The following is a 72,089-nucleotide window of genomic DNA, read 5'->3' on the forward strand; positions in this document are numbered from 1 at the left end:
ATATATTATTTGTATTTTTTGTTTCTAATTTATAGTGTTAAAACACAAGCAAAATAGAAGTTTTACAGATGTGCTTTACAGTAGAAAGGTTTTTATAGGTATTCACTGTATGTATAATAAGCTTTCACTGAGCACGGGAGAAGTGCATACCTTATATAAAAAATAATGTCAGGACTGTCAGAAACTTGAAAAAGTAAACAACATAAAAAGTTGTCAACCACTGATTTTAATGTTATAACATTATTATATGTATGTTAATTTTTATAGGTTTTCTTACTGGTGGCACATACTCAAACATACAGCTATGATAATCTTTCTCTCCAGCAGGTCAGTCCTTCACTCCATCTTTTCTTTTAAATATGAGGTAAGTATTTGTGCCTTATTAACAGAGACACTGACTTATATCAAGAGCTCTGTTTGAAAGATAGTTTTCTGAAAAGTGCTGAAAAATATTATGCAATATTTGAATATATTCTAAAATGCTTGATTTCCTAGCATATCCTGCACAGTTCTGTGTAGAGGTCTAGGGACACAGTTCAAGAAAACACTAACTATTCATTTAAGTCAATCCCTAATCAAGGAAAGATTTAATGTTAAATACCTACTTAAATGTTACACAGAATGTTTCTTTCCAGTATTCTGGATGACTAATTGAATACTCATTGTAGGTGGCTGTGATGGAACTTAGTAGGTTATGGCTCAGATACCTATGGTTTTTTATGATGCTTCACAAAATTACTCTTTGTTTAACTGCTTCTTTTATGATGTCCCCTCATTAGCCCAAGACTGACAAACAGTTGCCCGCTTCTGAATGATTTCTAGCTTTAGGAAGCACAGTAATTTATGAGGGGTATCATTGCTTTTACCCATCACAGTAATAGATGAAAACACCAGGAGCTCAACAAATCCTGTACAATAGCTACTTGAGTGATGATAACAGTATTAGTATTATCTTAAGCTTCTTTAAAGAGAGTGTGAATCTCAAAAAAAGTAACAGAAAAGAAGGATGTGTGAACAGTTGTTTAGATAGAAGTTTTGATAGATCCAGAGAATGCTGTCACGATCTTTGGAAAATAACAGTTTGTTCATCTTACCATAGAGATAAGCAGTAACCTTGAACAGAACTCTGTCCTTCTCCCACAAAATTAATAATTATTGTTTTCTGACTTTCCCATGACTGATAAGGATATCCATAGGTAGTTCTTCTCTATGTTAGTTCCTTTGAAGATAGGTAAGCCTGCTCTCCAGATAAACAAGTATTTCATATAGGCCAACTGCTCTATAGTTGTGATTAAACTCTCCAATGTTATTTAACCAATTTCCTTTTATACCAGATAAACTATATTTTGGCCATATAGGTCTTCATTGCACTTTTGGCCAGACCTGTTCAGCCTTACATTCCTATAAGTCCTTCCTTCTGCTCTTTCTTCTCTGCACAGTTCTATCTCCTCATTCTCTTCAGCATCTCCAACATTTATTTTATCTGCCACAACTCCATTTTGCAAAAAGACTGAAACCATATAGCCACTCTCTTAGGTTCTATCAACCCTCACAAGACAGGGAAACAGACAGATGCAGAAAGACTGTGTGGCACAGCTAAGGCACAACCTGCTTTCTCTTAGGTTGTCAGTCTAAAGCTGTGGTGCCTGATATTGGAGGAGACAAGGCACTCATTACAGTTTAGTACAGGACAACAGGGCAATTATCTCAAATTAATACAAAGTAATGGACTTTGACTCTCTCACTGACATTAGCCAGACACATCTAGAGCAGTAGGATAAATTCCCTGGCAAGTGATAGGGAGAGGGTTAAGACAGGAAAGAAAATGTAAGAGCAATAATCTGGATCTTGAGGACAAAATGCATACATAATTCTTATCACTCTCAGGAATTCACTTTTTGCAGAATCAAATCAGCAAAAGGAATCCTGCCAGGAATGGATAAATGAATCTATCAGCTGGGTTGCCTGCATATATATATATATATATATAAAAATTATATGTTGACTTTTTCTCTGTCATTGAAGTATGCATATTTTCAAGGATGCTTCTACTGCTGAACTTGGTTTTGTTTCTGTTGACGTTTTTCTGCCTTCATTTATATTATGAAGCCATTAGAAGGCTTGCACTGAGGCTCCTTTTTCCTAGATGAAAATGAAGAAGTGTGACAACAGTAATAATTTAGTTTCATCTTTCAACTACTGTTGTCAGGTGAGTTCTTTCTTTAGAAATTTTCAACCAAACTGTAATCTGAAAATAATTTGAAGGAAATACCTTGCGTTTATTTTACTGTAATTGGTTGAGTTTATTTTAGTATTAATTAAGGTCTCAGTTTGTTAATGATTTATATGTAAAATTGTATGTTCTTTTGTCTCATTGAGAAAAAGAAAACAGCTCACATTTGTCATATGGCTTAAAAGTGTTGTATTGATTTTCTTTTGTCTATTTTAAGTATCTTAAATGGAACAGATTATTTTTTTCCCTGTATGGGGAAAAACTTTGTGCTTCTTGCTCAACTACAGCCTCATGGATTCACAGGTAGAATATGTGGGTTTTTAAACATGCAAATAACCAACTGCCTAAAAACAAGTATCTGCCTTTTCCCAGGTTTTAATCACTGCAGAAATACTGTCCAGTGGTCATTATTTTTGAAGGATGAGAACTTTGGACTAGGAAATTTCTACAAACTCACACAAAATAAGAATTTTTTTGGGCCTAAACTCAAATATTTCAGACAAAGAAAGTCAAAAGTATTATATTTACTATTTCTGTATTGGTTTTGCTGATGCTAATTGTCATTAAGTTAACACCAGTAACAACAGGACATGAATGTTGATGGCACTTCATTAGAATGGCAGTTCTTTTTAGTGGCTTCTATTTAATTTACTTTCCATTGTGTTCAACATTTACCAAATGTTTCTTAGAATAATAATAATAGTTGTGAGGTGATGTTAGCATTGCAATTAATCTTAATTGAACTATTGCCTAGGAAGTCCAGTTATGGATGAAGACTCCATTATTTTGCATATAAAACTGACATGGGGAAAGAGTGATCTCTGCTATAAAAGTATAGAAGAAAGTAAACAAGAGAAAAAAGACACAATAATGAATACTGATGCAAATATGCTATATGTTTGTTTCCAGTTGTGTTGTTGATTTTATAATTCTAGAAATAATATTTTTAAAATATAATCCAATATTTTTAATATAATCCAATATTTCTCATAAGTATTTAACATGAAATAAAGAAGAAATTATAAGAAAACTACATCCTATAGGATCATTCGGTATTTATTCTTGTACGATAAACATATTTCAAATCCAGTCCTGAGAGAAAATCATGCTGTAATGTTAAAGAAGTGAGGACTTAATAAAAAAAATCAAATTATTTATTCTGCAAGGTAACTGATGTTTTTTATTTCAAAAGTTATATTTAAAAAATGTGTTTTACCGTTGAAGTTAGTGTTCTCTATTGGCAAATTCAAAAGCTATTTCTACATAATATTGCTAAAAATTTGCAAGAATTTCCAGTTTTTGGTATGGATAATATTTCATTCACTAAGAATCAGTCAGTTAATACTAAAGTTCTTAAACAGTCTAGGAGAAGAAACAGTATCACATGATTTGGAAAATCAATCTGATGCTCTATATAATGAATACAAATCAAACTGGATAGTTTAAAAACATCCTTTAAGTTGAAATACAAGTGACAAATATATTCAAAGGCATTTTGTATGGTTTATTACTGGATCAGAAATAATAAAATGCAAAACAAATCATTGTGGCAACTCTACTTCTTTCCCATAAGCTGTTGTCTATGTCCAGACTGTTGTCAAAATAATAAAAGACATTTTTGTTTGCAGGATGAGAAATGAGTTTGAAGTCCTACGGTGACAGATTTTCTGGTAAAATATATTAGATTATATTCAGTACATAAAATACTTTGCTTTGTTCATCTGAAAGACATCAAAGATCCCTGAAAATTTTACATCTGAGAAATACAAGTTACCACCTGCACAATTTTTTTTCTGTTTTCTTTAGCAAAGTGTTAAGAAAAATACACTTTTCTTGTGCTGGGAAGAATAAAAATTACTAGGAAGATGTATCAAATACTGTAAAACTAATATATTCAGGGTACTAATACATGTTAATGGTTATAACTGTTTTGGTAATTTTAATAATCTATATGTACTTTCATCATCTGCATGCTTATTAATATTCTTACAAGAAACACATGGTAGTTAAGACAAACTTTTGCATAAAATGCTTAGCTAAATTTTCTGGTCCTTTAACTTTTTAACATCTTCTCTGAACTCCTAGTTTCATATCTTTCTAATGTAGATGTTAATTCTGAGAGAATTTTGCAATCATTATCACCTCACACAATTTTCAGTACTATGGTACCATGATAAATGAGTTCTCTCCATAATAGTATATTTTTGAGGTAATATATTTGAGACCAAGAATGAGTAGAAAAATGAAGGACATATATTAAATGACTCCTTTTCTTTTCAATGAATGAAGCAAAATATAAAACTGAAAGTGGATCTCAGCTATTGATGTGTAGCACAGTTATTCATTCCAGAATTGTGTGTGTACTGTTTCCTTATCTTCAACCCATTTATTCCTTTACATAATTTTTTTCCAGTCTTTCCTCCTTTTATTGTTTCCACACAACCTTGAATTATTTTTATCTAGCCAGTTCTCTTCCTTTCAAACATCAAATAGTTTATCTTTCCTCACATATTCATGTTAATTAAGTTTCTTCTCATAACAAGCTTCTACAAAATTAATTTCATTACATTTTCTGTCCATGGAATCTTCAATACACTGTAAAAAGCAAAGTTCTGTGTAGTTTACTGCTTTCTTGCACTTTAATATTTAGAGCTGTTTGAAAGCTATTGGCTATAGGTGTCTGACGTATACATTTATTCATTGTGTAATTATGGGTCAGTTATGTTATCCTGAGCTAATAAGTTTCCTCGGTAAATTGCTAGGCTTTAATATATAGTCTGAAGTAATTACAAAAGGGTGTATCGACCAGGTAATATTAAACATTCAAACACAATAAACCCAGTAGAAATAGTAATAGAAAAGTAAGCTTATCAAGGCTATTATAACATTATCTTCTCACAACTGTTCTTCACAGAATAATTAAAGGCAAAAAGGGACCTCTGGATGTCTTCTAGGAGTAACTTCAAAGGAAAATCATATCACAGAGGGCTTGTCCAGTTGAGTTGGAAAATCTCCAGATAGTAAGATAACACTATCAGGGTAAACAGATACAGAAACTGCTATGTTCTAAACTAGCTGCAGGTTTTTTTAGGTTTGCATTTCCATATTTCGCTTTGAAGAACATCAGTAATCCAGCCTCTAGGTCATGATTGCATTTTAACATGGTTAAATCTGAATTGCACAAGAGGAAGCACTGTCATCAGCAGTTGGTTGAAAAGATCTGTAATGTTTTAGGCTATTATTGACTTTTTTTCTTTCTCTAATATTAAAAAAGCTAGAGAATAATGTGATTTGGATTTTGAAAGGTAAAGCTTCATAAGATTCCTTAAATTGAAATACAAACAATATTTTAAATATAGTACTTAGATTGTGTGAAATGCACAAGTTCCATTGAAGACAGTGATTTATATCAGGAAGCTATATATAGTGGCTGTAGAGATTATATAATATAAATGTTGTTTAAAAATACAATTTATAAATAAAATAACAAATATGATAGCTTATTTTTTCAATAAAACAAAGACTACAAAGAGGGTTGTTTTATTCAATTACTATTTTTTAAGGGTTTTAGAGAGTTAAAGATTAATATGACACAATACGGTTTAATTGGAGAGACTTTTAGTAGAAACAGCCATATTTGATGTTTATTCAGGTATTCTCACCCTATATTTACTTGATTTCAATATCTTTTTAGAACAATATAACTAGCTTGTTAACAGGCAAGGTGCCATTTTAACAGATGGTGGAGAGTGTAGAAACCAAAAGACCATGAATGAACACCATATGTGTTTGCTGAGAACATGAATCCCAGCTGGAAACACACAAACATCTGCCTGTCCTAAGGTTATCAACCTATGGTTGAGAGGATGTGCCATCACTAATCTATTTTTTCAGCAGAGATATTTGTATGAAAACTCATCAGTCAATCACTAAAAAAGTCAAAGAATATTCTGTTAGAGAGAATATTCTATTAGAGAAAATATTCTATTCTATTAAAATATTCTATATTACAGAAAATAAATTACAAATTAAATTTTTGTCTTATAAAATTTCTCTAACTAGATAAACAGAATGGAGCCAATGGCTCTAGCTTTTTGCAGATTAGTGACTTAGAGTTTTCACAGTAGCTTATAGGGGTTTTGCTACAAAAAACTGTAAGCTCAAGATATTGCTGTATTCTTCCTCCAAGGAGTTCTGACCAACTAATTTTCTGTCCATTTAAAAATGCTTTCAGCTATAATAAATAAGAAGCTTTTCTCAGTGGTCAAAAGGCACAGCATATGGGAATGATGAGAGATTCTTGCTGGAGGAAAGTTATTATCTTTAAGACTAAGAATATTTGTAATGCACTACAATAATTATTTCTAATAATTTTTGTCTAACAAAACAGTCTCTAATGCCATTGAGTCCACCACGATTTTTTTCTATTTACATTAGTATAATTAAATAATAACAGAGGATAAGTATTTTCCTAATTAATATACATAATTATCCCCATACTAAGTGTTTTTTTAATTAGAAAATTAATTTCAGCAGAACATAAATATTATTTTAATATTTTATTGATTCATATATTTCTCAGCTTAGATTTTTGATTTCTTATCTGGTAATTAAGTCATTGTATTTTTAAGAAATAAAAACATCTGCAAGTATTTTATTTAATGATATTTGTATAGTTATCTGCTTATTTTGTATTATGTTCAATATAGAAAACATATTATTCCATTGGGATTATGACTTTTGATACACTCCTATGAATTCTGAACAGATAATGTATTTAAGGATGATGATAATAATAGGTTAAAAATGCAGTAATGGTAAATGAAATTATTAGTCACTTGACAGGGCCAAACAAAAAGCTACTCAAACCAGATTTAACCTTTGTTGAAGCTACATATTATAACATAGCATTTATTGAGCAAGTAATTATGAGGAAATTGTCTAAGGTATACTCATATTACTTTACAGTACAAGCTAAGAGTAGGCTTTCTGACTATTTGACATCCTGGCTTTTGCTTATCTTCAGTCCATAATATTGCTTATTGAGAATATATCAGGTTTAAAAGCAGGCTGCAAAAGGACTATGAGTAATAAGCTAAAAAGTGTTGGATAATTATATGAAATCCATTAACATTGTATACACAACAATTTGTTACATTATACCTGTTTTAAAAAGTGTTTGTTTCAAACATATTTTCAAAGCTGGCAAAGTCTAAATGCAGCATTTTCAACATATGTAAAAACATTATGTTTGTTAAAATGCAGTCTAAAAAGCTTTTGATTATACCTGTTATTTTATAGTCTTAGAGAATAAATATTTAGGGAGAGGATCTTAGTAGAACTGAAGGAGATGATAGATGTTTTTTTAAATAAGCAAGACCTAAAAGCAAATGGGGTTTTACAGAGCCAAAGGCTGTATTTTGAATTGCATCTTCAAATGAACAAGAACACAGGTGTAGCAGCTTTAATGCAAATGGGAAGGATTCCAGTGTAATCAGCATTCCACTTTTAGCCCAATTACAGATGTTCAACACAACAAGAAGAGGTAGGGAACTTTGCTTATTTGTAAACACACATACAGTGTGTAGTATATGTAGTTTATATAGTATATAAAATTTATTTAAATAATTTTAAGCACTTGCCTGAAATAAGTAATTATTTTCCATGTCATTAAATTTGCTTATTTTTTTAATTTTGCTTGTAGATTTCATAGACAAAGTGTTACATGTAATCATGGAAATAATGCCTTTATGAGTTTGGTTTGGAAGCATTTGTTGTCTATTTTGAAGTTTATGTGGTTTTTTACTTTCCTGTTTATGGGCAAAGAAATTGCATTTTACAAGACAGGTAAAAAATATAACAGAATAGTTAATTACTAAAAGAAACAATAATGAATAATAAATAGCCCAAAATGTGTTTGCAAAAATGTGTAATAATAATAATGAATATTGTATGTTATAATAATTATGAAAAGAAACAAAAATACATTTTAATTTGAACATCTGATGTAAACTGAAATCATGGTGGATTTTGAAAAAACAAAGCTTGCTGTGCCTGTTTTTATCATTCATAAGACAAAGCTTTCTCACTTATTTATAGTAACAATTTATTTTACAATTAATAGACATTTTCTTCTTCATTTTCTTCATTTTCTTTCTTAAAATCACCTAATTTAAGAAGATGATAAAATATATACTTAACTTTAAAGGGATGCATCTCTTGATTTCAACCAAAGTAATAATTGGTATGAAGATAGTTGTGAATGTAAATAATTTGTTGAATCCTTGTTATGAGCAAGTGATATTCATGTAAATATTCATCAGAGAATACAAAATTCTTAATCCTAAACACAGTATTACCCAGTTAACAGAGCTTACTTATGACTGGCAGGATTGGATTGGAAAACATCAGAAATATAATCCAGTTTTTATTGGTAAAATTGTTACATATTTTGTTATAATTTGTAATAAGAAGTTGAAGAAAAAAAAATCCAAAGGAAATAAATAAATAAATAATTGATAACTTGAAATACATTATAAAGCTGTATTTCAAAACTATATTTGCTAACTTTCTTTTGTCTCAATGGTCAATGTCAGTATCAAAGATGGAATGTTGTTTTTTGCAGTTCGTTTTAATAACAAATGAATGGATCACTAATAGTTTTGAGAAATTGAGTTTTATAAATCCAATTAAACAAAACAATTCTCTGGAATGATGACATGTTTTTGAGAGATTGGTCTTCAGTTGTATTGGATCAATGTCTCTTCTGCATTTATTCTAAAAATATATACTTTCTATTTCTGTAGTAAATGGAATTCTTTATCTTTAGTTGTTCATGAGTAGTTGCTGCAGGTGAACAGATTTATAGAGAACTGCAATACATGTAGTTTGCTTCTCTGTAGGGGACCCAGTTGATTCTCACTTAGCTCTGAAAGAGCATGCAAAAAACAAAAAGGCAAAGCAGATTGAAGCGCAGTTTCCCATGTAAGTGTCTACTAAATAATAATCCTAGATATACTTACATGTACAGAAGATGATCCTTTCTGCCAAATTACCTTATTCTGTTTAGATAATTATAGGTGATTACTCCACAAACAACAACATGATTAAAACCTGGCAGCTGTATCAGGAATATCGCAATCTTTAATTCACACAGTCCTGACAGGACACGGGTATAACCAGCAGTAGCCCAGCCTTTGGGCTCCACTGCAATCAGTTACAGAGAGGCCAACAGAAAAAAAAATCTTATTCTTTCTCTGTTCCAGTGGTTTTTACTAGTTTGAGATGTGAGTAACTCCAGATGACAGAAACCTGATCTTTTTCTCACGGTCTTTCTCAAGATCTGTATAGCAAATGGATCTAAATGTGATTAATACCATGATTAACTCTATACACTCATTCCTGAGATTTGTGTCCAGCAATAAATAGATAATATGTCTGCAAACTTAGCTTCATTCATTTCATGCTTAAAATGAATTTCTATTCCATGAAACAGTCAGTTATTGCCAAAATGTTTTTGTTTTCATCAGAACAAATACTTGAGCTGTTAATATTTTCTGCAAAATGAAATTCCAAAGGCTTTATATGAGCGAAACCAAAACACAAATTTCCTGAAGTTAGAAAGAATGTCAGATTGTCCCCTTGTTCCTGACTTTATGGATGCTGTACCTTGGTTCCAGTCAGGCAGAATTCGAAAATAACACAGGAAGATCCATGAAGATAAAATTATTTCTTATCCAACCGATAACCTAAAGACTTGCAAGGCTGTGCATCTCTAAGCAGAAGGATCCATTTTAAGCTGCAATTCTTCACTTGTCAGTCTTCCTGCTACATACACAAAAAACTTTAGACAAAAGACAGAATGCTGAAAGAATTCTCTTTCTTCTGTAACAACTGACTCTAAAGCTTTTACCATTGGCTGAGGGCAGGAAGTCATGTTTATTGAACAAAAAAGTCCAGGAAGTGCTTACAGTGATATTTGGAACTAGCAGGTACCAGTATCTCACAAGATTTTAGATTTTTTTTTTTTTTTTTCCAGAAAAAAACCACTCAAGCAGTTGATCTCTTGAACAACAGGAGAGGAAGGAATTGATTTTTCAATCACGTCCATTTAGTAGGGTCTACAACTTAAGTACCTTACTGATGTACAGGAATTTTTATATAGGCATAAATGTCTATTTTTATGTGTACAGTGAACATCAGCAGTTTTGGGGAAATGTAGAAAATACACTTCACAGAAGAGAAAACTGTTGAGAAATTTGTTTCACCTTGTCCTGCAGAAATGTGTTTGTCCTCTCAGCTCACCACCTCAGCTCATCTCTCAGCTCACTGCAAAATGTAAGTCTTTTACATAAATGTTAAAATCTTGAGCCTTGATCAGTCATTTTTAGCCGGTAAGATACATTTCTTATCTATAAATTAATACCAGCTAATAAGATATCCCAAATGACAACATGGCAGGTATGCATATTTCATTCCAAACACCAGACCAGCTCCAGGTATGCAAATGAATGTAATACACAGTCAAGGATTCTTATAGCTTGGTCAAGCTTTCCTTAAAATTAGAGAAAAAGACTGTAACAGGCAAAAATGTCAGTTGGCAAATATTTCTGTAAGATTCAGGAGATCTTGGGCTCATGAGGACTGTGAAATGAGGATAATGGAGGATTTTGGATTCATAAGGACTATGTTGCTTTGAAATGAGGGTAATGGATACACTAGCTATCTTCATAAACACAAGCCATCTTATTCTTTTGGTCTCCATCTTGGTAACTTGATAATGCAATATTTTGATTTGCAAATGTAATTAGGGAAATACTTGAGACATACTTGTGTCAAGAATATCCTTCCTGTCCTCATTTTGTCAGGGATGTTCTCTAGGAAGGATGTGCTTGGTATAGATTTTAGGTCTGGGATACGCTAAATTTCAAAGTTATGGATATGTTAGCAAAAAGCTTATTTATATATTTGTCACCAAAACATTTTTATATATTTTCTCTGTTTCTATCTCAGCCTGCATTCATTAGTAGTCTAACATTTTATTCACTATGGATTAAATTAATTGTCAATAGATGATTCAGTGCTTTGAGGGGGGAAGGAAGGCAGAACCCTAAGTACTCTTGTTTAATTCTAAGTCAAATTTTTAAATTCTTAAAAAGATCATAGAATCACAGAATTACTAAGGTTGGAAAAGACCTGTAAGATCATCAAGTCCAACCATCCCTGACAAGGTTCTTTATGGTGTGTTGTTTCTCTAGCTATGTGAGAGATTTTATTAAGTTCCATGAGGTAAGAGAGGTCCTCTGTTGCTAGTATGACACTGTAAGATTATCGTTTCATGTACATTGTGTTTTATCATTTAAATGCAATTAAAGGAAGGAGTCCACCATTCTGTACCTGGTTTGGTTTTGTTTGTTTGTTTGTTTGTTTGTTTTCTGCATTCCCCCCCCAAATGTTCTTGATATCCTTAAACAAAGAGGGTATCCAGTGGGGATATGCAGGAGCCCCTGAAATAGAAATAATGATTTAATAAACAACAGCAAATTCTGTGGCTTTAGCAACATAGTAATTCTCCCTCTCTGTAGGTATGTCCCTCAGTATTTGTCAGGTTCTGAGAATTCTGGTTTCTAAACAAGAAGTAATATTAAGAACCTTGTTTAAATACTAATTTGCTCCTTATCCCCTCATATTTCAGAAATTTCCTTAATGACAGCCATTACACAAATTCTTACAGAGGAAATGAGTACAATTGTTCCTATTAGCAAATCTTGTGACTGTGTCAATGAGGAAAGAAAAAAACACTAGTGGAATAATTACAAGGGAAAGGAAGACATTTTCCCTGTTGATTACAGAGAAAAATAAGCATATAAAAGCTCTTTAAAATAGTCAAGAGTAAATTAAAAAATTCCTAAGTTACATGCTTTGCTTTCTCAGCAAGCATGGTATGACAAGTCCATTATTCTGAATAGCATTCATATGATTGATATTTGATCTAAAGCATGTAATCAAAACAGGACAGAACTTTGCATTTTTTCAAAACCTGCATAAATGTTGAGAAATCCTTTCATGGAATATTTTACATTTAAATTCCTCTGGGGAGAGTCACATTTTCTTTTCTGAATACAGAAGTGGTTGAATTAGCTTCAAAATGTATGAATGCATTAGTGAATTAAGTGACCAGGTTGGTTTTATGATGGTAAAAATCATACAGGAAAATTTAGCACTCTTTCAAAAGGTATCAGAGCAAGATAGAAAAGTCATTAATATTCAGTTATGAAAAAACCCCACTTTTTTTTTCTTCTTTCTATTTCCTTGGTGCGTGCAATATAAATGTTCTTTGATACGGGTCATAGGATCATTTCAGAATTTGCAAGCATTGTAATTTATATGGACAATAATTATATACATATTTGCTTATATTTTAAAATAGCAAAAAGGTATTTCTTTAAAAAATAAACCTTGTAATTGCATTGGAATGCAGTTATGGGATGCACAACTGAAAAAATATTTTAAGTTAAATTTCACAAAAATATTTCATGTTTTCTTCTACCATATTTACATTTTGACATTAATTTTTTTACCCCAAGTATAACTTCTTTTTAATTCTGGAACAGTGGATCCTTTTTTCCTATTCTAACCACAAAAATATCATTAGCCAGATACACAAAATCTGCAGTTCTTAATTTAAAATTTTTGTTTGTATTTAATTCTTCATCTATTCTGTTATGAAAGACAGATATGTTTTTATCATTATGAGATATATCTTTTTTAATAAGTGACACATTTTTTCCCACTGGAAAACTGATTTAATTTCTTAAAACTGATGATTCCAATGTCTTTCTTTTTTACCTATGCAGAGGTAGTGCAGAATGTACTTCCTACGCATGTTCCTTTTATTTGGAGTTTTGTCTATTGTAGTGTCTCAGAAAGGCACTATTAACAGTTCCTAAAAAATAAAACTTTGTCTTCAAACATTTGCTAAAGTATAAAATGAGTTTTCCTATATAATAATTCAGTCAAGGACAATTAATAAATAGATTCAAAGAAAACTTACAATGTGCAGTCCATGTTAGCAGTGAACATATTGCTGTTTATTGTAATATAATTCTTTATTAACTTTACCTAAATTTAGCTACATACAAGTTACTCGTGTAAGTCAAGTATACATTTGTCTTCAGTAATGTTCTATAATTCTCTGTGGTCAGCGAAGAGGTAGAATTGTGCTAAAAGAAACTAATTTGTCATAAATCTTTCCCATCTGAGTCTTACACCTAGACTAGCATATCATGAGTTACTCTTGGAGACACCACTGACTACGAAGATAGCCTGGCTTAGTAAGCTTAGACTAGACATCTAACTTCTGTACAGCACAAGTTAAGGCTTACACCTTAACCATGTAATTATATTAAAGTACTGATAAAGATTGCTTCCTATTACATCACGTGATGTTGTAAAATCACAGAAATTTTAAATAATTAAGCAGATGCAGTAAAATAATGTAGACTACAATCTCGTTTTATTGTTGGAATAGAACACACTTTTCATTCCCTTCGGTTATGATTTTTTGGAACTTGTGAGAGTGTTGTAAATTATTAAAAATAAAAGACAAATAATAATATAGTCTTAGAAACTGAATACGGATTAATTCATGAAAAAAGCAGTAACATTTTCAGGTTTGCTTCACTGATATTTGCATTTTTGCAACTACTCCCTAAACGTTCTCTAGCTCTTACTTATTTCCTATGCAAAGTTACTATTATGGAAATTGCTTACAGTTCTTACTAAATTAATGATTCTCTGGACAATGAAATAACCAGGATCCCACTAGATTAGATGTTCAAAACTATGTAGGTATTTGTTACAAAAAACTTCCACCTTGAACTACTTGCAACAGTTTAATTGCAATATAACAGAAGAGCCAACTCTTACTATGAATAAAAATACAGGCTATGTATTGACTGTTAGTGTCAAGGTGTTGGCAGCTGGCAGGAGCTACAGTGGTGGCCTCTGTGAGAAGAGGCCAGGGGCTGCCCTGCACTGGGCACAGCCTGTTCCGGCCATCTCTGCAATGGACCCACTGCAGGACACAGCTGAGCCCATCAGTCAAGTGTGTGGTGCCTCTGGGAAAACGTGTTTAACAAAGGGAGGCCAAAATACTGCACAGGCAGTGAAGAGTGAGGGAAAAAGTATGAGAAACAATCCAGCAGACACCAAGGTCAGAGAAGAAGGAGGAAGAGGTGCTTCAGGTGCTGGAGCAGAGATTCCTCTGCAGACTGTGGAGAGGATCATGGTGAAGCAAATATCCACACTGCAGCCCGTGGAGGAACCTACACCAGAGCAGGTGGGTATTCCCTGAAAGAACTGCTGCCTGTGCAGAGCCCATGCTGGAGCAAGTTAATCCTGAATGACTGCAGTCCATGGGAAGGACCCATGTTAGAGCAAACGTGATGGAAAAGAGTGGCAGAGAGGTACTGTTATGGGCTGACCGCAACCCCTCACTCCCCATCCCCCTGTGGCACTTGGGGTGGGAGAAAGAGGAGTTGGGAATGAAGGATTGAAGTTGAGACTGGAAAAAACGGGGCGGTGGGGAAAGGTGTCTTAATTTTTTGTCTTTGTTTGTCACCATTCAACTCTATTTTTAATTGACAATAAATTAAATTAATTTTTCCAAGTCAAGTCTGTTTTTCCTGTGACAGTAATTGGTAAGTGGTCTCCGTGTCTTTATCCTGACCCATGAGTTTTTCCATCTTATTTTCTCCCCCTGTCCTGTTGAGGAGGTAGAGTGAGAGAGTGGATGGTTGGGCATATGGCAGCCACCCAAAGTCAACCCACCACAGTTCACTATTAATATTTTTGGCCTTATCAATAAGTCATATATGTCACTATTTTTGTGTTAGTTCTAATTTATGTTTGTATCTTTTAAAATTCTATAAAACTGTTCCACAGAAGAATGCTCATTTTCTGTATGAAATCTAGTAAACTCCTCTAGGAAACTACAAAGCATTTATGAAGTGTATTCTCCTGACTATTTAATAATAGACTTTAATACTTCATTATTACTTTCTAAAATGATTGGTGAGCCCACTTGTTCAATGTTAAACTAGGTATTTCTTAACTATAATTTTGAAAACAAGACACAGAAGCAGTGCTTCTTTTTCCCTTTCTTGACAAGAAATTAATTTTCTCTGGTTCATCTCTCTGTATGACCTTATTTAGGCTTTTTGTATGAGATGGATCCAGGAAGCTACTGGACTTTGTGAATATTAATGAAGATACCTCGAATTTCTATCTCCTAAGAGACATTAAAAATATGCAGTATTACAGCTAAAAAGTGTATTCCCGTGGGCACTAAGAATTTGATTTAATGTATTTAATTAGAAGATTAGAGGAAATAAAATTGCGATTCCCATGGGTAAAGGACTTGAAATACTCTAATATTCTGTTCAAAATACAAGAATTCCCATGATACAAATATAGATTAAAACATCATAAATTGTGGGTCAGGCTGTAATCCCATTTACATGACAGTAAAGCTGGAATCACAGAATCACAGAATGATAGGGATTGGAAGGGACCTCTGGAGATCATCTAGTCCAACCCCCTCGCCAGAGCAGGTTCACCTAGAGCAGGTTGCCCAGGAATGGGTCCAGGTGAGCTCTGAATATCTTCAGAGAAGGAGACTCCACAACCTCTCTGGGCAGCTTGTTCCAGTGCTCTGCCACCCTCAAAGTAAAGAAGGTCCTCCTCATGTTTAGATGGAACTTCCTGTGATCAAGTTTGTGCCCGTTACCTCTTGTCCTGTCACTGGACACCACTGAAAATTCTGGCCCCAGACTGGCCCTATCCTCCGGGCACCCATCCCTTAAGTATTTATAAGCATCAATAAGATCCCCCCTCAGTCTTCTCTTCTCCAGACTAAAAAGACCCAACTCCCTCAGCCTTTCCTCATAAGAAAGATGTTCCAGTCCCCTAATCATCTTTGTAGCCCTTTGCTGTACCCTCTCCGGCAGTTCCTTGTTCTTCTTGAACCAGGGAGCCCAGAGCTGGACACAGTACTCCAGATGTGGCCTCACCAGGGCAGAGTAGAGGGGGAGGATAACCTCCCTCGACCTACTAGCCACACTCTTCCTGATGCACCCCAGGATGCCACTGGCCTTGTTGGCCACAAGGGCACATTGATGGCTCATGGTCATCCTGTTGTCCACCAGGACTCCCGGGTCCCTTTCCACAGAGCTGCCCTCCAGCAGGTCAGCCCCTAACCTGCACTGGTGCATGGGGTTATTCCTCCCCAGGTGCAGTACCCTACACTTGCCTTTGTTGAATTTCATAAGGTTTCTCTTTGCCCAGCTCTCCAGCCTGTCCAGGTCATGCTCAATGGCAGTGCAGCCTTCCGGTGCGTCTGCCGCACCTCCCAGTTTTGTGTCATCAGCAAACTTGCGGAGGGCACACTCTGTCCTTCCATCCAGATCATTGATGAATATATCGAACAGTCCTAGACAGACTAAAAACTTCTGAGGAAATAGTGGTATATCCAAAGGCTGTGAATAGCAAGGAGACAGATAATAAGAATCTTAACTTCTACGGCCAGGATGAAGTAGATAAAGACATGTAGAGAGAGTTTGTGCTAATATTTAAACAAGTCCCAATGGCCCCCTAAATATGGGAATATTTATATTTAAAGAATAATTTTAGATCCCCCAGATGTATTATTGAATAGTATTTTACAGTCACACTGAAATGATAAATCCGTTTGTTTTATATGTTCCCAGCACTATAAGCAGAAATTATATAAACATGTTCTTCAGCATAAGTTTACCATAAAATTAATTTAATTATTTTTTTCTCATGTTTCTTCATCTTTCTTCTAATGCATCATCCTTTTCTTCTCTACAAAATAATGATGAAAATGGTCTAATGAGATTTACTTCATTTTCTTGGAGCTTCTTCATTATGTTTTATACAAGCGGACACTGATTGTCTAATTTTAAGAGAGAATATTTACAATCACCCTAGTCTAATAAGAAGTTTACATTTTAAAAAAAGTTCATCAGTATCTCAATTGTATTACAGTGCTTAAACAACTCAGAAGCGTAACCTCCCAAGTATGCTTCATTCCTTTTGAAAAACAATTTTCTGACCTTTTGAAATGGAGGAGCACAAACTTTCGAGGGATTTTGTCATTTCACTTACTTTTGCTTTGCTTCCCAAGGTGGAAAACAGATACACTGAATTTCACTTTATGCATACAGCATGTAGAATTTTTCTACTTTTGCAATCCCACTAGACATGCCTTTAGAAAGCTCCTTTATTTAGAGGCCTCTCTGCTTCTAAATCCCCAATATGTATGAAGCTCACGTACTCCTTGTGTGTGACAATTCCCAGCAGCTTCTCATGATGTATTTAGTTATCTTAATGGCTGTGGTTTTGTCTCAATTAGCTGTGTAGCACCACAGTGGTTCTGGTACTAGGAAAGAATGTGAGACTATTAACTTTTTTACCTCATCCTGACTGAAAATAAAAGCTAAAGTTTTAAGAAATATTTATCAATTAAAGTTTATCATAAAATTTCTTAGTGAAGTTCAGGCACAATTATTTTGAATGCTTAAATTAACACTGAATATTTCTCATTATATCATAATCCCTTTTTTAGAAAATCAAGATCTTATTTGACAGCAGATAGTCTCTGTTAGTGACTCCAAAGACCTTTGAATCTGACCCTTGTAAGACGAATGGTACTTTTGTTAGTGGTAGAACATCAGAGGCAAGCATGATAAGACCCAGCAAAGGTCCTAAAACATCGTATTTCTGCAATGCAATAAAGTAATTCCTTACTTTTTTTTCATAACATATAATAGCTTGGTGCTGTTATTTAACTAGTTATGTAATTTATAATTTGAAAGATATTTATGATCATGAGTTATCTGGATGTTTATGAGCTATATGTACCATGTAACTTGAGCTGCAAATTGACGTGATGCTGTTTGACCAAGCAATGACAAAGCATTGCTTGTTAGTCAATATTAGGAATATTTCCTCCTTTTAAACAGGTCTTGGAAGTTCTAGTTCTTTTGCTGAAAATGTTTTCTTTCAAAACAAAGGTCCCTTATCTAGTCTAATGCGTGTATGCTGCTCAGTTCTGCAAGGGTGATACTTGCCCTGGGTGAGTTTGCACTTTTGAACTTAATACAATCATTTGATTGAGGCTAATTGATTTTAAATATTACCTTAGGTACATAAGATTTAGACTATAAGATTCCTGCTGAAAGTAACAGCTTTTTTTTTTGGAATTGATTCACTGTCAATACTACTAGAAACTAATAAATAATGTTAATGTATACCCTAGATTACAGAGTCATTCCTAAGAACTAGATTGATTGCTAAATGGAACAAAAATTCAGGACTTTGAAAATCATATAGTGTCCTCTCTCCGTGACATTTTCTTCCAACACCATAATCGTATAGGTAAGTTTAAGCTCCTCTGAAAGATAGGTGAAACTAATTGCATTCTTTTGCTGTATCTCTGATTTACTGTCATGCCTAGGAGTTTCTTAAACTTTAATTTCCAGATATTAAGGTTTCTACCTATAAGAATTCCATATGTTTGATACAGACTCTGCATGATATCTGTTCTGATAGATAAATGTAGATATGCGAAATCTGAGAAAATGAATTCAATTAATTTTTAAAATCTCCATTACAAAAGTAATATATGTCTCCTTTGTACCTGTTTTCAGACAGAAGGTAAAACCTGAGGGACGGAAAGCTGAACATCCTGAGATTAATTTAGGGTGTTGAGAAAGAGGCTGATGGGGGGAAAAAAAAAAGATAAAAAAAAAAAAAAAGATGGGCTAGTATATATTTAATACACAGCATTTCTAAATACCTGAAATTGTTAATACACACTATTTCTAAGTACCTGACTTCAGCAAAAAGAGTTAATGGAATATCCATGGAGCACATGAGTGATCTTTGAAGTGCTGTTTCCTGATCCACCCACTCTGTTAATGTCCTGCTGTCCAGAACATACTGGGAAATTTTCTTTTGCTTAAACTAGCAGACACAGATTATGACAAATATCATTGAGGTCCTCCAGCCTGGGGGTATAGCAGTAAAGAGAAGCAAGGAATGCAGATTTAATAGTGGAAAATGTTATATATTACCAGCCTATTCACACACAACTCTTTCTTTTTTTACTCATAATTTCAATAAAATTATACAATCTTGATAGATACTTTATATACATGAGAGTGCCTACATACAATCTATATTTTTATGGTATACACACAGACAGATATGCATTTTTTTTTAATATATATTTATTTATATACAGTCATTTTTTTCCTAGTAAGTTGATCATCCTGATCTCCACCAACTTTATGACAGAGTAATTCTACTGATACCACTTCTGATTTATATACTACCACTAACAGGAAAACCTGTATTTATACATCAAAACAAGATTTAAGTGTATGAAAGATTTCAACACCTCACATTACTGGTTTTAGGTTTATAATAATAAGATAACAGTTTAAATTTCAAAATACACTGACTTAATGCTAAATACTTTTTTGTATTCTTAAGACTGAAAAACTTTAGGTATCCTCCAGCTTCTCAGGATTGTTCACCTGGTTGTACAGCTCAGACTTTTCGGTTTTGGGTGTAAAATCCATGGTCATTTACTGTGCAGTGATGATTTATAACAGCTGAGGACTTCTTCACTTGTTTTTTTAATTTAGTTTTTTCTCTTTTCTCTGAAGTGGCAGTAACCAACACATCAAAAAAAAAATGTTGTAATTGTTTCAGGAAGCCACAGGCACAACAAACATTTATCATTTCCAACATTTTTGTTTCTCTAAAACCTTAAATGTTTTGTTTAATGAAAGCTCCACATAAAACTTCCCTTATTTTATGAGGTGAGTAATTTACATTTTGAAATGAAACTTCTGATTTGACTTTTTTAGCAAAATGTAGTTAATATTTAAATTGGCAGTGTCCAGGATTCTTCACTGCTACTGTCAGCTAAGTGTTCAGCAATCTTATTGTATTATAAATGCAAAACTTTTGTCTTCCAAAACAGAATATGAACAAGCTCTTTATTTCATTCTAATCACCTTCCTACACTTGAACATAATATTAGCTCTGACCTTGAAGACATCAGAAAAACTACTTTTATACATCTTTTCTTGCAGCCATCGAACTGCCTAAAGCAAAGCATTACTGGCAAAGTAATAACAAGCAGGTACCTATGGGTGTTTACTGCAACAAACTAAGGAAGATGAAAATGTGCAATAGTAATGGCAACAAAAACAAGTAAAGAAAAAAAAGCACAATGATTTCATAAGTATGAATTTTGTGTTTATTACACATTTGCTAAAAGCAGAATTATCTGTTGCCTTTCAGCAAACATCTGACCTTAAAAGAGTTTTTTTCCTGTTTTACAAACAGTGTTGTGCTGACTAACATAGGACTGGAAGATACAACCTGTTAGCTGCAGATTGTAAATATATTAATATATTAATAATCACCTCTATGTTTTAAACAGCATTCACTCTGTTCTGGAGAGATATCTTCAGAAGGCAACAGTCTCAGTGTGGAGATTACAATAGGAGTCATGTCAGCACATTTCCTAGTTGGCCAGTGTTTTGTGGATTAGAAGCCTGTATGTAGGTGTTAATATCAACTGTTTTTCTCTTTCTGAAAAACACTCTCATATCTTTAAGTGTCCACTCACTTCCTTTCCTCAGTCTCACCGGATAGACTACAGTTATCTGTGGTTTGAAATGAAATTGGCTGAACAAGCTCAGGCATTTTATTAAACTCTTAGAAGTGCTTTTATACTAATTTATTCTACTTAAGAAGAAAAACAAAAAAGATTTCTTGATGTATCATGGAAAGAGGAGAGAACCTTTAGCTAGTTAGTTTTCTTACCTACCTAGTAAATGTGTAAGAATTTGATGCCTGTAAATAGCACTAATAATGTAGAGATGCCCAAGTCATGTAGTAGATGTTAAAAAAAGGAAAACACCTGAAATTCTACTTGTCCCCAGGACTTGAAATTTCCTCCTCAGACTGAAAGAGACGATAAAACTGATGTGAAGTTCACCAAATCTCTTCCAGCCTTTGACAATGCAACTGGGTACAAAGAATTGGTCTTGTTACTCTTTCCAAAGACATCCAATGAATGAAACTGCCTACCAATATCATAGGCTGCCTGTTGTATTACATCTTCCAGAGAGCTGAATAATTAAATACTGACAAATTTGTCCTTAATTATCATATAACACAGAATGTAAAAACTAGTAGAGAATATTGTAACACTGACCCCTAAAAAGTTATAGAAAAAGTGAAAAATACTATTAAAAATTTGTAACACCCTGAGTATCGTTATCTTTTTATCATTAGAATATAACCTTTAACATTTACTTCTCACAAATTAATAAGTGTTATTTTCAGAAATAGTGAAAATGTAGTCCATTCTTTGCCATCCATCCATTCATTTGGTTTTACTAAAAATGTATCAGTGTGTTGTGTATATATGGGGGGAGGGGACAGAGAGAGTTCAGTGTTCCTTCTGATGTTGATGACTAGTAATTAAAGAAATCTGAGTGAACACTCAGATACCCGTAGGGATGCAAGCAAATGACTGAACATTAGTTTAGGCAGAGGTTTGAGTATATAATTTATTTATGAACTAATGCATTAATTCATGAGAATCTGGAGGTGGTATGGGGATTAGGGCTTTTTACTCTATAATCTTCCCTTGGGAAATGTTTAGTTTAGTAGTCTTAGCCAGCTGGTGATTAAAACACTCAGTCTGAAGCCAGATTGGTTTGATTTTTTTGCTTACATGTACCTCTGAGCCAAATGTGATGTACTGACATCAGTCTGTCATAATAGATCTGTTTGTGAGGGTTTAGACAACCCTTTAAAAAATGTTCTAGATTAGAATTTACCCCAAGTAAACCCTTTTTTTTCAAAGAGAGGTCAATATTTATCTAACATTCATCTGAATAAAAATTGAAAACATAAACAAGTGACAAGTCTTCAAATCTGTGAAAGTGTACCTAGATGAACAGCAGCAAAGAAGAAAGAAAAAAAGTGTAATTTTTTGTGAATATGCACCCAAGAATGTTATAAATTTTTAGAAGGTTTTTTCTTTTTTTAGTATGAGATTAATGTACAATACCTTTATACCTTTGGTTACTTGGCTTTGTCCTTTAAATAACAACAAACCAGGGGACAAGAGACTGCAGTTCTATAAAGGTAGGGTAGAAAGGCTAAAGCATCATTCATGCTGCCTACAAGGCTATGCTATAGCTTTTGGTACTTACAGGTAAAGAAAAAAAGTATCTGAGGTTATTATTTTTAGACTTATGTAGAAGACACTGGGTCCTATTTATTTTTCTCTTTTTTTTTTTTTTTGTTTGTGCTGCCAGTGACTGTCAAATCAAATAGTTGGCAACTCTTTCTAGATTTATTCCAAAACTAGAATTAACGGAAAGAAAACAGTTGCTGAAGAGAATTCTTTAGTCAAGAAAAAAGAGAAGAAAGCACTCCTAAATATGGAATCTAAGTTCTGTAACTGCTTCAGAAGAAAAGGAAGGAAGCTAATCACCCAAATGAAAAGAAAGTAAAAGCATACAGTATAAAACTGATTATTTCCCAGTTCTATTTCTTAATTATCCTGGAACCACCAGATATTACAAAATTTCACAGTCAAGGCCCAATATTGTATTTTATCTCTGTTCCCTTCAAGAAAATTAAGTCTCTCTCTTCCTTTAGGAATTTCCAAGACAAATAACATAGTTTATATAAGTTACCAATGATTTTTCCCTTTTGTCTTGACCATGAAAATTCAGTCAGATACAGCCAAAAAATATGTATATAATATTATGTATAATGTGTATTATACTTTTTTTTAATGTAATCCTTTCTCTGCTGTGGTCTTTCCTGGCAAGGTTTACTTTAAAGCTTCCAATATCTCTGTGTCTAGTAGCACAGTGTGGGGACAAAAGTGCTACTCATGACAAAGTTAGGGATGGCTAGACAGCATTTATCCAAGAAAGACAATGAAGCAGGTTAACATCATTACGAGGTTTCTCTCCATGATCTTTGAAACTTATCTAATATTCTGGTATTCAGATAGTTACACAGGATCATGTTTTGGGGTTACCCTACTGTAGTTGTTAATGAAATACTTGAAAGTATTTAGACCAGACAGTTTTAGTGTCAGCAAAATAGCTAATTAATATCTTAGAAGAATTCAATTACTTCTTCCAAATTAAACTGTGACTATTAAAACTATGACTTCTTCCACTACTTCATGTAAGAGGATAATTTCAATGACAAAACTGCAGAATATTAAGGACTTTCTATCCCTGTGTAAACACATGTATTACAATAGTAAAAACAGGTTTCTTGCCTCATTGAGGAGCTTTGGTAGCAATCCAATAAAATAAGAGCATATTCTAGCTTCAAAACTTTTACTGAAAGCTATAAAAAGACTGAGGAAGAAAAGCATTGTATGAACCGCAGTTGTTTTATGTGTGTTTCTTCATTACATTTGTCCTACTGTGAGAGAGTCTCTAAATCTAAATATGTCTTTCTTCTAAATTTTTAACAGTAAAGTCTTATTTTTTACACAACTTAACTTCTTTGTTGCTGAAGGCAACAGGGTCATCAGGGTAGAAATCTGATAGATCTTAATAAAGTCAGATTTATCTATATTTTAAAAAAATGGAAAACTATTTAAATTATTAATTTTCATTTGTGGAAATGAAACTAATTATTAAGTACTTGCAGGTTGATATTCAAGGGTGACCTCCTCCATGCTTAAGAAAGGTTCTTACCAAAAAGTAGGAAATCAAGCAAAGATGGCAGGAGATGTGCATGAATGAGCAAGGAGCTCCTGACTGAATTCAGACATACAAAGAAAGTGTACAAGAGGTGGATGCAGGGGCAGGCCACCCAGGAGGAGTACAGAGATGCTGTCCAGTTGTGCAGGGATGGGGTTAGGAAAGCCAAGGCTGACCTGGACTTGAATTTGGTGAGGAGTGTGAAAGGCAACAAGAAAGGATTCTACAAATAAATAAAAAGTAAAAAGGCAAATGAGAGAAAACATGGGCCTGCTGCTGAATGGGGCAGGGAAACAACATAGAAAAAGCCAAGGTACTCAATGCTTTCTTGGCCTCAGTCTTTGCTGGTACGATCTGCCTTCAGGAATCCCAGGTCCCTGAGGACAGAGTGAAAGTCTGGAGCAAGGAAGACCTTGGTGGAACCATTGTAAGGTCTCTTTGTTTATCTTTGAAAGGTCATGGTGACTGGAAGAGGTTTCCTAAGCGTGGAAGAGAGCAAATGTAACTCCTAACAGCAAGGAGGAAGAATCAGAGAACTACAGACTGGTCTGCCTCACCTCAGTCCCTGGAAAAGTAATGGAGTAAGTAGTCCTGGAAAACATTTCCAAACATATGAAGGACAAGAAGGTGATCAGGAGTCATCAGCATGTATTTACAAAGGCACAATCCTGTTTAACCAACCTGATTGCCTTCTACAATGAGGTGACTAGTGGATGAAAGGATAGCAGTGGATGTTGTTTGACTTTAGTAAAGCCTTTGACAATGTCTCCCATAATGTCAACATAGGCAAGCTGAGAAAGTACAGTTCAGATAAGTGGACAGTGAGGTGGACTGAAAATTGACTGATTGGCAGGGCCTAGAGGATTGTGAACAGTGGCACAAAGTCCAGCTAGAGGCAAGTCAATAGTGGTGTACCCCAAGGTCAATACTGGGTCCAATACTGTTTATTTCTTCACTAATGACGTGGACATTGTGACAGAGGGCATCCTCTGCAGTTTGCAGAGAATGCAAAAGTGAGATGAGTGGCTGGAGGAGGAATTTATTATCAGTGCACGCTAGGAACCTCCTGGCTTGCTTATGTTATGCTGTGTTGTCCCTCCAGAAGATAGCAGGATGGTTGAAGTCCCCCATGAGGACCAGGGCTTTAAAACTTGAGGTGGCGCCTATATGTCTGTAGAGAGTCTGATCCACTTGTTCTTCCTGGTCAGGTGGCCTGTACCAGAAGGCCACTATAATGTCACCTTTAACTGTCCTCTTTAATCCTAACCCATAAACTCTGATTTGGCTCCTCTTCGATCCCCAGGCAGAGTTCCATACACTCCAACTGCTTTCTCACATAAAGGACAACTCCTGCTCCTCATCTTCCCATCCTGTCCTTCCTAAACAGCCTGTATTCCTCCAATGCAACACCCCAGTCATGGGAGCCATCCCACCCTGCCTCTGTGATCCCAATAAGTTCGTAGCACTGCAACTGCACACAGATCTCTAACTCATCATGTTCATTCCCCATACTGCATGCAGTCTGGGGCATTATGGGGCATTTCAAGAGGCATTCCATCACGTTGAGTTCCTGGAGAGGGTTTGGGGGATTTTTCCATAATGGTGCCTTGAAGGTACTTCCTTGCTTACCTGCAAGTGGTGGAGGTGACCTTGCTTAAGCCCCATTTTGTTGATTTTGTGATCCCTTCCTATCACATCACCCCATGCCCTTTGCTCAGCAATCTTATTATCACTCCCTCACGGGACTGCTGGTTACTCTCTCCCTCCCTTATCATTCGTAGTTTAAAACCCTCCTTATGAGATCAGCCATCTACTGGCAAAAACAGCTTTGCCCTGAGGTGGATCCCATGTCTCCCAAGCAGATGCTGATCTGCAATCAGAGTCCCATGGTCACAGAATCCAAACCCCAGCATGTTTGAGACTGTTACAGTGGCACAATTTCAACTGAGGCCCCTTTATATTCTTCTGCATGTTCTTCTGTACAAACTGCTGCATTGTTGGCTGCCTCTAGGAGCTGTGCTCTGTGCCTGGCTCTTGTATAGGTCTCTCCCAAGCACTGGCTAAAGAGTGCTTGACCCTCCCTAATCAGGGGGCAAGTAGAGCAGTGGATCATGTTTGTTAGAAGCTGCTAGAGCTTCCTCGGACCCACACCCTTGTGGCTCCCCTTAACTCATCCTTTATGGAGAAGTCTCTTGGGGTCCTGATGGGCAACAAGCTCATCATGAGTCAGCAGTTCAATCCTTGCAGCAAAAAAGGCCAACAGTTTCCTGGGCTACATTATGCAGTGTTGCCAGCAGGTCAAGGGAGGTGATCCTTTCCTTCTGCTCAGCACTGGTGAGGCCACACATGGACTACAGTCCCCAGTGCTGGGCTTCCCAGTACAAGAAAGATATGAACTTACTGGATTGAGTCCAGTGAAGGGCAATGAGGGTGATGAAGGGACTGGAGCATCTCTCAAACGGGGAAAGGCTGAGAGAGCTGGGACTGTTCAGCCTGGAGATGAGAAGGCTCAGGGGTGATCTCATCAGTGTATAAAAACCTCTTGGGAGGGAATGAAGAAAAGAGTGCCAGACTCTTCTCAGTAGTGGCCACCAACAAGACAAGAGGCAATGGGCACAAATTAAAAATCAGGAAATTACATCTGAACACAGGAAAACACTTTTTTACTCTGAAGGTTGTCAGACACTGGGACAGGTTTCCTGTAGAGTTTGTGTAGTCTCCAACTGTGAAGATATTCAAAACCCTAGAGGATACAGTCCCAGACAACCTCCTGTAGCTGCCTCTGCTTGGAGCAAGGGAGCTGGACTAGATGAGCTCAAGAGCTCTCTTCCAGACTCATGTCTCAGCCTTCCTTCAGAGGAGAGGTGTCCGTCCCTCTGATCATTTTTGTGGCTCTCCTCTGGAGCCGCTTGAGCAGGTCCATGTCTTTATTATGCTGGAGACCCCAGAGCTGGATGCAGCACCCCAGGTGGGGTCTCACAAGAGCAGAGTGGAGGGGCAGAATCACCTCCCTTGACCTGCTGGCCACCCTCCTTTTGAAGCAACCCAGGATATGGTTTGCTTTCTGGGCTGCTAGTGCACATGACCAGCTCATATTCAGATTTTCATCCACCAATACCCCCAAGTCCTTCTCCACAGGGCTGCTTTCAACCCACCCATTGCCCAGCCTGTACCCATGCTTGGCATTGCCCTGACCCAGGTGCAGGACCTTACACTTGGCCTTGTTGAACTTCATGAGGTTCGCATGGGCCAACCTCTCTAGCCTGCCAAGGTACCTCTGGATGGCATCCCTTCCCTCCTTCTTTCTAGAGTATCAACCACATCACTCAACTTGGTGTCATCTGCAAACTTTCTGAGGGTGCACTCAATCCCACTGTCCGTGTCCCCGACAAAGATGTTAAATAATACTTGTCCCAGTATGGACCCCTGATGGACCCCACTAGTCACTAGTCTCCACCTGGACATCAAGCCATTGACTGCAACTCTTTGAGTGAAACCATCCAGCCAATTCCTTACCGACTGAGTGGTCCAAAAGTCAAATCCACAAAAGTCACAAGCTGAGTAACATCCCTGCCTTCAGACTTTGCAAAGGGAAGGTAAGCTTGCTTCCAGCCCTGAGGTGACCGACTCAACCAATTCATGAGACAAAGGAGTCTGGACTCTTGCCTCTGCTTAGAGCTGGAGGAGGAATCTTCCCCTTGGAATCATAGAATCATTTAGGTTAGAAAAGACCTTTAAGATCAAGTCCAACTGTAAACCTAACCCTGTTAAGTCCACCACTAAACCATGTCCCTAAGTGCCTCATCCACATGTTTTTTAAATACCTCCAGGGGTGGTGACTCAACCATTTCCCTGGGCAGCCTGTTCCAGTGTCTGACAACCCTCTCAGTGAAGTTTTTCCTAATATCCAATCTAAACCTCCCCTGACGGAACTTGTGGCCATTTCCTCTTGTCCTATCACTTGTCACTTGGGAGAAGAGACCAGCACTCACCTCTCTACAACCTCCTTTCAGATAGTTGTAGAGAGCAATAAGGTCTCCCCTGGGCCTCTCTTCTGCCTGGCCCGTGAAGTGCCCCTACGTAACAGTTACAACACCCTGGGGCTGGAGAATGAAGAGAGAGTGAGTAACAGGCAAGACCCAGGAAAAGCCAACCCTGCAAAGTTGGTCCAACCACCCACCCACATTAGAACCATTGCCACCAGAAAAGTATTTAGGGTGTGAGTAATTGGAGACACCAAAGCGCCCATTTGTCACCCGGACAATATCTCTAGAGAAGTTTGCTGCCTGCTAGGAGCTCACATATGTGATGTCACAGAGAATCTGCTGAGCCTCGTAAAGCCTGCAGACTACCACCCGTTCCTACTATCCTAAACAGGGTCTAATGGTGCTGCAATGAGGTGACTCAGAAGTATCAGAAGAGACTTTATGTCCCGCGGAATGTCTTGTTTATCTGAAGAAGGCACACATGGGATTTACAGTGTCAGTCACATGATGATTAGTAAACATCCAGCATTCAACAGTAGGTGTTTAAGTGTTGTAGATCAGTGCATGCCAGATGTCACCCTTCGGAGTAAGACTTTAACACATCTTCGAGCCTGCATGAAGTTCTGCATAGACTCTTCTGAATGAACTGTCTGCATCATTAGACAATTTGGTATAGAGCATGTCTTAGCTGCTTTAAGTGATGATGGTGTATAGACACTTGGTTCAAATAGCTCTGTATATTGATTACAGGTGATATATATAGTCTACTTACACATACATTGTCTGATCTGCCAGGTTTTGTGGCATCTCTTATCTGTTTCATTAACCCTTTATTTATGTCACTATCAAACCCATTGAAATCAATTAGTCTCCTTGTGACACAATGACAGTTTATTTCTCGGGAAGAAGTGAATTAATTTTATAAGAACACCTCCAGGTTACCACTGAAGCTGGAAGAGAATAATCTGAAAAACTTAAAATATTCATGTTTAACTCTTGGATAAAACTAAGATATTTCAAACTATTTTCTGAATAATAATGAAGGGAACTATACCACAGGATGGTGGATAACCTGGTAGTAATGGTGGCATCTCTATAGGATTCAGATTGAAATACCTGTTCTGCCTAAACTAGACTAGGGCTTTGAACTCAGGTCTTATCAACTGTCATGACTGAAAAAAGTTTTTTCCCAGCTGTGGTTTAATTTAAAAAGTGTGTGTTTCACGGAATCAATATTTGGACAAGGTAAACAAGAATTTGGAGAAAAGATTCCCAATCACCAGTTAATAATTAATGTTACATATTTTTACCACATTATACTGTTTGAGAGGTAAGCTTTGCATATGAACTCTATTTTAGTGTTACTGAAATATGTGTTTTTCATACATCACTTCTTTTTGAAATGTAATAACCTAAGATGTAGAGGACACTTCAATTTACAGAAAATTTCTCAATGATAAATCTGTGTATCATTAAAGTCCATAGATGTCTCAACTCTGTCATTCCAGCACTTTTCCCAATTATGGGTAATAAAATACTAGCTTTTTTTTTTTCTCTGCAATCTGTTTTCTCAGATATTACCCATCAAAGACTATGTCCAGGACACTTCCCAACTGCTTCAGTCTGGAATCATCATTAGACATATATTGTAGTGCTGATGCCTAGCAATAAGGATATTGTCACTGACACATGTGTTGCAAGCATTTAATTATAATTAAATAAGCACCAGACCAAGCTACATTCAGCTGCATTATAATGTGATTAAAGGCTTGCTCTAAGAAATAGTCAGGATCTGCTCTGCTAGTTTTACTTTCTAATCCTCTAAGAAAGGATTAACATTAAAAAATAGTCTCATTATTTCTCTGCTCCTTCATTTCAAGGCACAAATAATATTTGAAGATTAGAAAGCTTTGTCTTCTCCCATTGAAGTTGCATAAACTAACCTAGTCTTTTCACATAATAATTTTATGATTATAGTGTATTTTATATATACTCATATTTACTGCTAATGGTTGTACTTATATTGTGAATTTGTTCTGGTTTGGTTTTTTTTGCCATTAGGTGCAGGTCTGTCCTGCTGTCTGATCCATACAATAAAATCGATTGAGTCTTCCATTGCCGCTCCTTTCTTTAACCTAATCTGTTTTCATTATCTTAACCAGATAATTTCAAATCTTTTCCATGAACATTTATACGCACTCCATAGAAGTTTTATTGTCATTAATAAAAACAATAATTAATTTGCCTTTGAAAAAAGAAAGATACTATCAGAAATATTTATTTGGAATACAAAAAAGATCACAGAAAGATTATTTTAAACTTAGTTCATTTAACATTTTTTTACTAATCATTATTTTATTCAAATCAAATGTGATAGTTTTATATCTTGAATATCTTAAATGCTCTGCCAATTGGGCAATTTAATTAATTAATTAATGCTTTGCCAATTATTTCTGAAAAACTTTGGGAAATAACTAATCTAAAATTGATTTTCAGTTTAATAAGGAGACTTTAAGTTTCAAAATGAGTGAAGTTCAGGAGTAAAAATTGTTTAATTGAGCATTTGTATTGCCAAGGCAGAATTTTAAAACCTCCATCTAAAATTCAGAGGGTAGAATGGTAGTTCCAAGAGACATTACTTCAAAGACTATCCCTTGTTCTAATAGAAACAAGAAATAAAACTTCGGGCCTATTCTTGAGCATCTGTGATCAGGGAAATATATGCACTATTCCTTCAGATAAGCAGGAGGGTTTTAAGGTTGACAAATTCATAGACTTTATTCTGTAGACACTTAAACTAAGTTAAAATAGCAATATGAGAACTTACCTTGGAAAAGGAAAATTTGTTCTGTCATATTCACTGTAAAGCTGGGCTCAGTGCCCGAAGTTCTTGATGAAGGTACAAAGGGTTTTGTATCTAAAAGTTTTGTTGAGATAACTTTTATGTTTCTGTCATCACCCTTTAATACCATTTTTTAAAATATTGGTCTTATATTTGCAAAGCCTTTATACACATGTTCTTTTCAAATAGCATTTAATATACCCTTAAGTAACAAAATATTCATATTTAGTACAAATTCTAAGTACTTTTGGAGTATCCTTATGGGAAACGGACTGATTTAAAATGTACTTTAATTTGAAACTATGATTTCTATACAGAGCTATTCTGGAAGCACCATGTGAAGTAAAGCTTCAGAACAGGACTAGCTTTCTGCATATGATTAGGGAGACCAAAATTATCTTTCCCTTGGCACATCTGCAAAAGACAGCACTTAAAAAACAAACTCTCTCTGCAGGCTATTGAAATTAAGCACAGTGATCTCATACAGAGCGGAGTGCAGCTGGTACCATGGGATGAAGACGATTGAATCTTTTCTAATGGAAAAATGAAGTCAGACCAAGCTTGCCTCCTTTCTTTCACAAAATATAATTATGTAAACTACAAAGCTCCATTATAGACAATGTTTATAATTTGCAACTGGTTTTCCCTTAATTTTAAATAAAGCCTGTTAACAGTTGATGTCAAGCCAACATATTTCCTACAGATGCCACAAACAATGAACAATCAAAAATCTGTTTCTGTTGTTTCTTTCATAATTTCAAATTGTGAGAACCCGTAATAAAATCAACGTAATGAACAAACACCACTGCATGTTGATAAACATCATAGTCTTTCGATTTCAAGAAAAAAATTGTGGCATACTAACTATTAGAGAAATGAATTTCTTTCTCTGCAATGATACACAGAATTTGATTTTATGAATTTTCAAGTTTAGATCATTTTATGGTATAGAATGTTTTTCAGTTCTGTTGATTTATCTAACGTGTCTAAATAGTTTGAGAATCTCTGCTTTATGTTTAGTCAATGTTACATATAATTAGAATACAAGCAGTACTGCAATAATTTAAATGATGAATTGCTATATTCAACAGAATGATGGGAAAATGCTTTCTGTTATTCTGTGGCTTTTAAAATTTGTAGGTATGTAGACTGTGATTCTTCATTGGACTCTATTAAGGCAGTCTCTTGCATAAATTAAGCTTTTATCAATCCCTTTGCATTATTGCATGAGCCTGGAGGTCTCTATTACTGTGTCTGATAGTAAAGCTAAAGCTAATTTATTAAAACCAGAAGGAATAAAAGACTTCCTAAAAGTCAGGAACAAACCATAAATTTCCATTTTTAAGAGAGTTTTCTCCTGTTTAGATAGGGCTGAAACAGATGACTTGTATGGAATCTGCTTTTCGGTTTCTTTTACATCCTTGTCAAAAGGAAAAAATGAACTTTAAAACTATGTAAGACCTGAACAACTAATTTAATCTTTGAGATGCTACTGGGGTGTAACAAGTCCCTAACTGTTACCTTGTGTTGGAGGGAAAGAAATTTTTGGTTTTTCATTTGGAAAGCACATTGGATTAAAAAAAAAAAGAAAGTCTGGCAAACTACTGTTGATGTAAAATACTAAACCTTCTTCCATGACTGCAAGGCCCATGAAATTTGCTGTCAGTTATAGTACTGATGATGCAGCAACCTTCTTAATGCCAATATAACACTAGAAAAAAGGGGAAAAGAGGTTTCCTTTCAGTGACACAAGACTGCGTAAGTCACAGTGGTTTTTGGTTTAGAGGTATTGTGACTTAACCCTGGTAAGCAGCTAAGCACCACACAGCTGCTCTCTGACACACACCCCAGTGGGATGGGAAAGAGAATCGGAAGGGTAAAAGTAAGAAAAATCACAGGTTGAGATAAAGACAGTTTAATAGGTAAAGCAAAGACTGCGCATGCAAGCAAAGCAAAATAAGGACTTCATGCACTACTTCCCATTGGCAGGCAGGTGTTCAGCCATCTCCAGGAAAGCAGGGCTTCATCATGTGTAACAGTTAATTGAGAAGACAAATGCCATCACTCCGAATGTCATCGCCTTCCTACTTCTTTCCCCCAGTTTTATTGCTGAGCATGACATCCTATCGTATGGGATATCCCTCCGGTCACTTGGGGTCCGTTGTCCCAGCTGTGTCCCCTCCCAACTTCTTGTGCACCCCCAGCCTACTTGCTGGCAGGGCAGTGTGAGAAATTGAGAAGGCCTTGACTCTATTTAAGTACTGCTCAGCAATAGCTAAACCATTTGTGTGTTATCAATGCTGCTTTCATCATAAACCCAAACATAGCACCATACAAGCTGCTATGATGAAAATTAACTCCATCTCAGTCAAAACCAGTACAGGTGTTTGGGGTTTTTTGTTGTTGTTGTTGGAGTTTGGGGGAAAGTTGTTTTTTCCCCCAGATGCCTTGTGCTCTTTAGAATTATCATGATACCTTAAGGCTATAACTTTTGGTAGCTACTCAGCATCTGGTCAGCCTCATCCCCTTCAGAAAGGTTCAGTTCTATTATTTCTATTACCAGTTTCCTTTCACAACTGACAGTCCCTTTTTTCTACACCTTACTAAGCAACTAACGGCACAAAAGTGAAATGCAGAGCAAACATGGAACAGTCAATGCAACTTCAGACCCCTATGGGGATTCTACTACTCCAGTCAGAAACTGCCCAAAGTGCAGAACAACATTTCTTGAATTAATTTTGGACTCCAGTTTCCATAAGAGACCTGCAGGATGCCTGTTGGGCAACTTCTGTACCATTCTGATCCTAAGCCTGAAAATTATTTCCTGTGCAATCATTGAAAAATCATAAGAAATAGTGCAAAATTATGTCTAATCTTTTTCCCCAAGATAAAATCATTTATGTCTCCATTAATCTTAGCAGATATTTGAATAATGCATTCAAAAAACTTTTTATAAACAATTTGTTTCACCATTGGACTGTTTCTACCTTCAGAAATATTTCTGTTATTTTCTTGGCTGAAATTTATAATTTTTATTTCTTCTCATGTCCTTAACAGATAAAATTTTCTTTTGCTCTCTTTCTAAAATCCTCTGGGTTTTGAATTAAACCACTGTAGGTCATTCAAAGTTTTCTCCTAGGAAATGTGACAACTTCTAGGCCTCCAATCTGTCAGTGTCCCATCTTTGTTGGACCACAGTGCCCAAAACAGGGCACAGTAGCCAAGCTAAACAGTTATTAACATTATGGAAAAAAACCTATATTTCTTCACATTTTCTTTTTCTTTATTTTCCTGCAATAATTGAATCTAGAATTAATACTAATTATTTGATTATACTTTTAAGATTTTATTTATACAAATCCAGCAGGCTGACAGACGCAAGGCTGCTGCAGGTCTATGCCCTCAGGTTCAACCAGTAACAAGGCTGAGCATGTAGTCCCTATAGGCAGACACATACAGGTATACAACACATATATATAGATATAACCAGTGGCCACGCAGAGCACTCACATGAACACATGTTCAGCAGCGGCCTCATCCTGTTCACCTCTCTAGCTGAGCAGGTTGAAGGTCTGTTAGTGGAAATATATGTATATATGTACAATGTGGATCCCTCCAGTAGCTGGGCTTAGACACCCAGTCTACCCAATAGCTGCCCTTGGATCCCAGGCTCCCTAGTTGGTGGCACCTGTATATACAAGCTCCCAAGGCTGCAACCCCACTCCAGTTGCTGGTATGGAGACTCCCTCACTCACACACACACACACACCCCCCCTACACACAGACATGACCGGCACTTGGCCAAGTCTCCCTTGATCCCCAGTAGTCAGCCCCCTTCTTCATACACACACATACACGGGTCTCACACCTGGAGACCCCAGACTCAATGGTCTCTCCACCATTTTGCTGGCATTCTCCTTGTCTCTCCATAGCCAGCTTCTCCCACCCTTAGAGACACCACCCCCCCACCCAGCTCCCAGGCCACTTTGTCTACTCAGCAGCTAATCATGCTTGACCTTCACTAGCAAACACACATTCACTCGCACACCTGCACTCGCTCCAGTTGCTGGCACCACAGGTACATGGGCTCCTATGATCCGAGGTCACAGTTGCTGATGCTTGAACTTCACTCAATCCAGTCCTCCCAGCTGCTGCCACACAGGCACATGGGCCCTACAGCCCACAGTCCCAATCCAGCTGCTGGCACTCAGACCCCTATACACACACAAGCATGCAGAACAGGGAGTCCCTCAACCAGAAAAACAGCTAGAAATGCCATTTAGTAAGAAGATATGCAGCTGACTATTTCAAAATTATTTTTCGTTAAGATTTGACTTAGTTGACTGATACCATTAAATTTTCAGAAAAAAAAATCTGTTATGTTCTCAACAACAAAAAAAGTGAGGTCTTGATCTTATTGAAGATGTGTAGTATGAGAGATTTACGATTCTAGATATCAAACACAAATTTATGATCTCTTTTCAACTCATTTGATGCCTCAGCTTGGAGATGCCTGAATGTCACATGGCTTTGCCTTTTTTGACTTTTGGGTTTGGTTTTTTCTTTGGTTTTTTTTCTTCCTGGAATTTCTTTTCTGTGGTGTATCAGCACTGACTGTACACATGAGTATTGACTCTTCTGAACTCCTTCCATAAGAATAAGTGTATGATTATGTTCTTTTCAAGCACACTCATTGGGAAGGAACATGTTTTATGCTTTTTAATTTTAATTGAAAATTATTGAAACCTTGGAGTACTTTCATCTGGGCCACATTTGGAGACAATGTTAAAAGCCTTCTTAAAGTAAAAAATCACATACTTATTGCTTCCTCCTTACCTAGTAGGTCTTTCATTGTATCAGAAAAAAATTGGCTTAACATGGTTTGTTTCTGTTAATTTTATGTTAAAAATTATGGATATTAAATATTTATTTTAAAATGTAAATAATTTCATAACATATCCCTGATATCTTCACACATAATTTCATTAAAAGGAAATGCATCAAAATCTGGATCTAGATCTGTGGGAAAGCTGTTTTCACAAATAGAAAAGTTTAGATAGATGAATCTCTATTCTTGTTTTTCTACTTAAATAAATTTTACAGAATATCTTAATAAATGTCAACTCTTCCCAGGGGCATTGTTCTTGCCAGGAGTAAAGTAAGTTGTATGATCTGTTTTGATATGTACATGGTGTTCTCCATTGATTACTCTCAATATATTACAGTAGCCATTAGGGGGGGGAAAAAAAAAGAAGAGAAGAAAAAAAGGGAGAGCATGCTCACAAAGTAATTAGTAAAGTAATTAGAAAAGTAATTATAGATTTCCTCAAGATCATTGTTCTTTTATCCATAAACTTTGACATTAGACTGTTGTTAGACATGTAGACTGAAGCTGGCCATCTAATTTATTGAGAAAATATATAATGGATATGAGTAAACAGAAGTATATATTTATATAAATGTGCTTGACAGTTTACTAGACAATCTGCATTTTTTTCTACCACATTCTTAACTTGGTAGATAATGCAACATAATTCAGTACCAAGTAGGTTAGAAACCTCTCTGTTTTCTAGATCTTCTCCATTCTCTGAACAACCATTATATCTATGACTCCTACCAAAGGTAGATTCAGGCAATGTTTTCTCAAAGAACTCAAACAATAGGTTCAGAATTTTTAATGTTTCACTGTTGTACTCTGAGCTGTAACTTCTCTCAATTTCTCTGAACCTAGTTCTAAAATCATAATTCTTTATTGTAATCCAGACAGAAATTTCAATTGTACTTTTTAAATTTTTAGAATTATTATTACCATTATTTTTCCCCCTATCTAGTTTCCCCCGTGGGCATCAACTTCATTTTAATCCTCTCTATCAGAGAGTTTCTGTCTGACATCTCTGCAAATCAGAGCTGTTCTCCATGTTGTTGTCTCATATCTCATATCTCATTTTCAGAAATAGGGAGACTAGAAAACAAATAGGCTAAGTCTTAGTAGACATTTCATTACCCTGATATGACATTACAAAGCATTAAGAGTTACATCCCATTTTCTTGCTTAATCCTTGTGTGGTTTTACATATCAAAGATCTTTGAATTTTTTTTTTATTGCTTTTCTCTTCTTATATTCTTTGGTGAGAATGTCATATTACAGTATTAACATTTATATCGTCATCTGTGACAATTACTAATATAATTATATGATGTGCAGGTAGAAGGCAGACATGCTCACTCAGCCTGACATAGGATATATTTTGGCATGTCTTCCAGGAAGAAGATTCTGGTTAGTTTTGCAGACAGAGATGGTTTCATATTGAATTGTCTCTATTACAGCTCACTGAACGAAGAGTCAAGGTAAAATGTAGCATCAGCAGAGTACTATGCCAATAAGCTATAAGGCTTCTGGAACAGTCAGTCTGGCCAACCTGGAACAGCAAAATAGGAGCACAACTCTTCCATTGTCACTTGTGTACCATACTTTAGTGATATTTAGGAAAATTTTTAGGAAGTAATATTAGCAAATTGTGAAATATTCTGTCTATATTCTCTTCTTGATTTTCATGAGATCTTAGATTGACTTTTGTCTTTTATTTTGTACAGGTTTGGAGGGGTCTTATTGTTGCATCACAGATACTCAGGGCTTGAGATAGCTGTTTTGATACTGTTGCAGATAAAGAAGCTAAAATGAAATAACAACACTTGTCCTCAAACAGGGCATGAAATTTGCTGAGTTTCTCATTCATTTTCTAAATAGAAATAGTCATGATTTGACAACTGAGATGCATTAGTACTGTGTGTTTACCTTGAGCTCCCTAGGCAAGCATTATAAAATTTATTATAGTTTATATTTTTGCCAATCTACTAACTATAGACAGAGTAGAAAATATCTGCAAACTAATGGGGAAGAAGGGTGTCATACTTCATTTGCATTTTAGGCTTCTCTAGTTATCTCAGGATATTGAAATTATACTGCATAACCTTGCCTGATTTTGACTGTTTTTACTCAAGGCACAACTTTCAAAGAGCAACTGGTGGTAATTAATGATCGTCTGTTCCACTAAGACATTTTTGTTAATTTGTATTTGATTTAGGGTTTTTTTTTGTGGGTTTTTTTTTCAACTATACGTTTAAATTGATGTTATTAATGTAGCTATGTGAAGATTAAAGATAAAATAAGATGCTCACTTCACCACAAAGCTCACATGAATAGCCGCTTGAAAACGAAGCTGTGTTTGAGATAACTTTTCCTGTTTGTTATATCATGAAAAATATGGCTGAAAAATATCTTCTGCCTGGAGACTAGAAGACAGTATGAAAAACAACATTTTAAATGCCTTGAAGTGATACTGAAATTGAGTTCTTAGGAAAGTGAATATGACCAGAAAACATGTCTTTGAGGAGTAGGAGATTTTCCCATAGCTGCTAAACCAAGAATTATATCTCCCCCCCAGTTATCAGGAAAGTAAGAATGATGATGAGCTATTCAGTATCAATGTACTTTAAATCACATATCGTAAGGTACATGAATCAGAACTTAAAAGTGTAAACTTCAAAATTAAGGCTATAATTTTTATACTGTATGCTTATTTTTACAGTAAAATGTACTAACCACATTTTCTCATTTCTTTTAGCTGCACAGAAATACGTTATCTATGAATTAATACTCTATGATTATTGTAATGCACTGTGGCTAGTGTTTGTTATTATCCCAGTAAAAATGACATCCAGATTCCAAAAATATTAAGATACTATTTATTGGAATTAACACTAGAAGGAAAAAGAGAAATAGCATAGATAATCCTATGCTGCTTCAGATGCTGGGAACCCTGAGTTGGGCAGCATCATGTGGCAAGACATGCTGCCCAGATCCTCTCTGTGGAGAGCTTCGCCAGCATTTTGATCCTTAGAGCTCTTATAGGACTTTCTTAGTAGAAAACAATTCTATTCATCATTTCTAATGTCAAGCAAAAAAATGCTAACATGAAAAAACGCTGCTTTGCTTTGAGATAGATACACAGGTGGTAAAATCACTGGTACCCAGTGGGAACAGCTACAGGCTCCTCCATCAGGATTTGCTGGCTGAGCTTACCTTGCAGCCAAGAGCTACAGGACTGATGGCCAAGCTACGCATATGGACAGCACAGGCCTGTGCCTATTCAGGTTCACCATTATGTGGATCACTAACTCCTCATGTACAATGATCTTCTGATGAGGATCACTACAATGGTATAGGGAAAGAAACATTTTAAAAGATCTAATGAAACATGATTTCTCCACAGAATTTCCTCCCCAAAACCTCAACCCTTGAAAACACAATTGTTTTTCAAAAATTCTCTCTCTTCTATACTGTCTTTAGTTCTGTATGATGGATTAGTTACATTCATTTCTTAATTTCTTTCTTTATACCTATGGACTTTATTTCATGTATGGTTCATATGATAATAGCAAATGGCAGCTTGACTTCTTAGCAATCAATGTAAGATACAAAGGTAATTGAAGATTTTTTTTTTTTCTTTTCTGGTGTTTACTTCTATTATTGTTAAACTTTAAGCTGTCATAGATGTATTTTAATATTCGCTAGATGGAAGGAATCACAATATCAGGGACTCTTTGCTTAGCTTATAACACAATTACTGTAAAGCAGCTAAAATGAAGTGTGTAATTAAGTTAAGGGTGTATTAAAAAACTCATAAAACATAAAACCATGGGTTTTGCCTATAATTATCTCCAGATCTGTCAAAGATTCTGAAATACAAGTTTCAGAGTTTTCATTTGGATAATAGCTGTAACTGTGAGATGGGTTTAGCACAATTTGTTTTAGAAATACTAGTTGTGTTACTCTAGGGGTAGACAAGATTTCAGGGGAAAGGAAAAAGTATTCTAAAAATTGTAGGGTGAAGATTCAGTAAAATCCCATGGCAACCTCAATATTTCCAGAAGTTAGTACTGCAATGAATTTGAGAGCCATGAAATAGAAGGTTAGGTTCTGTATACAGTAAATGAAATGAGATAGATGCTTCAGAAAGGATGCAGAGCAATTAATTCACTGACAATCAAATCAGAAACGTTTCTTGAAACAGTCAGTGGAAAACACTGAGCACTTCCTTGATTCAGGTCCATTTTCCAGGTCCATTTTCCAGGTCCATTATTCAAGTTCATTATTCAAGTCCAGTATACAGGTCTTGATTCAGGGCCATTATTCCCATATATAGAGATGTATGTGTCTATCTTTCAAAGGCTAATCAGTGATTTTTCTTTGCTTAAAACAGAAATGTAAAGCTGGACTTAACTGTGGTGCTACTATACACTTTCCCTGCTAATGTGAAATATATATAATATAAATAAAATATATATATTATTTAATATTTAAACAACTATAACTTAAAGTGTTTATTTGGTGAGCAACAGACAATGTTCAGTATCCACATTTGCCTTGTCAACTTTATTATTCTGAAAAAGTTTCTTCAATCCATGTGAAAGGATGCCTTCCTCTGATGTTTTTGTTATTGTATGAAATGGAGTAAGTGAGGACTAGAAAAGGAATATGTGCAGAAGTGTGAGTCCATAGTCTAACAGTAAGAGGGGTTGGATTCTAGTTCTTTTATCTAGATGTTTTCTATATGTTTAGACTGAAACAACCATTGGTACATTCCTATCACTATACTACATCACATCTACCTTTTTCTCACATGCCTCATTAGTAAGCATTAGTATGGACAGCAGTAAATGCTCTTCTGTGGACATAGTTATGTCTATGTGGAGGGGATTGCGAGTATACAGGTGTCGCAGAGGGTTTTTGCTGTTTCTTTTGTCATTGTTGTTGTAGTGCAGACTGATATAGCTGTGGCAGGAGAACTTTGTAATATAAACCAAGCCTCAGGCTCTCAGTCTGCAGCTGACTCAGTATAACGTTTCTTTGCAATCATTTAACATATGAAAAAGTTTCTTCAGAATTCTGAGATCTAGAAACTTTGTGGTTGCTCTACAGGTGTGTCTGTGATATTACAGGCTCTAGGCACAGCCTAGGGCTACTTTTAAGTTGCCTCCTAAATTCAGCACTTTTAATATATCATAACACTCTTTCTTTCATACATGCAATAAAAGCTTCAAATACTTTTACAGTGTACCAGTATCTTCCAACCCTAGAGACACTCATTCCTTGAATATACTTATAAAATGTTTAGTGTCCTTTCCATTTCGCTTCTGTATCTCTCCCCTTGTGTCACAATGAAGCTGTATCTGTAATTTTAGTGTATAATTTCAATTCATGAGTGATTTGGAAGTTTTATAATTATTTTTTATTCAGCAAAGCAGAAATAAAACTTAAGTATTTAAGTGAAATGTAGTCATGGTAAGACAGCTCTTCATATATATCTATTTCTCTCTTCATACACCCACACACATCAGAAGTGACCAGAAAGCATTAGACCTTCAAAAAATCTATAGATGAAAACATCAGTGACCTGTGAAATGCTTTGAACCCATGAAGAAGCACATTTCGGTTAAATTCTGAAGTAATCAAACATATTCTCACCAGCCTTAGTCTGTGCATACTGTGCTAAAAATATGCAGTTATGGACTTTCTGTTATCCTTCTATCCTGATCTTCTTCGAGATACAGCAATAAAGTTAAATATATTTATAATTCTGTGTTGAACTATATGTTGTTTGATATATTCATAGAAGAGAAATTGTCCTTACTATTTTGTAACTTTCACATTCATTTGCATAGTCAATATGTCTCACCACGAATTTCCTCCTGACTGGACATTCTGGAATACTGTTCCTGGAAAAATTTAGATGGCATCTAGAAGCCTTAGAAATTTAAAAATAAGACATAAAAAGTAACATTGATGTAATGAGGCATCTCAAGTCCTATGCAAAATTTTATTTGTAAGATTATAATTTTCAATGCATGCTCAAATATACTTTAAGCTGTCAAACCTTTTTTTGGAATCCAAGTAATTGTATTTTTTCTATAGATCTCTGCCTTTGAAAAGTTTCAAGTATCTGTAGCCTTGCAGTCTGATTTATGGAAGTTCACAGCACATGCAAGTGTAACTGATAAGACGTGTTTTCGCCATATGTTCTATACATCAGAAATGAAAGCAAAGCATCTCAATGTTCTGCTTTTAAAATTGGTAGATCAAAAGACTAAATTGTATTATTTGAAACAATCTCTGTTTATATTTAGCTATTTATTATTATTATTCATTCCAATGTGTACAGTGGAAATGAAATTACTTACAAGCCAAATAGATTTTGTAAAATAAAATAATTAACATACGTGAAGTTTACATTTTCACTGTTTGAATAGCATGCAGTACATTTTCATAAAGGCGTATAATGTCAAAGAGATGTAAATTCTTTAGTGCAATGAATGATTCAGGATTTCAATGAAAAAGCATTATGTGACTATGTAATTAATTACTGAATTAAGGTGCATAGGCATGTCAGGACAAACCAAAGCTTCAAAGGAAACCTCAGCTTTGACACTTTTTATGTTCTGAGTATTTGCAAACTTATTATTCTCTATATTCATGTGGTTTTGTTGTGTACATTGTATTTATATACTTCTGAAATGATATGCTTCTAAAATCATGTATATCTTCTAAAAATTGTGAAGCAAAATTTAGCAAAGATAGAAGCTCATTTCTACAAGTGATGAACACATGGGAATTTCTCAGACTAAGAACTAATATAAAAGGTGATAAATCTATATATATACACAAAGGGTTACTCTGTCTCAAAGTCACTTCTAATGTGCATAAATTATCCTTGAATTATCCTAGCCACTTATATAAAGCAAAATAACTACGGGATTTCAATGAGGCCAAGTCCACAATTTTAATGTATTTCATCAAGAAAAGTAAGTAGATAAGGACTTGGAGAAAAGAGACAGCTTCCGTGAGAGAAAAGCTGACTTTTCTATTAGGCATTACACATAATCTATACATTGTTTAAAAAAAAAAAAAAAAAAAAAAAAGAAAAAGAAAAAGAAAAAGAAAAAGAAAGAAAAAAAAAAAAGAAAAAGGAAAAAGGAAAAAACCCCAACCCTAAAAAACTTGCATACTTTCTGCAATTTTAAAACATATAAAATTTTTTTACATTAACAGCTGGCAAAAAGACTAAATGGTGTTAGGTTACTTTGTACTAATAATTTTTTACCTTTATCACTATTTCTAATAGGGGAGATGTTTGTTGATTCCCATACCTGTAAAAAAAAATAGTGAGTGCTAAAATGCTTTGTTAAAATGATAAGAAAATTTGTTGTCTTTGCCATTGCAATGAAGTAATATAATGCCTTACATAGTTAGTTTATTTATATATGGCAAAGGAAGAAAAGTTTTTTAAAAAGTGATAATTTGTCACTAAATATTTTCTCTCCATGAAGTATGTTTAAATTCAGACAAGTCAGACATAATGTATTTTCTTTATTGCATATTAAAACAAACTTGCAGTTCAATTATTCAAAGGCATTATAAATATAATTGAAAAAAAAAACCAAAATACCAAAGAAAAAGCATTTGAATAAAATTCAAATTCACTTACAGTATAATAAACAATTGCTCCTTAGGCACAAAACACAAAATAAAAAAGTCTTCCTCAGCAGCTGGGGGAAAAAAAAAGTAAAAAAAGACCAGTACCTAAGATGTTCTGTGAAATGTCCCTGCAGTATTAAAGAAACCATGTAATTACACATAAATTAATGCTTTGGATATGTTGAATTAGTTAGGGACTTTGATAGTGATTTGGTTTTGTGTTTGAGATTCTTTTTTCAGAGAAGTTTAAGCACCACATGTGTCGTAAAGTTTTTAATGTAATGATCTAGTAGTCTTCAAGGCAGGAAAGGCTACCTCATTAACCATTCAATTTGTAATAATAAAGATACTATAAAATCTGCTAGGTAAGAATGGAATTGGTAAACCAAGCTATAAAACACTTTTTCTTAAATCATATTTTCATATACTTCTGATATCTTCTGTCAGTACTAATTTTCACTTAACTCTTTTAATAAAAAATATTAACTCCATGATATTTTCTGTAACAGTTGAGACAATTGACCTGCATTTTACTCTTATGTCCTACGTTGATGGCCATTTGCATGTTTTTTCTTGAGCACTGACAGACTAGCAGAACTTTTGTAGAACTGCTCAATTTGAAAAATATAAAAATAGTATAAGCTTTATATAAGTATAAACCTAGACTGCTATTTTCAAATGGGACTGACAGAGTAATTCACATCATATCCACTATGGTAATATGAAAATATAAAACTTCTGTAAGGGTTTTTCCTATTTAAAAATTTTGGCAAAATACATGTTTAACCTTTCCATTAAACAAGCTATCATTCTCTCAGTTTCCAAATCTGATCATTTTAGAGGAGATAGATAGGCAAAGTAAGGGGAACCTTTCTTGTGGCAAGACAAAGCAGCAATATTGGTTTTTGGTTAAATGAATAAAAAATGACCACTCCACATTACTTATCTTACCTTTCTAAAAACATGGCCCCTAGATACAATCTTATGAATTCAGAGGTTTGGATCTGTAAGTCTTCCAGATTTGTTAAGGTTTAGTTTTCTGTCTTGTTATTATTTTTGTTTTATGACTTAAGGAGAGTGAGAATCATATGAGAAAAATGCATATTGACTTTGCTAGCAAATTAGGTCTGCTTTGATGGATGACCTTAGAAATTAGTACACTTCCACAGCAAGCAGATGTGCATGTTGAATGCCTACTTATAGAAACAAGTTTATATTTAATTATTTTAATGCAAGTTAAACTGTCATTTCTTGTTGCTAGATATTACATTATTTTCTCCTCTATTTATTAAGAATATAAATTTTGTGACCCTTTTTTAGTTCGGATCATATTATGCTAATATTGCCTACACTTTTTGGTTTATTAATAAGCATATATTTCTTTTTAAGTTGCATTAGTATTTTACACCCAAAAATGCAAATGTAGGAAGTTTACCTGAAAATCTTTCTGTCTGGAATTTAAATGAATAAATGAAGTATTCAGTGAGTTAAACTTCCAGAAATCTCATTAATTATATTGAGATTGATTACACAATACTAGATCAAGTAAATAACCTTAGTTGGACCTGATGTTATCACATGACATCTTTACTTTATAAACACTTATTTTATAGAATAATTATGAAAATAAATATATGACAAAGATTACCTTCAGGTTTTTTGTACTACGAATGACAGAGAAATGTAACAGTAACACGATAAGATTTTCTTCATTTTTTTCCTGTTTGCTACTTCTACAGTTTTTATCTTTTTATTAAATGCTTCAGTACTTAATATTCATGACAAACATAAGGTCATTCTTTCAGTCTTTAAGGTAGATACATATGTTTTTATCTGCTTTTACTTTGGTAGCAGTAATATATGATTTATAGTTTATTGGAAGCATATTCCATAAATAATTTATCAATAGTAAAATAAGAATATTTAAAAAGGAAAGGGGACCAAAAAAACAAACCACCCTCTTACCCAATACCATAACTCACAAAAAGTTTTCTTAAATTTACATGCAATCTGCTATTATTAATACCATTAATGAAGTGCTCAGAAATTTTCCTGTGTAGGAAATAAGCTGTAGTAAAAATATTAGCAAAATTTCTGCTCTAAATTTTGAAACCTAGATACCACATTATCTGGAAAACTTCTGGTTGTAATCAAAAGTACAAGTAGTAGATTGTGAACTTTTCCTATCTCTGGTGTGGGGTTTTTTTCTCAATGTTTGTTTCTCATTCTTGAATTAAAAAAATAATATTTCAAGAAAACAATCCCTTTCTGACATAACTGTAGAGATAAAAAGATTTTTATCTCACAACAAAATATTATGGTTAGTCTTCATTTTCTTGTTCCCTCAGATAAAATCAGTAGCTGGGGACTTCTCAAATATTTTAGGGAATTATTTCTAAATATGGAGGAAAATTGATTCAGACATTTGAAAGGAGCACTTTTCTACAAAATGGCTACTGGTCTGAATGAGTTGCCTGTGACCCAAGGGATTGTTTCAGTTTCCCCAGGGTATAGTGGGCTGAGGTATCCATTATAATAACAGTATTAATTGAATTAATTTTTGACTACATAGTAACAATAATTAAAAATATGTAAGACTTAACCATTAGCATGAAAACTGTTAATAATGAATGAATTTACTGAAGTTAATTTTTAAAGTTCAAAACTGGCCTTATTTACCAGTCTTCTAAACACTCCCATCACAGATGTAGAATTTCTTAACAGGTATATGCATATTTATATACACATATATATACACATATGCATTTGGAAAGAGTAGAATGACAATTCTTTTTCTTTGCCTATGATTGTTATCTGCTATTGTTTTATAACAACACGCTTATGAAATCCCAATCTAAGTGACATAAGGGAACAGAAAAATTACTCGCTCACTTCAGGAAAAAAAAGCAGAAGACTTAAAACACTGATAACATCAGAGAATAATCTGTCTTTATGTATTTCCTAACACAATTATTTGGTCACAAATAACAAAGATAGTAATCAAAATTCCTTTAGCTTCTTATTGATGTTTCAAGGTTATCAATGTCATTTTCTTTTTTTTCCTTTAGATCTAGAGCTTGACTTTTTAGACCGGTCTATTTCTTTCGGCTCGCTGGTAGTTAATAATAATATCCTTACCCTATTTATAACATATTTATTGAATCTTTTATGCAGTTTTACAAATAAAATTACAAATAAATTTAGCACAGAAAAGATTCAGGTTTTTTACCTTTTGTTTGTTTGCTTGTTAAAACTGTAAAGAAACTTCACAAGTTTAGCGATTATGAAACCTAGGATATTTGTCTCTACATTTTACAAGTGTCTTAATCTGCATAAACATGGATTCTGGATTAATTTTTCATTTGCTAAAATATTTTTTCACCCTTAAGAGTATACTTAATATATGTCTATGTTCCTTGGAAAACTTGTGACGTCCCTTTGAGCAAAATAAGGTTACTGTTACACTCCTTGGCTTCAGAGCAGAGTATTACATTTCTTAATGCAAAACTAAGTTATTACTGTCACTTAAAGTTTCCTAGTTATATACAGTTGCCTGAATCCTGACAGTATTAAGAAACTCTGAACTTGTGCATAAGCCTTGTCTGGATTCACATGTTCATATGTGCTGAATAGTGTCATCAGCATGGCAGTGCATTTGTGCCTACCTTACGGATAGAGGTCTTTATAAGGTGTGCCTTGAGAAAGAAGAGCCATCAGTCTTTCTTCTGCAACAGCTGAATAGTTATATTCTTAGACTGCTGATTAGGGAGCACTGGGCTTTTACAAATCTACTGAGGAGAACACCTGTGTAGAGCTGGTGAGCAGGAGCACAGCAAGCAGACGTTAGCCATTAGAGGGGCAGTTTGTGAGGAGGGGCCGCAGAAACTCCTGTGAGACAGTACAGCAATGGAGGTGATGTGCCATGGGGCTCTTCCCACCTAGGTGAAGACTTAAAGCCCTAATCTATATCATCATTTCATAATCGGGAGCTCGATACAATTTCTTGGGTTTTTGACAGTAAATAAAAGACTAATGTATCACTCAACATGTGTGGATTTTGACCATTTTATTCAAAGAAACTAAATTTTCTATACTTATTTCCAGGTTTATAGAGCAAGCATTCTTATTTAAACTTAATTTGAGAACTTCCCTCAATTAATTTATTCTGGAAACCTTGGAAGAATGACCCAATTATGTCAGGAAATAAACACACATATTAGGCAACCATCCAATAATTTTTCATCCACTGTTATTTTACATTGGTATCCAGCATGTACCAAAGCAACTGTTTGTTGTAAAGATATTATTCGTTCCAAACAGATGAAGAGATGTCACATTCAATTTTTTTTTTTCTTTTTTTCACATCATTGTTCTAAAAGGATGAGAACAGAAGGCAAAAAATCTAAAAGTAATTGTTAGGAAAAAAAAGTTAAAAACGAAAATAGCTACTTACATGTCTGTATCTTTTACTGGCAGTATGATGAAAGACCTGTTGTCTCATTAAAAGTTATACACAGTATGTAACTACTTCATAATATTTTACTGGAAACTTGTAATGTGTTTTAACAAAATATTAACCATTTTTGGTGGTATTTCCTGCTAAATCTAATGCTTCATATCTAAGTCAGAATAAGTACTTGTTGCATTAGAATTCTCTGTCTTCTTTCATTGACCTGACTTCCTTACATTTAAAAAGCATTTCCTTTTAATGAACAGGTTATGTTTGTACACACCTTTGGGCAAGCATTCAAATGGGGAATTACACATATACTTGAAATGAATCAAGTTCTTAACGGCTTTCTGAGTGGGACATTTGTCTTGCTTTGTTTCTTATGTGTGTGTGTGTCTGTGTGAGGAATATGGAGAGTGGCAGCAGCATCACTAACAAGATTAAAACCTGTGATTTTTTGAGTCCATTTTTTTTCTTTTTTTCTACTTATTATTATTAGCATGTGACTTTATCATAATTCTACTCATGAACTGTGAATATCCTGCACTTTCACCTGCTTTTGTTTCTACTAAGGTTTGCTATCATAGCTTCTCACAGCATGGAAATGGATTTCAGCTTCTTGGATGAATACAGTATTCAGATGCTCTCTGAAACATTTGTTTCAGGCTAGGAAGTTTTAAAATATGAAGATATTCCTGATGCACTACTATGTACTATAACATTTAAAGACAGATAGTTAAAAATATTCAAGTATGTAAAAGAAAAATACTTGCATGCACACTCATATACAATAAATTTGATACTTTATTGAATGTTACAACTGTTACAGGACAGTAAAAAAATCTTCAATAACATAATTAAAATTCTGCATAATTAAAATTCTACAAAATATCATTTTTTTCTTTTTTTCACCTCATTCTGTCTGTTCCCTGAGTAGTGGATCTCTAATAAATTTGAAAATGCCAACTACTCTGTGAATTCAGTCTATATATACATGAAGAATTTTAAGTAATAGTGGGGATGAGTGGCTGGAAAGCTGCCTTGCAGAAAAGGACCTGGGGGTTTTGTTTGACAGCCGGCTGAATATGAGCCAGCAGTATGCCCAGGTGGCCAAGAAGACCAACGGCATCCTGGCCTGTATCAGAAACAGTGTGGCCAGCAGGAGTAGGGAGGTGATCGTGCCCCTGTACGCGGCACTGGTGAGGCCGCACCTTGAATCCTGTGTTCAGTTTTGGGCCCCTCACTACAAGAAGGACATTGAGGTGCTGGAGCGTGTCCAGAGAAGGGCAATGAAGCTGGTGAGGGGTCTGGAGCACAAGTCTTATGAGGAGCGGCTGAGGGACCTGGGGTTGTTCAGCCTGGAGAAGAGGAGGCTGAGGGGAGACCTTACCGCTCTCTACAATCACCTGAAAGGAGGTTGCAGAGAGGTGGGTGTTGGTCTCTTCTCCCAAGTGACTAGCGACTGGACAAGAGGAAATGGCCTCAAGTTGCGCCAGGGAAGGTTCAGGCTGGATATTAGGAAAAATTTCTTTCTGAGAGAGTGGTGAAGCATTGAAACAGGCTGCCCAGGGAAGTGGTGGAGTCACCATCACTGGAGGTGTTCAAGGAACATGTGGACGTGGCACTGCAGGACATGGTTTAGTGGGCATAGTGGTGTTGGGTTGATGGTTGGACTTGATGATCTTACAGGTCTTTTCCAACTGTTGTGATTCTGTGATATCAAGTGAATCACCAAATAGTTTAAAGTTCAGAACAAAATTTTATGAGACTCCAATCTTACTTCTGCCAGCCCTTTTAAGATTACTTTTAGGCCTAGGAAGCTTTGACAGGGATGGCCGGCAGTGATAAAAATGAATCAAAACAATGATGAGGATTATGAATAAAATAAAAATGCTTTGAAATCACTTCAGTATAAAGGGCATATAAAAACTGTCATTTCAAAGAGGCTACGTGACATGTTAGTGACAAAATGGGTCATGCTAAAAAGTATTTCTGTTCAAAAGGCAGTTCAAGTTTCAAAACAAGGAGCCATTCAGCAGACAAATGCATTTGAGTTACTTTGGATTAGAAAATGGCCATTCTTTGTTTGTAATATTTTGGTTTGCTTTTTACTGGAAAGAAATACCAACTTAAAACAACCTCCATCATCACAGACAACGAAGTGCAACTGGGGTTTGACACAGGAAAGTTTATACTCCATTATTTCAGTTTAAAAAGAAAAAAAGGAGGAAGGGCTTTGTCAGGTTTCCTTTGGTAAGAGCCACAAAGAATCACTTCTAAAGCAGTTGTTTACTGGATAGGACACATGCCTGCTAGGAGGCAATCCTAGCTAATAGGAATTTCTGACATCTGTAGCATTTAAATGTATCATTGAAATGTGGTTTTATGAGAGTTCACTAATCCATAACACACTCAGTTTACTAAGTTTAGAACTGTATTTCAGTCAATGCAAGCATATTCTTTGTTAATTAACAGTATGTCATTATATTTTCATTCAAATAAGATTTTTTCAAAGCCTCATCATATTTTCCCCTCCATTGCTATTTTTAATCCTATTCCATGCCTTCCCTGGACTGCTTGGTTTCTCACCTATCTTTTGGCCATTTTTTTCCCCTTCTAATTCAGTGTCTTTGAACAGTACTAAGAATTGTCAGATCTGTCAAACTTCTGATAGAATTGTCTTTCATGAGCCACGTAGGAACTTCAGCCTCTGATTCTATAGTTCAATTGATAAAGCAAAAATGATGGTCTCAAAAAAAAAAAAAAAAGGGAAGGGAAGGGAAAGGAATCTATCAGTCTATCAGTATATACTGAAAACTAATTTAAAATGTATATATTCTATACCCTGACTTCTAAATATAAGGTAATGTTTCCACAAGCATTATAGGACCAAAAATACTTCTAGCTGTGTATGTCTTTTAGATTAAATCTAACATGACAGGATTCCTCTGAGGGCGCAGAAGGGGCCTGAATAATAAATTCCAAAACTGTACTCCATCTTGGGATTCTATGATTAAAAACTGAAATAAAATATTTGTTCCAGTGATTTCTTACATTTCGGTCAGTTACAGGGCTGCTTTAAAGTATTTTATTGATATTTTTAAAAAAAATAAATCTTATAATTGTTTTTAGATTCCTAAATCATTGTTTTGTGCTAGCATTGCAAATATACATTACATATATGTAGACGTATCTTTCTGAAAGCATCTCTATTATGACCTTTTCCGTTACTTTATAAAATAGAACTAATTATGACCAAAACGTGTTTGGTCACTCAGGAACCAAGCAAAACTCTAAGGATTAGATAAAAACCAATATGGTTACATTGGAAAGTATCATGATTGATCTAGAAAAGTAATATTAAAAATACAAAAGAAAAGAGAAATCATACGCTTTTTAACACTGCATTGAAAAAAAAATGTTCATTTTATCTGTTCTTTTCAATTTAGTATTTTACCATGCTAGCTTAAAATAGAAAATACTGTGGAATGAATAACAAAATAAATTCTAAATGTCCCCTCCAACCTGTAACACATATTCTGTCTGTCTTTTATTTCACTGCAAACTGGATAAAGATGCTGTTCTAATTTGTAGGTGGACTGGGATAAATATTCTGGGATAAAGAGATATGCTGATCTGTTATTTGACCTGTTAGCATTAAGTACGTCTCAGTTTATAAATACCAAATCAATATTTTTTCCGAATTTTTTTATTCTCTGATATGGAAATGATTGTAACACCTCACAGAATCATAGAATCATAGAATCATTTAGGTTGAAAAAGACCTTGAAGATCATCAAGTCCAACTGTAAAACTAACACTGCTAAGTCCACCACTAAAACATGTCCCTAAGCACATCATCCACACATCTTTTAAAAACCTCCAGGGATGGCGACTCAATCACTTCCCTGGGCAGCCTGTTCCAGTGTCTGACAACCCTTTCAGCGAAGAAATTTTTCCTAATATCCAGCCTGAACCTCCCCTGATGCAACTTGAGGCCATTTCCTCTTTTCCTGTCACTCGTCACTTGGGAGAAGAGACCAACACCCACCTCTATGCAACCTCCTTTCAGGTAGTTGTAGAGAGCGATAAGGTCTCCCCTCAGCCTCCTCTTCTCCAGGATAAACAACCCCAGCTCCCTCAGCCGCTCCTCATAGGACTTGTGCTCCAGACCCCTCACCAGCTTCATTGCCCTTCTCTGGACACGCTCCAGCACCTCAATGTCCTTCTTGTAGTGAGGGGCCCAAAACTAAACACAGTATACGAGGGGCGACCTCACCAGTGCTGCGTACAGGTGCGCGATTACTTCTCTACGCCTGCTGGCCACACTGTTTCTGATACAGGCCAGGATGCTGTTGGCCTTCTTGGCCACCTGGGCACACTGCTGGCTCATATTCAGTTGGCTCTCAACCAACACCCCCAGGTCCTTTTCTGCAGGGGAGCTTTCCAGCCATTCATCCCCAAGCCTGTAGCATTTCATGGGGTTTTTGTGACCCAAGTGTAGGACCCGGCACTTGGCCTTGAACCTCATACAATTGGCCTCAGCCCATCTATCCAGCCTGTCCAGATCCCTCTGCAGTATCTTCCTCCCCTCAAGCAGACCAACACACCCACCCAACTTGATGTCTTCTGCAAACTTACTGAAGGAGCACTCAATTCTCTCACCCAGATCATTGATAAAGATATTAAACAAGACCAGGCCCAATACTGAGCCCTGGGGAACACCACTTGTGACTGGCCGCCAGCTGGATTTAACTCCATTCGCCACAACCCTTTGGGCCCGGCGATCCAGCCAGTTTTTTACCCAGTGAAGAGTGCACCCATTCAAGCCATGAGCAGCCAGCTTCTCCAGCAGAACGTTGTGGGAAATGGTGTCAAAGACTTTACTAAAGTCCAGGTAGACTATATCCACAGCCTTTCCCTCATCCACTAAGTGGGTGGACATGCTCATGACATGCCCTTTTTAAATTTACTTTCTTTTAAATCATTTAAATAAACAGAACATGAGTGAAACATTGCATACTTTTGTTCATAATACAAAAGTATCTGTTTCTCACTGTGTATTTTTTAATTGCTTTTGGAAAAAAATGCTGCAGCCCAGTAAGAGTGTATATTACTAAAAAAGCGAAATTAAAATAAAAATTATTTGTCATATTTTCTAGTAATCTTTAGTATCTGTGAAAGTTGAAATTGGAAAGTGACAATAAAATCTAAAGTTATATACCCCAATTGTACAACAAGGAGTAGGAAAACTTACATTGTAATTCTTTTTCTGATACTTTTTTATGATATTGATAATTTTCACATAAAATTCACCCTAGCGAAATTATCAACAATATTTTTTTCAAATAGAAAATAATGTTTATATTTTTTTTCACTTTATTAAAATATGAACATGACCACTTTCACTTACTTTGCTTATTTTCCTTTCATCCAGTATCTTACAGACTTATTTTGTATTTTACAGGATATTTACCATACTTTTATTTTCTTTCTTCTGCTTGACCCAGGATCACGACCTTTCTTGGCAAGCTAAAAGCCACAGATTGAAATTACATTGTTTTGGTGATTTGAGGCCTTAATCATATAAGTTTCAACAAGGCCAAGTGCCGGGTCCTGCACTTGGGTCACAACAACCCCATGCAACGCTACAGGCTTGGGGAAGAGTGGCTGGAAAGCTGCCCTGCAGAAAAGGACCTGGGGGTGCTGGTTGACAGCCAGCTGAATATGAGCCAGCAGTGTGCCCAGGTGGCCAAGAAGACCAACAGCATCCTGGCCTGTATCAGAAACAGTGTGGCCAGCAGGACCAGGGAAGTGATCATGCCCCTGTACGCGGCACTGGTGAGGCCGCACCTTGAATCCTGTGTTCAGTTTTGGGCCCCTCACTACAAGAAGGGCACTGAGGTGCAGAGAGGTGCAGAAGGACACAGGAGATTGCAGAGAGGTGGGTATTGGTCTCTTCTCCAGGTGACTAGCGACTGGACAAGAGGAAATGGCCTCAAGTTGCGCCAGGGAAGGTTCAGGCTGGATATTAGGAAAAATTTCTTTACTGAGAGAGTGGTGAAGCACTGAAACAGGCTGGCCCGGGAGGTGGTGGAGTCACCATCACTGGAGGTGTTCAAGGAACATGTGGACGTGGCATTGTGGGACATGGTTTAATGGGCATGGTGGTGTTGGTTGACGGTTGGACTTGATGATCTTACAGGTCTTTTCCAACCTTAGTGATTCTGTGATTCTGTGATTCTGTGATTTTAGTGTAGGTTTATTTTTGTGTTTTATTTATCATTGTACCTGACGGAATTGAAAATAACTGTTCCACGTTAGATCAGCCAAAAGTGATTCTTTCGGATCCCAAGAAAGCATGTCACCTCTGTTGGACAACTTGTGCAAATTATAATCTAGTGAAAACAATGGGCTCATTGTGTGACAGGTTTTAAACACTATGTAATTGATTTACATAACAAAAATAACTCATAAATACTAGGATAAAATATGGATGAGACATGACATTAATGTCTTCTCAAAGGGCTTCACGAATGTCTGTTGACAGCAAAAGAACAGATTCTGAGTGGGCCTAGCTGAATATTTTCTGCAAAATTATTTTCTTCTCAGTCACAACTGGTCTTTTCATGTTGAACAGACTGAAAATATCAGCTTGTCTGTAGCTATTACACTGTGGGATTTTGCAGTGCTCCCCAGCATTATCTTGGCTTTGTGTCAACATAATTCATAGGCAGAAACCATTCTTCCTGCATCCTTGTTTCTATGGGAAGAAAACCCCAAAGAAGCCACCTCATGCTTTGTATAAGTTTCTTATTTAGACCATCAGAACTCCAGAGCTTTTGAAACGCTGCATAGAACACTTGCTGGCAAAATCTATTTAGCTTTGTTGTGGCATTGGATCATTTTTGTCTTATCTTTATTTTTTCTCTGTCACTTAAACTTGTCCCTTCAATAGCTTAGCTTTGTTTCTCTTATGAGTCTTTTACCACCTGTCTTTCCTTCACCTTTATATTAAAACTGCTTCCAATTCAGAAACTATTTCAGAGGCTGTTTCATCAACATCCAAACCACAGAAGACTCTGTCTTCTGCCCAGGAAGACATGCTGTCCTCCTGGGAGGAACAATACTATGAAAAATTTAATTACCACCTGGGCTGGACCGTGTCCAATGACCTTTTAATGGTTGCTGCGTACTTAGTGAGTTACCAAATACTTGGGTGCTTGTGGACATCAGTCAGACTCAGGGATACAAATGCCTAACAGAGTTCACTTCTCTGCTCCCATAAATTGTGCTAATAGAACTTCTATATAGACATCTGCAATTAGGTTGGTTTCTTTAGGTATTTTTAATACCATCAAAAAATGGGTTTTTCTGGGGAACAGTAGTTTTACTTCTCTGGAAGAAAATAGCTTATCCTCAAGAGACATACAGCTTAAATAGTTAAAGTTACAATTATAAGCAAATGAAAACAGCACCTTTTATTGAATTATTTCTGAAATTGTCATTGAAACTATTTCTTCTGCCTCAGATTATAAGGCTAAACAGAGAGAATTTAAGTAAAGGATAAAGAGAAACTTTACTATATGTATAGCAAGTTCTTCAACAGAAAACGTGTATATTGAATATGATTATTTTCTCACTTTAAGATGTTGATTGTAAAACAATAGGCATTAATGAAGCTACTAATAACTTAAAAACAATAAAAGAGAGGCATTTTGTAGATTTCAAAACTTTTTTTTAATAAACTGTAACAGAAGTTTTAACCTGTTTCAAATCAATGGGTTACTCATAGAAAAATAAGTATCTGTTACATCGATTATGTAAACCAATACATTTTGCCTTTTTTTTTTTCTTTTTAGTGTGTTGGGTTTAGTATTATTGTTTAGCCTTTTGGGAAGAAGCTTTTATGTAGTATATATAACTGAATTACTACCTGAAAAAATGAACAGTCCATAGCTATTCCTAATAAATACAGTAAATAACTTAAAAGTAGATGCTACTATGATTTACTATAATTTTGTTCACTTCACAGTTGCATTGCTTTCCTTTCAAAGTTAATTTTTCAGTAAAATGGAAACAATTAGGTACCACATTTCCACAATTAATCCTGTTCCTTCTTCTGCAAGTCTTCTTAACCCTAAATATATGACTAATAAATTGCTATTTGTGCATGAAGATTTTAAAAAGCTAGTTAGTCTACTTAAGTAGTTTATAGTTTAAAGTGACCTTCATATTTTCTCCCTTCATAAAATTAATGAAAAACACAGGATAAACAATTTTTAAGTATGGAAGTATAAGACACTGCAAATTAGTTTCAACTCAATGTAAAATTGGGAAATAAATTTTGATGAACCATGATGCTGAATGATGTATACAGTTATGAATAATGACTGCAAATGATCTATTCTTTCTCAAATTACAGGGTGTTACATGTTGAAATTTTGAAAACTTGCAGGGAGGGAGAGTGCTCTGGTTTCTCTGGGGTATAAAGGACTTTACACAAACTGTAAAACACAAATATTTCCCTGACGACTTATTCCCTTGGGAAATGAAGTCCTTTTAGTTGTGATCTTACAATGGAAGAAAGTACTGCCTTAATTTTGAATCACTACAAACTCGTATCACACAGTGCATACTGTGTAGTTTGCATAAATATTTGTGATCAGGGATTTGATGTGAATTATGTAAATTAAGCAATAATAGAAACTAGATCCAATGTTATTTATCAGAAACAAAACAGAATAGAGCAAGTGCTTACACAAATATCGGCTATTTCACATTGACCCAGAAAATATTTATCGTTATTGTTCTTATTGCAGAGAAAATATTTGCATAAAACCTGCATTATCATATAATATGTATGAGTTTACATATCTGTGGAGTGAACGCTAGTAAATAAACTATTATTTCTTATTATTTTTTTATTCTTTTTAATAAATTTAAACATACATATGTTTGTATTTTTGGCTATTTCCAGTTACTTCATATTTTTTGCCATCTATTGTTCAAGATTCACTTTTACATTCTAACAATATTCTTTTCCCATTTTTTTCACTCTGAGAATTAATTTATTTTCAAATGAAAAGGATTCTAAAGCCACACAATATCTTAATCCTGATGTTTCCAAGAGAATCTGCAATTAAGGGCTTTTTGTTCTTTCTTAAACATGGCAAGAAAATGCACAAAGGGTTTTACTTTTTTGTGGGTCGGTGGGACTTTTGTGGGTAGGTGGGGAAGAGAATTCTAGAACAGGCATGTACATGTCTGCTGTCAACAAAGTACTTTCTTTTCAAGGGCAATTTAACATCCAAATACCAAAAAGAGACAACAATTTGCAATTATGATGCCAGTCTTAGCAGTGAATCTGCCACCCTTCTTCCCAAAGAATAAACCTATGGCTGAAAATCACTAACAGATTAAATCATGAAAAAAATCACAAGCACCATTTTCACTGGAGAAAGAGAATTTTGTAACTACACAAAAACTGCCAAAGAAAATCCCAATAATAATCTTTGTGGTACAGCTCTGCTGGGCACTTTCCTTTTATCTACCCTAAGGATCTAAAAATATGTCTCCCAATTGAGATTTTGCCCTTTTTGTGATTGTCTCCAGTCATTTCTTTATGAGGTGTGAAAAGACAATTTACAAATATTCAGCTAACAAACTTTTAAGAAGAGACTAATTCCTGACTGGAGATCAGCTTTGAGGTTTCTTAGGAAGAATTCTGGATAAATGTGACATTATTTGCATGCACTACAGTATATGTGCTAAGGACTTTGTCCTAGATTCTTGCTTGACAAGACATGATACATGAGATAATTTTTCATCAGCTCCAGCACTGAAAAGTTGGTAGTGTAACTCTGTTTAATGATGGCATAACTGAGATCATTGTTTATGCTATTTTTTTTAATAATTTTGAGGAATCTCTGTAGAATTCTGCTTCTCCATGTCCTTTATACAGAGCAAATGGCACCGAGAAGAGCATTGCTTGGACACAGAGAAGCAAAAGATTGCAAGAGAGACAAATTTTAGTGCCAGAAGTGGCAGAATCCAGAAATAAGAAAGTGAGAAAAACCCTATCCCCCTCATGCTGGGTAGCTTCTAAACTAAAAATGGATTTGATTAAAAGCTACTTAAGGTATGCACTTCAGCACTTTCCTCAACTGCAGGAGCAAAGACAGAGCTGAGCTCTAAATCTACCAGACTCCCTCGTATGCTGACAAAAGGGAAATGCAATTGCATCTTAGTTAAAAATCTTCATTGATAATACAGAATCCATTTCCTTTAATTCCATGAACAACATAATTTAAACCAATGTTAATTAGTAATTATAGCTTGTAAAATCTTTGGAGCACAGATTTTCTTTACCATTTGCCTACCACAATACACATCAGTACTGGAAGCTCACAGGTGTTTGAAAAAGAGAAAAAAATCATTATGAATAAATCAAATAAATAGAAATCAATAATGCAGGTACATGAACATCTTATGCACAGAGAGTGGGACTACACAGTAAGAAGGTACTATTTTAGACAGTCACTTCTCAGAAGGAAACTGTATTTTGAGCAAACCCACTACATGTCTCCAGCTATTAACTTGTGAAATGTATTAGAAAGAAACATTTTCTTAACCAAACAGTAAAGGGTGAGAATTCAAAACAGATTAAAGGAGCTATAGCTCCTTAATTATTACAGCTCAATGTAGCATATGTATTTCAAGGTACGTGATGTATTAGCTGCCATTTAAGCATCTGCAAGCATGTGATTTCTAAGCAAGTAATAACTAAACTAAAGCCTACAAACTGATTTAGAACCATGTGACTAAGAGTCAGACTCGTGAAGCTAAATGAAATTACAGAGTTCTTACAAGCAACCTGTATAATATTTTTTTGTTTTCTTTTCCAGTCAACATTAGTCACCATGTATCTATTATTCAGAACTACAGAATTTATTTGAGAATTCAGCATTAAAATTTCTAGAACTTTATAAGTATATCAATGTCGTAATATATGCACTACATTTGAACTGTGAATTTCTTATTTTTACTTGTACATTTGATTATAAAGTGACATCTGTAGCATCTTACAGCAATACTTCCTTATAATTACAAGACGTGAAGGGGAGAAAAGAACAGGCATATTACCTAAAGTTCATTAGATGACTGTGAGCAGAGAGATAATTGAGAAAAAAGTTATGATTGCTGCATATGCATACCTATATATGTATGTATGTGTGTGTGTGTGTGCATATATATATGCCAAACTAAATGTTAAAAGATTATGGAGTCATCCCATTGCTGTTATTCACATAATCCAATGTTGCAGAAAGGAAATGATGCCTTGAGGGGAAAAAAATCTGACATGTTCTCCAGCAGGCTGGACAAAAGATCACGGTCCCTTGAGATTGTCATCTTATTCCATACGTGTATGTCATACTGTTGGTGTTCTCAACATGGATGTCTTTTATTCCTCTTTGCTCTTTTTCTCCTTTAGATTTACTCATATCTGAAAAAGATAACTTGCTTATGCACAGGAATGAGAGAATGGAAATTTTTGTCCAGGCATGTGAGACTGCCTGGGAACAAATTGGATGGCTGAAAAGTCACAAATCCATTAAAGGTTTGTAGTGTCCTGTAAATAATGTATGTAACAGAAATGTTACTGTAAAGACATACGTCACCTATAGGATAAACGTAGTCAGCACTGCTGTACATTATGTCACACCAACGGGAATTTCAACATTGTTAAAGGCTACTAAATCTAGTCTGATAGAGGCAAGGCTGCTGCAGCGCTGTGTCCCCAGATCTTCCTAGTGGCAAGGCTGGACTTGTATTTCCCAATGGGTGTGCACAGAAGCACGCACACAATAAGAAAATAAAAAAACAAGCAGACACATGGCTGGCCACAGAGACTAACATGGGCAGAAGCACACAGAACTCTTGCAAACGTGAACAGCATGGATAGCTCGGTCCTGTTCCTTCCCTCTGGCTGACCAGGACTGAAATTTGCTACTGGGATAAAGATTTATACATGCAGTATGGACCCTTCCAATAGCTGACCTTAGACAGTCAATCTGTCCCCCCAACAGCTGACCTCAGATTCTTGCTCTCCACAGTTGCTGGCACCTGGACATCCTGAGGTTCAAAGTCCAGTAGTAAAGTTCAGTAGTGACTTACACCTACACACAAGCACTGAAACTTGAAGAAAACTGAAGTTTTCTAAGGAAACATATACACACCCTGGTCTCTCCAGTTGCTGGCACCCAGACCTAACAGTCCTTATGACCCATGGTCCCCTCTCGGGTTGTTGTCAGTCAGACTTCTGCACACATACCTACACACAGAAGAGAAAGAATTGATCAGAATTGATCCTGAGGAGAATTCTAAATCTTCATACATTTATTATGAAGAAAATATTTAAATTGTTATTTTTCTGAAAATGAAAATATACAAATAAAGTATTAAAAAGGTAGAATGTAATATAAAAATTATCAATAAATAAAAGTAGGTCATTTATACTGTGAATTAAAAAATAGTCCAAATAAGTAGAAGTTAACTGTATTTACCAAATATTGCCATTATAATATAAGGAAGCAGAACTATCTCTCTCTATTAACATTTTTGTTAAAATCAATTGTTTCTGACTAGTTAGATGTTTCAGTGGAACAATTGCTGTCAAAACACCAAATACATCCCTTAAAAATAACCTTCTCCCCTAGCCTCCCCTCCAGCACTACACCTGTCATAGAAAAATCTATTTCAGCTGTTGCTAGGCATGGTAATCGTTTTTATACTGGAAATAGCATAAGAATATATCAGAATTTTATACAAATAGTCTACCTACAGATTTCTCTTCAGTCCTTACTTAGCAATTTAAATATGGAAAAGTTTGTCAACTGCGCCTTTAACTTCTTGGCAACAGTGCACATCAGTTTTGTAATGATCCTACTTTACCTTAAAAAAATTAAGAATCCTAAACTGGCTCTTTTTTTAAAATGGTAATAAACATATTTACCTTGTACACATGAGTAAATGCACCATCAAGCTGAATAAGCAAGTGATATGCACCATAGTATTTTGAAATGTCTACATAGAAGAAAGAGGAAAATAAAATCTTAGTGTGGAAGTGTGATCTCTTAGTGCATAATGCCTACTTTCTGTCTGTGATTTTAATATTTATAAGGCAGATTGAACTCTACTGGTTCCTGCTATATATGTTCTTCAATCCCATTTTTTGAAATGTGTAATATTTCACAAGAAATCAAATGATCAATTGATATAAAAATAATAGCAAGATACAATGGAGCTCATTTATTTCCTTTAATTTAGGAAAAAAACCCACAAAAGGTAACATCATTTGTCCATGACCATGAGAGGGTCATGAACTAGAAATGTATTAGTAGAAGCAAGAATAGACTTCAAAGTTCTTGTTTCTGGAAGCAGTGGTCTTGTTGGCCAGTACAACATTCTTCATTTCATCTCTGTTTTCTAAAAAGAACCCACTTCACATTTTGAAGCCAAAACATTGATAAGTTAGGGAAAGGAGTTTCAGATGTCTGCAAGTGTTTAGAGCTCTTCGTACTTATGCAACCTAGTGCCATTCCAAAACTTCAGACTTCCAGCTAGAGGAATTCTCCTATGCAGCGAGTTGTTAAGTATCTTTTCTTTTAATTTGATCCTTGTTATGAATTACCTGTTATTTCTCTGCAAGCTCGAACATCTGTGAGTAATTTAAATTATTTCCCATTAAATACTTAGTTTTAGGGATGGACTAATTGGAAGCTCACTGCTGTGACAGAGAGATTATGGTAATCAGTATTTTAGCCTTGGTAAAGGCTTTCTCCCTTTGGATCACAGCAAAAAAGTCATGGTCAAAGTCCAGTTGGAAGTGTCTTCAGCACAGAGAAGAAATGGGGTTCTCCATATATCATTGCATATTATAAAATATGCTGTTATGGAATTAATATGGAATGCCATACTCATCTGCTACTCTTATGACAGCTCTACAGGGCATGAAAGTTAAAAAGCACTGCTTCAGATAAAGTGTGAGTAAGTTTTCTCAAATGTTACTGCTTATATGAAGTACCATATATATGCAGTACGACTATCAAACTAAAAACTAAAAAAAACCCCTAACAAGCCTAAGAAAAAAAACAACCACACCCCCTATTTTAAGGTCAAACACACGCGAATTCAGTAATTCTGTTTTTAGTCACTACAGGTGTTCAATTGCATTGTTGGACCCATGTATTCCAATACATACATCCCCCCCTCTGGTTGCTACTCTCAGAGTCATTTGCACAACCCCCAAAGAGAAAAAGAGTGTGAGCGACAGATAATGAGGCAATTTAATATCGAGCTATATGAAGTGAGCATCTGGTGACAAGCAATGGCAGAGAAGTGTGATTTTTACATTTGGCCTAGTTGTTTATCAAAATTATAAAAGGCAAAAGAAAATTATTGGTTGCAAAAGAAAAAATAAAAAAGAATAAAAGTAAGTGAGATGAGGCATTGCTATTTACACTTTCACATACAGAATTTTCTCAGATTTGTCAGTTCTTCCTAGGTAGATAAATAGCATGGACATATATAGTCCATCCTGATGTAATAAAAGTAAAGAAATTCTCATAGGAAAGGTTGCTGAGTCTTTTTAAAACAAAGATGGCATATCCAGCTGATTATTTAAAGAAGGCATAGCAATGAAGTATTAGGGCTTACTTCCTTTTCTTTTTGTACTATTTTGGTTAGACTGTACAGCACAGATCAGTGTGAACTCCTAATTCCAGCTGATGAAGTGACCCTACACTTTAACATTAAACCCTCACCTTCAGTCTCAACGTGTGTAATTCACAGCCGATACAGGATATGAGAGAAGAGATAAGACCGTTACATTAACTGTCCTCTAATGCATTTATAAAGTCATCCAAAGACTTGGAAGGTTTAAAAAAATGCTCCAACTAGCAACAGTGCCTTTTATTTTTTGTGGTAGCTGAATAGCAGCACCAGCTTGATCTTTCACCTTCACTATAATACATTAAACTCTTTTACTGCTTTTTTGGGGGTAGTTTTACCTTCACAGTCCTTTCTGCTTTTCCAGTGCTGCAAAGACAGGAAAACAAGCAAGCAAACAAACAAAACAGTAACAATACCCTGATAGTTTATTTCTAATTTAAGCAGATATTAAAAAGAAGAACAAGCTTAGAAATGTGTGTGGTCAATGTCAAAAGTAGTCAGGAAGTAGAAGTCTAGTTTCAAAAGGTACAATCTCTCAACCTGACTACTACTTATCTGTGATACAATGTTGTCCTTGATAGTGAATCATTGATATGACTAGAATGAATGCTATCAGTTTGGGGAAGGGCAGTACTCCTTCAGTCTTTACCTTGGACTTGCAGTTCAATTCCTGGTTTTGGAGGGAGCTTTCAGAGATTTCTTTTTTAGTCTTAAAAGTTTCTTAAAAAGAGACTGGAAACATACTGCAATTCTTGTCGTTCTTTGGATCGCACATCACAGACTTAGCAGAATACTTTTGAGAGTCACAACTGTCTTCCTAATTCTTACCAAGACAGCCCTAAATCTCGTCTCCTTGCAAGTGCTTCAGAATTGTGGGTATGAGAGGGCTATTCTAATGTTTCCATTCTCAGGGATTAATTTACCAATTTAAAGTATTTGGAATATTTGTTTAATATTTGTTTCATGATTTTCCCTTCCAGGATATAAAACCAGACTGCCTCTCAGTGTAAAGTCTTCAATCAGCAGATAAATGGTACAATGTTATATAAAACATTTGTTTCTGTTTTCTGTTTGTTTTCCTTTTGCAATTTAGACCGTAACCTAAAAAACTGAATAAATAAAAATGTTGTATAAATTACTATTCAGGGTTTTTTTGTTTGTTTTTTTTTTTTTTACATTTCCTCTTCATCTAGTGAACTGGCAGAATATTTGTTCATGACATAATAAGTCAGACTTTGCCTGCCTTTTCCATACTTCCCATGTTTTCCAGTGTGCATGGAGACAAAATTTTTCCATCTATCAGGTTTTTCATTTATAGGGGGAAAAAACCAAACAACAAACTTCTGATTTCAAAACATGCTTTTCAGTTGGAAGTAAACCCATATTATACCTTTCACTTTTAGGATTTCCTAGAAGCTAAAAAAGTCAAAAGCATGGACTACCTGAAGTTAAGGAACCATACACATCAGAGCAAAAAACACAGAGCACATTCAGGTGTGCTCTGAGCCAGGTTGGATTGATTTGGAGAAGAGTGTAATTTAAGCATTTATAAAAGCTGTAAATAAGACACAAACGTTAAATTATTAAGTATGAACTTACTGGAAACATGAATTATAAAATTAGTAAAGATACACAGGTACAGTGAGATTTGTAACAGATTTGTAAGATTAGGGAATACATTTCACAAGTTTAAGAGAAGTATAATCAATGAAAACATAAAAAAAATTGAAACAAGATTTTCCTTTAGCCATAGGTATCCCTATGGGGGTAACTCTTGCTAGTCATCTACATGCAACCTTAGTTCATTGCCATTGTGTGTGTTTGAAATGTGTCATAGGAGTTGAAATCATCATTAGTCACGTTAAATTATGAAAGCCAAAGTAGTCCTTTCTTATTTCCTTCCACTCTACTGTTAATGCTCCTCACCTTCCAGCTGTATATGTGTATGCAATTGTGTAGTAGCTTTTATCTCATGTATGATACTAACATATTACAAACATCTTATGATACAAGATATGAACTGTTGCACAGTGTGAGGAATGCCACCATCGGCTACATGTCCAGCATATCACTGATACTAACAGCAGTTCTAAAGTAACTCTCTGCTATGGAAAGGAAATCCCACTTTGCAAAATCTTACACTCGTGAAATAAATAGAAACCGTTAAGAATTAGTATAGTAGTAGTAGTAGTAGTAAGAGAAAAACCTCTTTGTGATTTGATGCCAAGGTTTGAGGCTATGGCAGTTGAACAGCCTTGGTCTTTGACACCAGCCATATGTCTTTATACAACCCTGCATAAGGCTGGATTTACCAGCACAGACGCCCTTAAAATCAATTGTCAGAATCTGAGCACTCTGATTTTATGGAGTTTTCCAAAACAGACTGAGTTATCCAAGAAATGTATTGACAAGTAATGGAAATAGACCAGCTAAGATCCTGTTCTGTCTTGGATGCAACAGAACATAAAATAGGAACAGTAGAAAAGCTGACAGGGTGAAATGTTCTATTAATTTAGTTACTTAATAGACATACAATATGTATTTAATCTGTACACAAGACAAATCCTGGAAAAATTATATCAACCACAGGTATAAACACATATGTCTAGCATATTTTTTTTGCCTAGTTAGTTGAATATAGGTGAGGGAGGACCTAAATACAGTAAAAGCATGCAAAATAACTGCAAAGCCTTTGTGGTGGGTTAACCCTGACTGGATGCCAGGTGCTCACCAAAGCCGCTCTATCACTCCCCCCCTCAGCTGGACATGGGAGAGAAAATATAACAAAAGGCTTGTGGGTCGAGATAAGGACAGGGAGAGTTCACTCACCAATTACTGTTATGGGCAAAACATATTAGACTTGGGGAAAATTAGTTTGATTTATTACCAATCAAATCAGAGTAGGATAATGAGAAATAAACCCTAAATCTTAAAAACATCTTCTGCTCACCTCTCCCTTCCATCCAGGCTTAACTTTACCCCCAATTTCTCTACCTCCTACCCCTCGAGCAGTGCAGGGGAACAGGGAATGAGGATTACAGTCAGTTCTTCACACATTGTTTCTGCCGCTCCTTCCTCCTCACACTCTTCCCCTGCTCTAGCGTGGGGTCCCTCCAATGGGAGACAGTCCTCCATGAACTTCTCCAATGTGAGTTCTTCCCACAAGCTACAGTTCTTCGTGAACTGCTCCAGCATGGGTCCCTTCCACAGGGTGCAGTCCTTCAGGAACAGACTGCTCCAGCGTGGGTCCCCTGCAGGGTCACAAGTCCTGCCAGCAAACCTGCTCCAGCGTGGGCTTCTCTCTCCATGGGATCACAGGTCCTGATAGGATCCTGCTCCAGCACAGGCTACCTATGGAGTCACAGCCTCCTTTGGGTGCATCCACCTGCTCTGGCACAGGGTCCTCCACAGGCTGCAGGTGGATATCTGCTCCACCATTAACCTCCATGGGCTCCCGGGGACAGCCTGCCTCACCATGGTCTTCACCACGGGCTGCAGGGGAATCTCTGCTCCGGTGCCTGGAGCACCTCCTCCCCCTCCTTCTTCACAGATCTTGGTGTCTGCAAAGTTGTTTCGCTCACATATTCTCACTCTTCTCTCCTGCTGCAGTTGCTGTTGTGCCATTTTTTTCCCCCTTCTTAAATATGTTATTATAGAAGTGCTACCACCATCGCTGATTGGCTCGGCCTTGGCCAGTGGTGGGTCCGTCTTGGAGCCGGCTGGCATTGGCTCTATTGGACATAGGGGAAACTTCTAGCAGCTTCTCACAGAAGCCACCCATGTAGCCCTCCCACTACCAAAACCTTGCCACGCAAAACAAATACACCCTTGAATTAGTGTCTTTAGGAATAGCTGGACACCAATTCTTTACATGTAAAAGCCTGCACAAGTGGACTCATAATGGACAGAAATGCAGTTGATGACCTGGATGGCCTCCCTGACACCTCTGGAAAGATCCAGCAGAGATTTGCTACACACATAATATTGGTTGTGCTTGTCACAGATAATGGATGACATTTTATGAGCACAATTCATGAGTTTAAAGACTTGTTGAACAAAAATGAGATGAAACATATACAAACTTCAGATTATCATACATTTCAAATGGACCTGAAAAGGAAGTTGTTAGAATCTGTAAAGGAGAAATGAAGGCGATGATTAATGGGAACTCAGAAATAAGACTGACTCTGTTCCTTTGGAAACACAGAACAACAAATTATGACAGTGGCGAGCTTGCCCTCCCTGGTTTGGGAAAGGAAGATAGGAAATTCTTTTTTTGGATATGATACATCATAGCATAGCAAAGGAAGCATTACAGAAGCAAGCTATTCAAAGACAAACCAGAACTGTCACCCCAAAGGCAGAATGTTGGGCTAAAAGAGCCTAAATATGAAAAAAAACATTCATCAGCCAAAGTTCATCCTTAGAGCAAGCCAGATCCTTACCTTTAAAGTTAAATTTTTACTGGTGACCAGACTGCAAGATGATATCAAGATGAAACCTGTTATGCAAACTCATAAGACATTGTCCCTTCATGAGTATCAACTGATACAATTTGACCGAGAATATTTGTCAAGTATATCTACTGATCTGCTGTACCTAGAGCCTGTAGGGTGTAGGGTACCTGCGCTGGAGCATTAAGCCAGACACAAAAATTATTACTGTGTAAGAAAAAGAACAGCCTATTTAAACGTGTTAAATTAAGGCTGTAAACTACGTGGGAAAGAAAGTGGTCAACTGAGAGCAAAGCAGATCTGAGAGGCCACAGCAGTTTGGGAAGATTCATTGTCTACCTCTCCACATTCCTTCATAGTTCTGGTGGAAATCTTCCCATTAATGTCTATGGCACAGCATAAGAAAGCAAGTTTACCCTGCCCAGATGTAAATGGTGAAAAAAAAAGTAGGATAAGCATTTTCTTACACTGAGAAGTATGCTTTTAGTTTCCAAATATTGTCTCAATTATTGATGAAGAGGCTGATGTGTTTACATTAACACAGCTGTTATTAATTTTCATTATTTAAATCTAATGCCTTTATTGCTTGTTTCTTTGCTAAAGTTCTGGGGGCAGGTAAGATAATTATTTTCCTCTTTCTTTATGAAATCTAAGTAGTTTCCATGTAAAAAAAAGCCATCCCAGTTCAAGACAGAAATAGAAGAACTTGTCGTATCGACCTATTTATGATGACATTTTACTACCGGATCATCAGGTCTTCTTCCCTTTTCATTCCTATGACAAGATCACATAGTCAAAACCAAGTTTTATGCAAATTCTTACTGAGTTCATTCAAGTGTATAAGGAGACCTCCTTTGACCTTGTAATTCTGATCCATACATCAGAGCATCATTTGACAGGCTCCATTTGACTTCATCTGGCTTGATATCTCAGGCCTACTACACGCAATCCAGGGGGGAAATTGCTTCATGCTTGTTCATCTCAGTGATTAACCCTAGTTCCTGTTCATTTTGCTCCCACAGAAACATTCAGACTCACTGAATATTATGGAGTTTGTGTGCATGGTAAAAAGCAAAAACAGAAAACTTCTCCATTGTCTTCAGAAAATTTCAGCAGGGATTCTAACTGTGCAGAGAATGCTAGATTTATCTGAAACTAACAAAACCATTGATTGACCAAACCAACATTAGTCTATTCCGGCAAATTTTCATTCACAAACATTTTCATATTATCAGTTACATCCCAGTAAGGAGTTCATCAAATGAGCCATGATTATAACCCCCAAGAACTATTCTGAAATAATTCTGAAATTATTTCTTCTTAGTGCATTAAAAGAACACCCAAAAGTAATTTTTAAATTCTTGGGTTTAATTATATCTGCAAATCATATTCCTTATTAACACAATCATTTCTACACTTTATAAGCAGGATTTTTTCTACCTACAGATAACACAATTTGCAAAGGGAACTCTATTAGAATGCACTTTGTGATATTGTTTCTACCATCTTTCAGGTAGTTCTAAAATCTGTTTTCATAACCTCACAGACACAAAACTCAGAGTCCAATGAAGAGGAAAAAATGTCAAAATTATCTTCACAGACAATCCTTTTTACTTTGTGGGCAGAGAAAAATATGGGAAGAGGTGAAATGTTGATAAAAATAAACATACATTCAGAACAAAATCAATATAGTTCTATGCTTGTGCACAGGCACGCAGTCTTAACATTTCAAGAAGCTAATTTCACATATGTAATTTTTGAGATAGCTGAGAATTAAATAATTTAAAATAATTTAAAGGGGAAAACACACTGTATTTGAGAAGCATTATAATTGAAAAATTTTTAGGGAAATTAAAATCTGGTTTTACAACTGAGATCTCGCAGTATCAAACTAATAGTAAGAAAGCAAAGCAACTGTCAAAAAAAAAGAGAAAAATAAATTAAATGACAGAAAAAAAATATAAGATTCATGAAGAAAGCAGGACTCAAGGTAGAGTGTCTTACATTAGGATAAAGGTCAAAAAGGAGAAATTGCGTTTGCATGTATTTTTTCAGGTACTGCAGGAATAAAAAGAACCACGGATCTTAGATGTCTATTGCACTACTACTTAATAGAAAATACTATAATTATTAAAAATAAATCAGTTGGACATAAACTGAACAGGTGGATCACTCTCAGAGTGACTTAAATGCTTTTTGGGGCAGAGACGTCAATGTGGAAATAAATTTTAGTCTAATATATTGTAATGTATTAATTAATTGTTGTAATAATTGATCTAAGATGTTGCTTCCATGTCATGAAAAAATTTTTATTCAGATGATGTTGATTTTCATATTAACAGAAAAGAAATCTACAGTCATAAAGAAGAACATATTGTTCCTTCACTTTAAAAGTTTGAACAGAATATAAACTGTTTGACAGTTTGATATCTTATCTACTTCTTTTGGCTGTATCATTTCTTAACTGCCAAACTCTTTCAGAAAAAGAAAATGCTTCACTTAAAATTAGAGCACTTTGTGTGGTTGTACAATACCTCATATAGTTCTATGTTGAATTACATCACACCACAAAAATTACTATCCAGTATCATGTATTATTTATCGTATGGGCTTACAGATGTTGAAGTGTATCATATATCAGCAAGTACTTTCTTGGCTGTCAGTAAAGGTTATTTAAAGGAGAGCTTTTTATTTGTTTATTCAAGAAAATTCAGAAGAAACATAAACCCAAACATTTTTCTTATGAACAAAACAGCAAAGTATTCTAAAAAAGTCTCTTAAAATAATATAATATGAATCAGGTAACTAGAAATACAAACATATATAGAAAATATAATGTTTTATAAAATACTCATATGACCTCATATTCAGTTCAGTTGCTTCATCTCAGTAAAGATGTACCAAAGATTAATGAGATTCATGCAACGGCGACAAAAATGATTAATGATAAGGTAAGATTTACATACTATGAGAGGTTACAGAGACAAAATAATAGGGAAAAATATATTATGGGAAGTTGAATAACTTATGAAGGACAAATGAAAATGGATTACTTTTAATTTTTTACTCAATTTTATAACTGAAGGACAACTGAAAATCTGATGCCATCCAGGGCCCTTTGTTTTGGGAACCTCATAGACATAACTGTTGGCATATGGAAAGGTATTTACATTATGTTCATATTTAAAGGCTCTGAAATACCCATCCTACCAAACTTCCCCAACAACTTTCTACTCAGATGCTTTACTTGAGTGGCTGTGTAAGAAAGTTAGGGTCCTAACTCCTCTTCCCTCAATTTCTTTAATCTGTACAGCTAAAGAAGTCTAAATTAGACCATGAGATTGTCCCTTATCTGGTTGAAAGACTTCTGAGTCTGGATCTGAAATTTTATTGATTTTTTTTTTTTTTTACTTCCACTGGGGTTTTTATTTCTAACTCTTTTAAACACTGTTTAAAATCTTATCCTAAGACAAACTGTATCATGAGATAAATGATTATGAATGTCTAAACTTCAAACAGTCACCTAAATATGAGTGACATACTGCTTATAGATTTTGTCTTCTAATAAAAGGCAACAGCTCAGATTACCTCTTGTAACTTACATGAGTAAGTATTCCTTACACTGGATATCATGATCCAAAAAGGGGAATAAAAACATATCCAAAAAAGCACGAGAAAAGAGGATACTGAAGAATACATGCACTCACTCTAAGTAATATATTTGGAAAGAAATTGTGCATTTCACATGAAAAAAATGTATTTTTTCTGTATAAGCTGGATCTATCACTCTTACTGAGAAAGGATTTGTTTGAACTACAAAAACATATGTTAATTGTGAATACAATGTGTTTTTATCCGTTTCTATCTTCACCCATTTTATGATATGCCTCTTTACAGCAATCTCAAAAAAGCATACTGCTCCTCAAAACAAAGCCTCCAGGTTTGCTTGCAAAACCTAAGGCTTTTCTGAGATTTGTTTTCTTAGGTCTGTTTGTTATAAGCTTCCTGGTTTTCTACCAAATGTTAACATGATATGCCCTATGTCAGAGAACCGACTTAAGCTGGCTTCTTACAGATACTCAGAAAACATGATCACAAGTAATCGATAGATATTAATTTCAGTGAAGCAATACAAGCTTTTATGCAACTGTTTCAGAAGTCTGAGAATTTTTTCTCCTTAGAGTTTTTATTTAACACTTAAGCTCAGAAGTCATTGGTGTATATTTTCCATTTTTTCAAAGAAGCGTTTGTTATAATATTCTCTATCATTTCTCAACAGGAGCAAAGACAGTACTTGTTAGATATAAAATGTTAACAAAAATGTCATGAAACTAACAAGTTAGACACATGAATAAAATCAACCCTCCTGTAAATTATGGTATACAATGTGAAAGTTCTAATTCTTATTAAATGTCTTTCATTGCTTTAAAACACCTGTATTTTAAGGAGTCTTTTCTATGAAATCTAAAACAAAGGTTTATAATGCGGGGAGTTAAAACTGCATCCATAGTTCAGATAAATGTTGCTGGGTGCAAACAAAATATCAAGCATCTGTTCCAGTAAACAGAACATCTTACAGGATAACTACTTTTTTTCACGTATTTCTAGATCTCAAAAAATTTCACCTGAGTGTTACCTGAGTGTATTGAAGTTCAGATTAATGCATTTGAGGCTATTTGATTAGGATTTGAAAGACATAAAAAGCAAAAAGAATATTCAGAAGAGTACAAATAAGAAATAAGTGGTCTAATCTAGAACCTGCTTTGTAACACATATTCCTATCTAGAAAAGAGTAGAAATTATATTAACGTTATTGTTCTAGTATGTTATTGGCTTATGCTGTTCTGTTTACTTCTGCACTGAATGCTTCTAGGCTTAAATTTACTGTAAATCCAAGTTGCTGAAGTAGGCATTTGCTGTCTCTGAAAACCTGCCTTCAGGGATCTGTGCACACCCTCAATGCTTACAAGATTGATTTGTAGCTTCAAGCGTAAGACACTCA

Source organism: Gavia stellata, chromosome 5, assembly GCF_030936135.1.
Source record: "Gavia stellata isolate bGavSte3 chromosome 5, bGavSte3.hap2, whole genome shotgun sequence".
NCBI classification, from domain to species: Eukaryota; Metazoa; Chordata; class Aves; order Gaviiformes; family Gaviidae; genus Gavia; species Gavia stellata.